The following is a 70,285-nucleotide window of genomic DNA, read 5'->3' as shown; positions in this document are numbered from 1 at the left end:
CAGAGTTGCAGAGAACAAGCATCCCCCCCGCTCTTTCTCTGCATCCTCCGGAGCACAAAGTGATCCTTCAACGTTTGAGCGATCATCTTGCGATGTAAATGACACAACGATTATCGCTCAAAAGACATTTTTTGAGCGATAATCGTTGTCTAAATGGGCCTTTACTTGATTTTATGCTGCACTCAGGGTCACAGGTCTAATATTCATACAGGGAAGTCCAATCATGGGATGGCCAGGGTCTCTGATAAAGAGGTGATTCAATGTAATTCTTGTATTATTTAACTAAACCAATATTATTATATGACTATATTGTACAACACAATCAAAGGGGTTTACCAGGGAAAATACTATTGATGATCTTTCCTCAGGATAGGCCATCAATAGTTGATCAGCTTGGGTCCACAACTTGGGACCCCAGCCAATCAGCTGACTGGGAACCCACGGGCTGCTCCACAAATATAGCGACAGATACCAGTTCTATACAGGTGCACTGCAGACTGTAGAAGTGATAACAGTACAGTTATATTTAGTGACTTACAGGTGACATTCTCTTTTAAGTTAATTTTCTACCATTTTTTTTCCATCTGGCCCGACCTGCATAGAGATTTCTTACCTCTACGACTTGTCTCTGCAAAGTTTTCAACACGAACATCTTTGGGTCTTTGCTTTTCCAGCACCCCACTAACCCTCTAATGACCAACACGAACTCTGCTGCTACCCCAATTATGTGCCCATTGCTGCCTTATCTTCACAATCATTGGACCTGCTGTGTGCCACAGTGCCTACAAATACTGTACTTCAGAAAAGTTACCATAACTATAATTAACCCCCCAAAATAGTGCCACACAGACGGCACCTCTAAAAACAATAGTAATAGATAGTGCCCCTAAAAACAGTGCCAAAATTTATAGTGCCCCACATCATCCTACAGATGGGAATAGTGCATCACACTGTAAAAGTGCCACCTCTTATATTCCACACATTAGCAGCGCTCCTCTTAGTGTCCCATACAGTAATACTTACCCTTTTGTGCCCCTACATAGTAATATTACCCCTTTTGTTCCCCCACATAGTAATAATGCCCACAGTTCTTACTGTGATCCTTACAAAGCAATGATAGTGCCCTCTTAATAATAATGCATCCAAGTGCCCCCTTAATAGCAATAGTGCTCTTTAAATAAACTCATTGCCAAAAAAAATCCCACACCTAGGAGGAGTTGTTGTAATCGAATGAAACTTTCTCTGTGATTGTAGCGTTGATGTAATTATAATATCAGAGCAAAAGAACAATTTATTGCAGAAAACTGAACTTGTGAAGGGAGCCTCTAGTGCCCTGTTGGGCCACCTCTAGCTTGAATGCAAGATGTGATACGGGGGGCATGGAGGCTCTAGTGTCAGGGAAATTTCTGCGTACAGCACCAATCAGGCCCACCCCAATGCCCCGCTGCCGGCGGTAAAGAAGAGACACCACACACGGAGGTCTGGTATAATTCCTCACACGGGGACATAACTGCGCCCTTTATTACAGATTACATGGGATCTTATACCCTTTGGTCTCATCACTAGGAATGGGTGATGGGCTCATTGGCTCAAATTCACCGCATAACCATATATGTAAAGTCCGGATTTCTGGCCTGAGACAGTGAAAGTTATATACGTAGTTGAACAGTCGTTATCTTGATACGGCGCCTCTGGGAAAACAGCCAAGCACGCGGCCTTCGTGTTCGGTTCTGTATTATCTCTGAATTTCTGGACACATCTCTCTCAGCCTTGCAAACTTTTGGAATATCTGATGTAAGGCGACATATAAGTTTTTCTCATTTTAACTTTGAATAGAACTTGCATACAGGTATAAAAGCATAAAAAACATATGGCAATATATACATATACCCTCACACTAGTACCCTGTTGTACCACCTCTAGCTTGGAGGCAAGATGTGATAGGGCGATGGGGGGGAGGGGGGGGCTCTAGAACCCTGTTGTACCATCTCTAGCTTGGACATAAGATGTGATATGGGTGGGCATGGAGGCTCTTGTACCCTATTGAGCCGCCTCTAGCTTCAATGTAAGATGTGCTACGGGTGGGCATGGAGGCTCTTGTACCCTATGGGGCCATCTCTCGCTTTGATGTAAGATGTGATAAGGATGGGCATGTAGGCTCTTGTACCCTATTGGGCCGCCTCTAGCTTGCATGTAAGATGTGATATGGGTGGGTAAGGAAGCATATAGGTTCCATATGGTATCCTACTGCATAACGGTCCACATTTGCTGTAACTGAGCTTCTAGATCATGCAAACAGGTAGTCTGTCAAAGTTGGTGTCACATATGGTCCCATACATGTTCTATTGGTGATTAATTGGGTGACTGGGCAGCCACGGAAGCCTGACATGAGAGGCAACACATGTGGCTGCATGATATCATGAAGATATTGTTGAGCTGTCATTGTCCCTCGTGCCAATACTAGGGGGGACCAAATATCATATATGATGGCCTCACAGACCATCACACCAGCAGGGGGCAGTGTGCTGTACAACAGTAAAGGCAGGATTGATGGGCTTACCCCTAGGTCTCCCGACATGAACACAGACATTGTCACTGCCCAAACTACACCTGGATTTGTTGCTGAAGACAATCCGGTTCCACACATTCACAACATCGCTGCAAACAGAGGCAACAGTGGGTGAGTGTCAAAGGCATTACATGTAATGTGCATCATGAGACTAAATATTGTTCAGTCAAGGCTGATAATGGTTTTGACAGACACAGGAGCCAGTAACAATGTGCTACCTGTCTCTGGATGCTGGACAACGAAACATTTAGAGCTGCTCAAGTTCGTCAGACAATCCTTTCGACTGGTGGTCTGTCAAGAGCATCCTGAGCCCGGTCGCCTTGTGTGCCCTTACCCATCCATTGGTCCCAGCACCTCCTAACAGTCTTGTCAGAACCGCCCAGTGGCGGGCAATTCAACAATACGACCATCCAGTTTCTTGCATTCTAATAATGCGCCCCTCCCAAATTGCATCCTAGAGGTATCTAGTGGTCAACAAGCTGTACACATGTGGAAAAAGAGGTCACTACACGCAAGGAGCTTCTAAGAGCCTTTTATAGGCCAAGGGTGGAACCACTTTAAGGGTCTCAGGTGGCAAGACTAATCTTGTTCATCTAATCACGCCACAACTCTAATCATTTACATATCCGCCAGAGATGTAATTGCATGCCAGGTTTTGCAGCAATATGATAACTCCTTCTAAAGGCTTAATTTTTTTTTTTACAACGTGAAGTAATTATGCCCCTTAATAATAATTGTACCCTCAAGTGCCTCTTTAATTTTAAAAATATACCCAAAATAGTAATTATGCTCCCCAACGTTCCGTTTAGTAGCTTTTGTGCCCCCAAATTCTCCCCAGTAATAACTGTGCCCATCAGGTGATCCTTCAATAGTAATTGTGTCCCCCCAAATGCCAAAAAATAAAACTACACTTAGCTAATCATGACGGTGCAGAGTCCTTTTCTGGCCCAGTATAGGAGGTGCAATGGAGTGATGTCATTTTCAGAATGCTGAAAATCGCCGCCTCGGGCTCAGCTCCTGTAGGTAGCAGGATGTAGGCAGAAGGACATGACCACAGCATGGACCAGGATGCCAAGTAGCTTCAAACACCTACAGGGGGCCCAACCCGGGGAGCATCTGCCTCCAATGGCCAGCCCACCCCTGGTTTCATTTACACAAGTTGTGTGGCCAAAAACTGGTGTAATTCTGGGTAAGACTGTGTGCGGATGCAGGGGATTCTCTGCAACTGGATCACCCAATGTCATGTTGTATTTCTCACTGCCAATTGCATATCTGAGCTAGAAATGGGGTTAGCGGCTCGTGTCTCTGTAATGACGCTCTTATGTTTTTCATAATATTTGTGTTACCTTGTACACAATAAGTATCTCCATTAACCATATCATCTTTTTCTTTAGGTTCTTAAAGGTCTGCCGGAGCTGGAAGCCCGAAGGGCGGTAGGAGGAAGGCAGCATGATAGGGTTAACGGGGAGGAGGGGGGTTAATTAGAGTAGAGGATGCCAGGAGGGGGCGGAGCTTAGGAAGAGGGGGTTAAATAGAGGGGTTAGAGCAGGAAAGGCCATTACAGCGTCCAGAAAAAGAGGAAGAAGGAAGCTGAAGTTAGAAGAGCCCAGCAGACCCAGACCCCAGCGGACCGAAGACCCCAGCGGACCGAAGACCCCAGCAGTCCCAAAGAGCCCAGCAGACCTGAGGTGCCCAGCGGAGCTGAAGAGCGCGGCAGACGGCAGCGAGGCAAGAAGACTGAAGACCGGAGACCCGAGGTGCCAGAAAAGAAGCAGCGGAGGCAGTCCAAAGAAAAGGAAAGAGAAAGAAGAGCCCGAAGACCAGCCACTTACCGTGAGAAGATGGAGGCGATCCTCGAGAAGATCCGGGCGGAGGCAGAAGAAAGGGGGCTGGACTGGCTTGTCCAGCTCTCCGGTGAAGCCCTGGGAGCAGCGGCGGTATCCACGGCAGCGGCGGCAGAAGCAGGAGCAGCGGGAGCTCGAGCGGAGGCGGCGGGAGGAGCAGAGGCGGCTGCAGAGGTCCGGACCGCGAACCGTAGTCGGAGGACAGGTGCGGGGCCGGCGGCGGCAGCACCAGCGGGGCTGGCAAAAGAGCGGCCGCGGAGGGCGCGTGCACCCGAGAGACTGAGCCCCGAGCACGCTCCCTCACGCAGGCAGAGGCTGCGGAGTGCCTCTCCGCCCCCCCCCCCCCCCCCCGTAGTAGGCTCCCCCCGGCAACACCAACAGGCAAGGGGAGCAGGGCGGGGAGGACTCCCGCCAAAAGACGAGGTGCGGCGGGCAGCGCGAGGTCCCGTGCTGAGAGGGGGGCGGGGCCAAGCGCTGCACAGAAAGCAAAGAGCCTGGAAGGGGTCGGGGGCTGCTCACCCGGAGGTGCATCGGAGGGGGAGCAGCCCTGCAACAGTTCCAGTGACGGGCGGCCCGCGGTTTCTCGGGGTCTGGCGGCGGAGTCATCTGGAAGGCGTGCGACGGCGACAGAGGTGGCCTATGTTTCTTTGGCACCAAGAAGATTAGCGGCGGTTGCGGTCACAGCGGAGCGGTCACAGCCCGGCGTTAGCGGAGTCCAGGAGGAACAGCGACAAGACTGGTCGGCGGCTGGTGGGTCCACAGCCCCTACGCAGCCCGGTGAGTCATGCTCTATGTCTGGTGTGTCCAGCAATGTTAGCCGCGTGGCGCATGCAGGGTCTAGTAGTGGGGTATTTGCGGGGGGTAGCGCTGCGTTAACTAGCGCGCTAGGGGTAGGCGGCGAAGCAGGCGCATTGCTGGGGGTTGTATTAGAATTGTTGAGGAGGCAGGGGGTAGGTTACGCTCCGTCGCCTGTCACAGCATGGAGCTCGCCGTGCAGTGCGTCGTCCAGCATGAGGGACGGACCGGGAGGACCGTTGGCTGGTGGGACTGGGGTAGGACAGGCGGTTGGGGTGATACAATCTGCCCCGCTGGTAGGACAGATGTCCACGGGCGGGTTACAGACGGGGGCACAATCCACTGGGGAAATCTCTCAAGTGGGGGGTGCAGCAGGTACATTGGAGTCAGGGGGGACGGTCGGGGTGGCAGTAGCGGTCCAGACAGAGAAGGACGGGGAGGGGGTGCTGCTAGACGATAAGGCAAAAGGCGAGGTCTACGTCTGCTTTGAGGGCCCGTTAGGGGCCCACCTAAAAAAAGAGGTGAGGGAAAAGATTTGGAGGGACAAATATGTCGAGATATTCTCCCTCCTACCCTTGGAAAAATTTAATTTAGACAAGGGAAAGCGGACTGAGTTTAAAAAAGAGGAGGAGGAGAAGCGTAGGTGGCGCCTTATACCCCAGACGTTCGCGAACTGGCTGCAGGCGTTTGCCATTCTAGCGAGCGTAATCGGAGAAAAAGCGCCAGACAATTGCTCCGGCCTTTTCTGTTACATGGACTCCATTGGTGAGGCCTATCGAGTGTATGGGGGACAGACCTGGCTGCGCTATGATGAGCAGTTCAGGCAGCGTAAGGCAGTGCGCCCATCTATCAGATGGGATCACAAAGATATAGGGTTGTGGTTGAGAGTAATGGCCCCCGCGCGGTTCGGTCAGCCCTTTCAGGGCAGTGCCGGGTCCTTCGGCTCAGCCTCTAGTTCAGCCGGGGGGCAGGGTGGTTCAGCAGGGGGGAGTAGGACCGGGTACTGTTGGCAGTACAACGAGGGTCAGTGCAAGTTCGGAGCAACATGCAAGTTCCGTCATGCCTGCTCTCACTGCGGCGCGGGGTCTCACGGGCGTGCCAGATGTTTCAAGAAGGGAAAGGGTAAAGGTCCAGGGGGTTTTACGAAAAGGGATGACCCCAGTGATTCTGGAAGAGATGGTACCGTACCTAAGTAGGTACCCGGATAGAGATAAGGGAGAGTTACTGTTTACGGGTTTTAGGGATGGTTTTCGCATCCCGCCTCCGGTTCATGGGGTCCCCTTTTCGTTAAAAAATTTACGTTCGGCGTTAGAATATCCGGAAGTGGTGACGGAGAAGCTAATGAAAGAGGTTAGCTTAGGGCGCATGGCGGGGCCGTTTGAAGAGCCACCCGTGCAAGAGTTTGTGGTGTCACCTTTGGGAGTGGTACCGAAGAAGGAGCCGAATAAATTTCGGCTTATTCACCACTTATCGTACCCAAAGGGGGCGTCTGTAAACGACGGAATAGACCCCGAGCTATGCTCGGTGGTGTATACATCGTTTGATGCGGCGCTTCATTGGGTTCGGAAATATGGAAGGGGGGCATTGATGGCAAAGGCTGACATAGAGTCAGCCTTTCGCTTGCTGCCCGTAACACAGGAAAGTGTGAGGTTGTTGGGGTGTTTTTGGGCAGGGAGTTATTTTGCGGATCGTTGTTTGCCCATGGGATGTTCAATCTCATGTGCATACTTCGAAGCGTTTATTTCGTTTTTAGAGTGGGTGGTGAAGGACACGGCGGCAGTGCAGTCGGTCATTCATTACCTGGATGATTTTCTGTGCGTAGGGCCCGGGGGTTCGCCAATTTGTGCGAACTTACTGGGAACCTTGCAATGGGTGGCCAAACGGTTTGGGGTGCCTCTGGCACCGGAAAAGACGGAGGGGCCCACAACTTGTTTAAGTTTTTTGGGCATCACCATTGACTCGGAGGCAATGGAGTGCCGATTACCAGAAGAAAAATTAAGAAACTTGCAGGAGGAATTAGGTGCGGCGCGGGTGGCGAAGAAAATCACGCTCAAAGGGCTGCAGTCACTGTTGGGCAAGCCGAATTTTGCCTGCAGGATCATGCCCATGGGCAGGGTTTTCAGTAGACGGTTGGCGGCGGCAACAGCAGGGATTCGGGCCCCCCATCACTTTATCCGTTTGGGAGTTAGTCACAAGGCGGACCTGGCAGTCTGGTCCGCCTTTTTGGAGAAGTACAATGGCAGGTTGGTAATTATGGGGGAGGTCAGTAGCAACGTGGACTGGGAGCTCTATACAGATGCAGCAGGGAGCGCAGGCTTTGGGGCCTATTTTCAAGGTAGATGGTGTGCGGGGGAATGGCCGGAGCAGTGGAAGCAAGAAGGCTTAGTTGGGAACTTAGTACTATTGGAATTATTTCCAATAGTAGTGGCTATCACGCTGTGGGGTAACCACTTCCAGGATAGAAAAGTGAGATTCCACTGTGACAATATGGGGGTGGTGCAGGTAATTAACAACCTCTCGGCGTCATCCCCCCCAGTGGTTAACCTGCTGCGTCAGTTGCTGCTAGAGGCCTTGTCATTAAACATGTGGGTAGTAGCGGTACACGTTCCAGGTGTCAAGAATTCAATTGCGGATGCTCTCTCTCGCTTTCAGTGGGAGCGGTTCCGGACACTGGCGCCGGGTGCGGAGAAGGAGGGGAGGAAGTGCCCGTCTCGAATCTGGAACGTGGTAAGCGAGCAGTGGGGGGCCTGATAGAACGGTCACTGGCTCGGTGGACTAGGGCGGCATATTGCGCAGCGTGGAGCGAGTGGGAAGAATGGTTGAGGCAGCATGGGGGGGAGCGTTCAGAGGAGGATAGAGTGGGCTTACTGTTGAGTTGGTTGGGAGAGAGTGCAGATTTGGGTCGGTCAGTGGCAAAAGTGAACCAGTTTATAGCAGGGGTGGCTTTTGGGTTTCAAATACGGGGGGTGGAGGACGCGACAAAAAATTTTTTGGTAAAACAGGCGCTGAAGGGTCTGAGGAGAGGGAAGGGGAGACAGGACACTAGGCGACCGGTATCGTTTGATGGTTTGGAGAAATTAGGGGAGGCGGTTGACGTTAGTTGCGGAAAAGAGTTCGAGCGGCGGCTGTTTAGGGCGGCTTTTTCATTTGCATTTTTCGGGGCCCTACGGGTAAGCGAATTGGTGTCACCTAGCAAGACCGTGGGGGGCGGCCTGCAGGCGGAGGATGTACGGTTGGTAGACGGGAGGTTGGACTTGCTTATCCGTCGGTCCAAGACGGATCAGCAAGGACGCGGGCAGGTGATTCGGTTGGGTGAGGTGCCGGGGGCCAGTATGTGCCCTCTGAGTGCCTGGGAGCAGTATAGCAAAGGGTTAAATTTTCGCACGGGCCCATTTTTGCGGCACGAGAACGGGCAGTTTCTATCGCGTTTTCAGTTTATAGCGGTGTTCAAGAAGGCCTTAGAGGTGGCGGGTTTTAATAATACACAGTTCGGGTCTCACTCATTTCGGGTGGGGGCGGCGACGGAAGCATCAGTAAGAGGTATGGGGGAGGAGGCAGTGAAGAGGATAGGTCGGTGGGAGTCAGGGCGTTTTAAATCATACGTGCGACCCCACCTGCTTTAAGTTCAAGGCGGGGTCGTCTGGAGGGTGGGGGGGGGGGGTCATAATGGCGGTTTGCTAATATAGTATTGTTGCTGTTTATTTTACAGATGGTCGTCCAGCATTAGTTTGGATCTTGGGAGACTCCTATGTTTTTTGGGGAGCAGAGAGAGCGGGGGTACGGCCGAATGGGAGGCAACTACGTTTTCAAAAGAGTGAGGCGGTAGTGAGATGGATGGGGATTAGAGGGATGACTTGGGGCAGCGTATTGGAGGAAGTTGAAAGGAGGGTTAGGTGGGATAGGGCGCCGGAGGTTTTGGTCATACATGCGGGAGGAAACGATTTGGGAAAAAGGAGGTTTAGGGACCTATCAAGGGACATAAGGTATGACTGTCTTAGACTGCAAGCGTCATACCCGGGAACGGTCGTGGTGTGGTCCGAAATCGTGCCTAGGAAAGTTTGGAGGGGGGCACAGTCGGAGAAGGGCCTGAACAGAGCAAGAGTGAAGCTCAACAGGGAAGTGTTGCGGTTCCTGGGCAGCAAAGGGGGGATAGCAGCGCGACATATAGACCTGGAGAAAGGGGTCGGCAATTACTGGAGGTCAGACGGCGTCCACTTAAATGACATCGGCATTGACCTATGGACGGAAGGATTACAGGAGGGCATTGAGCGGGCGCTATTGGTGTGGGGGGCGGCGCAGGCTCAAGGTGGTCGAGCCTCGCTTGCTGTGGCAGGGGAGGGGGAGGGGCCCTTGGAGCCCGTGTAGAAGGTTAGTGGGGGAAGGCAGGGGCTACATAGCCCCTTCCCCCCTTTTTTGTGTTTGGTCAATCGTGGCCTGTCGCCTCCTGGGTTACAGGGCGGAGCCCTGATAGTCGGTGGGAGAGGCTAGCCAGGGGTGGCTAGCCGGCCTCGGGGTCGGGAAGAAACGGCGGCCGGAGGTTAATGGGGAGTTTGCTTGGGCTCCCGAGTCTGCCACCGGCGGCGGGAGGAAGAAGGTTTTGGAAATAGCGTCGCCTGAGTCAGCCAAGTTGCGACGGGTGACCGGGACAGCTATTTCCTTTGTTGGTTTGAGGCGACAGGATATTTTTAGAAGTAGGAGGGGCTCCAAGGTCCTCTTCGCAGGTTTTCCATTAGGGAATGTTTATAATGGTTAGGAGGTTATAATGGTGTATGATATATATTTGAAAGGAAATGCGTTTAAAATTGTATGTTAATGTTGTTTGTTTTAATAAATTGGCTGCTGTGGCCAAATTTTATCCAACAGATGGTGTCGGTGGTCTGTACAGGTAATGGTAGGTGGGGAGGGGGATTTAAAGGGGTAGGTCATAGCAGCATACGACTCCGTTATACCCGGGTCAAGGTCTGCCGGAGCCGGAAGCCCGCAGGGTGGTAGGAGGAAGGCAGCATGATAGGGTTAACGGGGAGGAGGGGGGTTAATTAGAGTAGAGGATGCCGGGAGGGGGCGGAGCTTAGGAAGAGGGGGTTAAATAGAGGGGTTAGAGCAGGAAAGGCCATTACAGCGTCCAGAAGAAGAGGAAGAAGGAAGCTGAAGTTAGAAGAGTCCCCCCCGCCCGCCCTAGAAGAAACCCAGGGGGGGAGAGGGGTGGGATCACGGGAAAGGGCTTTCGTCATAGCAGCAGGGGAGGGGGAGGGGCCCTTGGAGCCCGTGTAGAAGGTTAGTGGGGGAAGGCAGGGGCTACATAGCCCCTTCCCCTTTTTTTTGTGTTTGGTCAATCGTGGCCTGTCGCCTCCTGGGTTACAGGGCGGAGCCCTGATAGTCGGTGGGAGAGGCTAGCCAGGGGTGGCTAGCCAGCCTCGGGGTCGGGAAGAAACGGCGGCCGGAGGTTAATGGGGAGTTTGCTTGGGCTCCCGAGTCTGCCACCGGCGGCGGGAGGAAGAAGGTTTTGGAAATAGCGTCGCCTGAGTCAGCCAAGTTGCGGCGGGTGACCGGGACAGCTATTTCCTTTGTTGGTTTGAGGTGACAGGATATTTTTAGAAGTAGGAGGGGCTCCAAGGTCCTCTTCGCAGGTTTTCCATTAGGGAATGTTTATAATGGTTAGGAGGTTATAATGGTGTATGATATATATTTGAAAGGAAATGCGTTTAAAATTGTATGTTAATGTTGTTTGTTTTAATAAATTGGCTGCTGTGGCCAAATTTTATCCAACAGATGGTGTCGGTGGTCTGTACAGGTAATGGTAGGTGGGGAGGGGGATTTAAAGGGGTAGGTCATAGCAGCATACGACTCCGTTATACCCGGGTCAAGGTCTGCCGGAGCCGGAAGCCCGCAGGGCGGTAGGAGGAAGGCAGCATGATAGGGTTAACGGGGAGGAGGGGGGTTAATTAGAGTAGAGGATGCCGGGAGGGGGCGGAGCTTAGGAAGAGGGGGTTAAATAGAGGGGTTAGAGCAGGAAAGGCCATTACAGCGTCCAGAAGAAGAGGAAGAAGGAAGCTGAAGTTAGAAGAGTCCCCCCCGCCCGCCCTAGAAGAAACCCAGGGGGGGAGAGGGGTGGGATCACGGGAAAGGGCTTTCGTCATAGCAGCAGGGGAGGGGGAGGGGCCCTTGGAGCCCGTGTAGAAGGTTAGTGGGGGAAGGCAGGGGCTACATAGCCCCTTCCCCTTTTTTTTGTGTTTGGTCAATCGTGGCCTGTCGCCTCCTGGGTTACAGGGCGGAGCCCTGATAGTCGGTGGGAGAGGCTAGCCAGGGGTGGCTAGCCAGCCTCGGGGTCGGGAAGAAACGGCGGCCGGAGGTTAATGGGGAGTTTGCTTGGGCTCCCGAGTCTGCCACCGGCGGCGGGAGGAAGAAGGTTTTGGAAATAGCGTCGCCTGAGTCAGCCAAGTTGCGGCGGGTGACCGGGACAGCTATTTCCTTTGTTGGTTTGAGGTGACAGGATATTTTTAGAAGTAGGAGGGGCTCCAAGGTCCTCTTCGCAGGTTTTCCATTAGGGAATGTTTATAATGGTTAGGAGGTTATAATGGTGTATGATATATATTTGAAAGGAAATGTGTTTAAAATTGTATGTTAATGTTGTTTGTTTTAATAAATTGGCTGCTGTGGCCAAATTTTATCCAACAGATGGTGTCGGTGGTCTGTACGGGTAATGGTAGGTGGGGAGGGGGATTTAAAGGGGTAGGTCATAGCAGCATACGACTCCGTTCTACCCGGGTCATGGCATTTACAAAGAGTGCCCATGTGAAAGCAGTCTTGTTTGTGAAGTAGACGGGGGCATCACAAACTCCAATTTCAGAATTTGCAAACACCCAAACAAAGCTAAATAAAATGAACCCTACAGCTAACAATGTATTGGGGTTTCCAGACTTCTGTTCTGTATATAAAGGTTTTCATCACATATGTGAGAAGTTATACTACTTCTAATACCAGTATGTTTTGTCTTTCAATTCTTCATGATCTTCAATTTTCAGAATCTCTGATTCCTTCAGTAAATCCAAAACACATGTAGAGGACGCATTTAGTGCAGATTTCCCTGTGGTGGATTATTTCGTCACATGTGAGAGCATCCTAAGTGCATGTTGCCCCCATATACATTTAGCACTTATCCAAGGGACCTCTGTGGGCCTCACAGTTCAGTAGAATGGGGGTCCTGACTACGAGTGCATTCACACACCTCTTCTCCCCTAAAAGTATGTCGGCTGGACTGCACTAAAGGACATTGCTTCACAGTAAGGGATGCTGTGCAGACAGCGCCCCTGCAAGTCTCCTACATAGCGGCATAGCAATAGTGGTTGCAGGGGCTGTAATTGCACCTGGGCACATAAGTTAGGGTAGCCCATGGGCCCCTCCAACCACTAACATTGCTGGGCTTCAGTCCAGACGTATTGCAGTTTTTTTTAAATTCTCTATTACATCTTAGGACTTGCAGTGAATGTAATAAACAGTGACATACAAGCTTCCATGGACTGCAGGTCCCTGTGTGAAAGACTCACATGAACTTAAAAATGCACACAACCTTTTTCCTGTCACTGCAGATCCCTAAGGTGTTGTCTGTCAGAAATCCCTCAGTGTGTAATGTGCCCCCCCCCCTCACAGCCCTTAGAATATCTACATTGAATAACCCATAAGGTGCTTCACACTTGCAATTGCTATATGGCTGCTGCCTTTTTTAATGGGACTGTCAATGGGACTTTCTAATGTTAAAAACGCATTGCACAAAAATCGCAAAGCACAAACTTACAATATTCGTGCGATGCGTTTTTAACATTAGAAAGTCCTATTGACATTAGTGGGTAAAAGCTCTTCAGTTGCCTTCAGACATTGTAGAAAATCACTAAATTTTTGAGCAATGTGAGAGTGAGTGAAAATGCAGAATTATGAAACCAGGGATTTTCAATGGTTTCATTCCCATTTGCGATGTTTTCACTCATGCAATGTGGAGTTTAAAAAAAAACCAAAAAAAAAAAACCACAGCATTTCTTATCTTTCTGCGTTTTACTATTTTTTATCTCCCATCTTTCCCTATGAAGCCTCCTACGAATAGCAAAGCACGAATTAGCGATTTTTGTGCAATACATTTTTACCGTTAGAAAATCTTATTGTTTATCGCAATAAAAACCCGTGACAAAATCGCAAGTGATAGCGATGCTTTTGCAAGAAAAAGCATAGCTGACGCTCAGACATCTCATGGGCAAAATTGTGTTTTCACTGTGATTTTCTCGGGACGATATCGCGATCTTCAGTGTGAAGGACCCCTTAGGCCGGCAGCGCACAAACGGGTTGGATTACGCATGCGAGAGCCAGAAGTGGAATCCATCTCCGACCGCAGCTGGCGACCCTGCGTACCCGTTAAATTCTGTATTGCGAATGACTGCGGACACTCACCGTCGGTCATGCACGCTATAGTTTTTTTTCTATTTTCCCCCATGCTGTCGCTAGTGATGACGCTGGTGTCCACAACCTATCCACAGTGTCAATTACAGATGGGCTGCGGATCGGACACCTTCCATTGACTTCAATGAAAGCTATCAATGCAGAGGCCGCATAAATAGAAAATATGCTGCGATTTTTCCTCCACTCGCGGAAATTGCTATTCATATCTGTGAGTGTGTAGGAGAATTCGATTTTGCATAGCATGTTCTAAACGGTATTTGCAGCGGACGCCAACTGCGGATTCTGCAATGCAAATCTGTTCGTGTCCCACCAGCCAAAGACTCCTAACCAAAGGTCACTTTACACTGTGCGACTGTCAGGCCTGTAAGCGCCCGGCAGCGGTCCCAGCGACTGTTGCTCTGCTTTTCCCAAGGAGTGATAGTGTGTCAGATAATGGAGGCGGCGGATTGGCTGGAGATCTCTTTTCTCCACTCACTGTCAGATATATTTCATATATGTGTATTTTTGGGGGCGGACCACGGCAGAGTAGCTGTGCAAGGGAGGGCTAGGCCAGGCCCATGAGCCTTTAGCTGCGCCCCTGCTCCTACATTACAAAGTGCCGTATGGATGAGTCCTATATAAAATTGTGCCATGTAGAGAGCGCCCCAATATATACGGGCCAGTTTACTATTTTTATCTATTCTTGTTCCTATTTGAAGTTCATTGCTGCTTCTAGACCCCCCCCCCCCCCCGCCCGATGTTCATCAGCCTCAGGGCGGTTTCACATGGGCAAGAAAATGGCGAGTCAGTAAAGAAGCTGAATATGAAACCAATGATGTACAAGGGTTTCCTTCCCATCTGCGATGTTTTCACTCATGCGATTTTGAGAGAACAAAAAATCGCGCCATGCTCCATCTTTCGGCGATGTGCGTTTTCTTTATCTCTCATGTTTCCCTATGAAGCCTGCGTTTTATCAGATTCGTTGCGTTGCAATTTTAACATTAGAAAGTCCTAATCGCACGTTTTTTTAACACGGGTGGCAGCAATGCGATGCAATCTTATTCTAATTAAAAAAAAAAAAAATTGCCCAAAAATTGGAGGAACAAAGACGTAATTTTGCCGCGATTTTCTCATGGCAAAAATCGCAATTGCCCGTGTGAAACTAGGCTCATACTAACTGGCACGATTACATCATTACATCTGCATTTTATGTTCCAATAAATAAAAATGCCCCTTTTTCTGCCGCATGAGTAATAATGTTCACTTTCTACCCTCAGAATTAATAATGCCATATTTGCTGCCCCTGTAATTACTGTAATACTGCCCCTCTTCTGCTCCTGTAATAAACAATGCCACTCTTTCTGTCCCAGTAATAGATAAAGCCATCTCTTCTACCCCCATAGGGAAGAATGCAAACTTTTCTGCTCCCTTTGTAATACATGCCCAGTGCTAATGCTAGCCATTCCCTGGCCAGTGCTAGTCATGTCTCACAGCATGCATCACATGGAAAAAAGGCAGAGGATGAAGAGCGGTATGGAGTGGCATGGGGGAGTGCTGTGCAAGGCAAGTTCATCACCGGGACTGCCCTGAGCACAGGGGAACGCGAAGCCTGAAGCCACTGCTCCATTAGCACTATTATTAATCCGACCATGAGTCCTGGAAGTGATGATATGGCCCTTCTGATCTCAACATCATAGAGAGTCTTTCTGGGATTAAATGAGAAGGCAGAAGGATTCGAGCAAGCCTACATTCACAGAAGATCTGTGTTTAGATTCCAAGGTTTTTTTCTAAAAAAAAAAAAAAAATCCTGCCGAGCTCCATCAAAAACTGTGTGCAAGTGTACCTAGAAGAATTGATGTTGTTTTGAAAGCAAATGGTAGTCACATCAAATATTTACAGGTTTAAATATTTCAATGAATTACAGAGCCGGCACCAAAATGCTCGGGTGCTCGTTGCTCGAGTCAAGCTTTCCGCGATGCTCGAGGGTTCGTTTCGAGTAACGAACCCCATTGAAGTCAATGGGTGACTCAAGCATTTTTGTATATTGTTGATGCTCTCTAAGGTTTTCATTTGTGCAAATCTTCAAAACCTACGAAAGTGATGGAAACGACACAGATATGGATAGGGCAGGCGAGGGGCAACATGCAGGGCTGCATCTCAGGTTCCCAGGTTCCACTATTAAGCCACAATAGTGGCAAGAGTGAGCCCCCCCCCTAACAATTTTTACTTCGGACAAACCCTCATTAGCAAGGCACACCTTAGCTAAGCACCACTTCAGCTGCCATCATGCCACACGCTGGCTGCATAGCCACATCACCGTCATGTCTATTTATAAGTGCGTCTGCCATGAGGAGGAACCAGAGGCACACACTGCTGAGGGTTGGCAGGGCCATGCAGCGACCCTCTTTAAAAGGGGCGGGGCAATAGCCCACAATGCTGTAGAGAATCGATGAGAAATTGACATTCAATCTTCATTCCAAACCTGTGCCACCTCCGTCAGGAGCTGCAAACGCGGGCATGAGTTACATAGCAATGGGGAATCCATGTGCCCACACAGTATTCATTTTGTCTAGGTGTCGCATAGTTCAATCGACACTGCAAGGGGAAAGCCATCTGCACTCTGCCCCCTACCCAAGTCAGTCAGTGTCTTTGTGCCAGACAGGTCAAACACCGCGATGGGAACTAAGTGTGCACCCACAGCATAGGTGGGTCCTAGGCAACTCAAGACATGAACAATAAATAAATCAGAGCGGCCAAACATGGCAGACTTACACCGTGCCGACGATAAAGGCCTTGGCACACAGCTTCAGCAATCGTAGGCAGGAAGCGGACTTTCACTGCACCCAGGACATAGCCCTCTGCACAAACCCTCAGCAATCGTGGGCCTAGAGCAGACTCCAATGCTAGCGTAGCTGTGAACGTCTCATTAGCGCTGTATTCCTCCTCTAGTTTGTCCCAATGCAGTGCCCCGGATAGCTTAGCTAGCGTGGGATAAAGTACAGGTTGGCCTCGGCCCACACTCCATGCCCTAGTCAGTCTGGCCATTTTTCATAGTCACAGGCAGGTACAACTCCACTCTGGGAAGTCTGTGTGGACCCACAGCATGGGTGGGTCCCAGGAAGCCACCAACGTTACATAAATAAATCCCATTGCAGTGCCCCGGAAAGCTAAGCTAACGTCAGATTAAATACAGGTGGGCTTTGGCCCACACTGCATGCCCCAGTCAGACTGGGTTTTTTAATTAATAGTCACAGGCAGGTACAACTCCCCTATGAGAAGTCTGTGTGGAGTGGACCCACAGCATGGGTGGGTCCCAGGAAGCCACCGACGGTACATAAATAAATCCCATTGCAGTGCCCTGGATATCAGAGATAAGATCAGATAAAATACAGGTGGGCTTCGGCCCACACTGCATGCCCCAGTCAGACTCGTTTTTTTTTCTAAATAGTCACAGGCAGGTACAACTCCCCTATGGGAAGTATGTGTGGAGTGGACCCACAGCATGGGTGGGTCCCAGGAAGCCACCAACGGTACATTAATAAATCCCATTGCAGTGCCCCGGACAGAAGAGCTAACATCAGATAAAATACAGGTGGGCTTCGGCCCACCCTGCATGCCCCAGTCAGACTGGGGTTTTTTAATTAATAGTCACAGGCAGGTACAACTCCGCAATGGGAAATCTGTGTGCACCCACAGCATGGGTGGCTCCCTGGAACCCACCAGCGGTACATAAATAAATCCCATTGCAGAGATATAAAATCATATCGTCTGCATATAGTCCAATTTTACTTTCTCTGCCCTCCCATTGCACTCCAGTCACATCAGAGGCATTACGTAGGCGGATGGCTAGTGCTGATTTTATATCTCTGCAACCCTGAACACTCATTCCCACAAGCCCTAGAAATAATAAACTGTTTCTCCAAATACTCCGGATTATATATAAACTGGACCAAGTCTGCAATAATGCATACAGCCAAAGACTCCGTCATGATCCCATGTGTACTCTCCAGTGGACTACTGGAAGTAACAAAATTCAAATACCTAGGAGTCAATATAGTACAGGATCATGAAAACACCCTAGGTGAAAATATAGATCCGCTATATGACTCAATAAGCACTAAAGTAAAGGTTTGGTCCAGACTTCCTCTCTCGGTAGCCGGGCGAGTAAATTTGATAAAAATGGTGATTCAGCCCAAGTGCCTGTATTCCCTACAACATATACCGGTTAAAGTACCAGAAAAATTCTTTCAAACATTAAACTCCCTGATTATTCGCTTTATCTGGGGCCAGTCCAGATCTAAACTGGGACTTGCTAAACTGCAAAGATCTAAGAAACAGGCGGGAATGGCACTACCTAATTTCAAATTATATTACCTATCGAGCCAACTACGAAACCTCCGTTCCTGGTTCACCAGGGGGGAATTACCACTGACGGACTATTATTTAGCTAGCGAGGTAGCGGGACAAAACTTGATTGGATTCCTGGAACATCCAGAATACACAAAACCATCTAAATTACTACCCATACACCGACTAGCCCAATCGGTGTGGTGTGTGGCCAAAGAGATCCAACAATTCACTGACATAATGACTGACACCCCTCTGTGGGAAAACCCCACTCTGCCATCACTAAAATCACTACAAGATATTAGATATTGGACTTCTTTGGGAATACAGGTGTTGGGAGACATATACGAGGACAATGTAATGCTAACTTACACACAATTACGGGAAAAACTACAAATGCCGAAATTACAACTATTTAGATACTTCCAATTGAGACACGCCCTAAATGTCCAATTTCCACCAGAAACGGTTAGAATCTCTAAGTATCCAATAGTGGGCGTCCTCAGGACACAGGGACCTAAAGGACTGATATCAATTCTTTACACGCACTTACTATCAGCCAAAATGGATCATGAGCCATTATTAGTCTATGACAAATGGAAAATTAATATCCCTACTCTGACAATAGAGGACTGGCAGGAAGCGATGGAGTCGCATCTATTAGTGTCACCGGCAGTTAATGATAAAATGATACAACTATACGTGATACACCAGGCATATCTTACACCAGTCCAATTGAATAAAATGGGCAGAACAGACACAGCGACATGCCACAGATGTCATCAACCGAATGCCGACTTTTGGCACCTACTATGGGAATGTTATCATGTAAAGAAATTCTGGGAAGAGATATTTAATTTCCTGTCTTCGCTCCTGCCGACCCCACTGGTCATGGACCCCAAAATAGCAATATTTGGACTGATAGACGAAGAGGAGTGGACACACTACAATAAAATATTCATCAGAGAAATGTTATTTATAGCCAGAAAAACCATAGCCATGAGATGGATGGCAACGAGACCGCCCTCCATCTCACAATGGAAAAAGTTAGCTGACACTATAATAACATATGAAAAGGTGATTTACCAACACAGAGGATGTCCAGACAAATTTGAAAAAGTGTGGGGTGAATGGCTAGACTCGCACAACACATTATAAGTCAAGCAGGTACAGGTTAGATATCTAGTTGAAAAAGAGGAAGAAATTCACACACAACAATGAACCAAATGCACTAACAGTTTTATTTTATTCTCTCAAATGTTAAAAGTTAATATGGAAAACGTTATGTAACCATAAAGTGATATAAGATGCAGAACAAATGAAAATTGTATACAGAACTGAATGTAATATTTGTTTTACAATCTGTCAATAAACGAAGTTAAAAAAAATAAATCCCATTGCAGTGCCCCGGATAGCAGAGCTAACGTCTGATAAAATACAGGTGGGCTTCGGCCCACACTGCATGCCCAAGTGAGACTCGTTTTTTTAAATTAATAGTCATAAGCAGGTACAACTCCCCTATGTGAAGTCTGTGTGGAGTGGACCCACAGCATGGGTGGGTCCCAGGAAGCCACCGACGGTACATTAATAAATCCCATTGCAGTGCCCCGGACAGAAGAGCTAACATCAGATAAAATACAGGTGGGCTTCGGCCCACACTGCATGCCCCAGTCAGACTGGGGTTTTTTAATTAATAGTCACAGGGAGGTACAACTCCGCAATGGGAAGTCTGTGTGCACCCACAGCATGGGTGGCTCCCTGGAACCCACAGACAGTACATAAATAAATCCCATTGCAGTGCCCTCGACAGCTGAGCTAACGTGAGATCAAATACAGGTTGGCTTCGGCCCACAATCCATGCCCTAGTCAGTCTGGAGTTTTTTTTTTAGGGCCAGATTCGTAGAACACCGCGATGGGAAAATTTATGCACCCATACTATGCACAGACCCCTGTAATATTCCTGTAGCAAAGGTATAAGCTGACCCCACTAACAGTTATGTTGCAGAAGTCTAGGGAGACACCAGTAACATTTCTGAAGTTACTGTATAGACAGACCCCAGTAACATTTCCGTAGCAGCAGTATAGGGAGAGCCCAGTATTAGTAACATTTCAGTAGTAACAGTATAGACAGACCCCTGTAACATTTCAGTTGCAGCAGTATAGGCAGAGCCCAGTAACATTTCAGTAGTAACAGTAAAGACAGACCCCAGCAACATTTCAGTAGCAGCAGTATAGGCATAGCCCAGTATTAGTAACATTTCAGTAGTAACAGTATAGACAGACCGCAGTAACATTTCTGTAGTAACAGTATAGGCAGACCCCAGTAACATTTGTGTAGCAGCAGTATAGGCAGACCCCTGTAACATTTGTGTAGCAGTAGTATAGACAGACCCCTGTAACATTTCTGCAGCTGAAGTATAGGCAGCCCCCGGTAACATTTCTGCAGCTGAAGTATAGGCAGACCCCTGTAACATTTCTGCAGCTGACATATAGGCAGACCCTTGTAACATTAATGTAGTTACTCTCCTCTCCTTTGGCCCAAACAAGTTTCTCAGATAACTGTGGTAACAGGAGAGAAAATGCATGATGCGCATTGCTGATCACCTGACCCCAAGCAGGAGGAGGAGGTGGCCTTACAAGGCCAAGAAACCATGACCAGGACCCGCTGTAGCCTGTGTTGAAAGGATGTAAGCGGGCCCATGGCCAGGCTCGGTCCCAGCAAATACCTTGTGAGACCCAAGGTGCTGCGACTGACATAGCAATGGGCAGTCCATGTGCCCACACAGTATTCATTCTGCCTAGGTGTCGGATAGCTCTAGCGACACTGCAAGGGGAAAGGCATCTGCACTATGCACCCTACCCAAGTCAGTCAGTTAGTCACTTTGTGCAGGACAGGGAAATCACCACTATGGGAAGTCTGTGTGTACCCACAGCATAGGCGAGTCGAAGGAACCCAAAGAAAGCATTAAATATGAAGGAATCAGACTGCCCAAACATGGCAGACTTAAAGTGCGCCGAGGCCATAGGCCTCTGCCCACACCCTTAGCAATCGTAGGCATAGAGCGAACTCCGATGCTAGTACAGCAGTGAACGTCTCATTAATGCAGTAACGCTCCTCTTCTTTGGCCCAAACGAGTTTCTCAGATAACTGTGGTAACACAAGAGAAAATTCATGATGCGCATTGCTGATCCCCTGACCCCAAGCAGGAGGAGGAGGTGGCCTTACAAGGCCAAGAAACTATGACCAGGGCCCGCTGTAGCCTGTGTGGGAAGGATGTGAGCGGGCTCTTGGCCAGGCTCGGTCCAAGCAAACACCTTGTGAGACCCAATGGGAAGTCCATGTGCCCACACAGTATTCATTCTGTCTAGGCGTCGCATAGCTCTATCCACACCGCAAGGGGAAAGCCATCTGCACTATGCACCCTACTCAAGTCAGTTAGTGACTTTGTGCCGGACAGGTAAATCACCGCTATGGAGAGTCTTTGTGCACCCACAGCGTAGGCGAGCCAAAGGAACCCAAAAACAGTAATAAACATGAAGAAATGATAGTGCCCAAACATGCCAGACTTTAACTGTGCCGAGTACATAGGCCTCTGCACACACCCTCAGCAATCGTGGGCATAGAGCAGACTCTGATGCTAGTACAGCTGTGAAGGTCTCATCAATGCAGTAACGCTCCTCTTCTTTGGGCCAAACCAGTGTCTCAGATAACAGTGGTAACACGGGAGAAAATATATGATGCCCAGTACTGATCCCCTGACCCCAAGCAGGAGGAGGATGTGGCATTACAAGCCCAAGACACCATGACCAGGACCCGCTATAGTCTGTGTGGGAAGCACATTAGCGGGCCCAGGGTCAGGCTCGGTTCCAAGCCTCCAACTTTGTGACCCAAGGTGCCCTGAGTTGCATAGCAAGGGGAAATCCATGTGTCTCAACATAGATAGCTCAACATTGGAAGGGGCAGTCTTTGAGTTCCTTGGCCTAGCCTATGCTGTAAGTGAACAAAGATGGTATTACACAGGAAGAAATCGGAGTGCCCAACCATGGGAGAGTTTCGCCCCGCCAAGAAACTTGGCCTCGGCCAGCAATTCTGGCCTAGTCAGTCACTGTATTATTTGTGCCACATAGGTAAAACACCGCGATGGGAAGACTTAGTGCACCCATAGTATAGACAGACCGCTGTAACATTCCTGTAGCAAAGATATAAACAGACCCCAGAAAAATTTCTGTAGCAGCAGTATTGGCAGACCCCAGTACCATTTCTGTAGTGGAAGTATAGGCAGACCCCAGGAACATTTCTCTAGCAGCAGTATACGCAGACCCCTGTAACACTTCTGTAGCAGCAGTATCAGCAGACCCCTGTAACATTAATGTAGCAGAAGCATAAGCAGACCCCAGTACCATTTTTGTAGCAGCAGTATAGGCAGTGAGGAAGGAGGAGCAGCAGCCAGAGGCTTCAGAGTTTCAGCAGTGGACTGCGTAGAAGACTGGATGCCCGATACATTGCTGGATGCATTTTCTGCCATCTACGACAGGACCTGCTCACACTGGTGAACAAGGCTCTTGATAGAGCTGAAACCGGTCCTTGTTTTTCTGTGAATATGCACATATTTTAAACAATAAAGCAGCAAGTTTGTCATACCAGTGCCTCCCCCTCTATGAAACTTACTTGTGAAAGAAAGCCAAAGTGACCGCAAGACTGTACAAGCACTTGGAGACGCACCTGCTGTATGGAGCCAGGAGCTAGAAGCTGTCTAAGGTGGGATAAAAATTCTTTTTTTCTAAACATTGCCTGCTCACATTGCTCATTTTGTAATAAAGGTCTACCACGTGGACCCATAAATTGTTATATGAAGCTGGGGACCCTAGTAACTTGCCTCTCTCCTAATCCCGCAGCAGCCGGCTGGGATACACCTGGACCAGGAACTCGGCCTGTGCCCACACCCTCACTTGGAACTCCGCATCCCCGCCCGCGTCCACATCCTTTAGGCCTACCCCTACCCCTCAGTATGGTGGATTACGAATAGAGCAGCCACAGACCGCTGTAAATAATTATGCAATTATATGCGTACACTTTCACGCAGAGAGCGGAATCGTAACGCTAACTCCTGGCAGAAAAAAAATGGAAGGAAGGTCGCAAACAGGCCTAGCAATGCAATAGTGATGCACTAAAACTCCCACCAGGCACCCAGTAAAATGCAAACGGTCAGAGGTAGCCCAACGAAGGATCTTTTTGGTTTTTTTTTTAAAAAGAAGACAGGCTATATACTGTGTATATCACTTTTCCTATATATGTACCTGTGTTGGCCGTATGCTGTTTGTCTCTAATTCACTGCAGACACAGCCCGGTGTAAATAATCTTGGAATTATGTGCGTAGTCTTTGTCGCTGAGAGACGTCTAGTAAGGCAAACTCCAGGCAGAAAAAAATAGTCAGGAAGGCCGCAAACAGGCCTAAGTGCAATAGTGATGGACTACAACTCCCACCAGACACCCAGTAAAATTTAAACGGTCAGCGGTAGCCCTAAGAAGGAGCTTTTTGTTTTTTTTGGTCAAAGAATACAGGCTATATACTGTGTATATCACTTTCTCTCTATCAGTCGCTGTGGCCGTATGCTGTGCGTCTCTAAGGTCTCCCTCACACAGGGCGTTTTTTACAGCGTTTAGCGCTGCCTTTTCAGCCCAGCGCTAAACGCTGTACAACACTCCCATTCATTTCAATGGGGCTGCTCACACAGGGCTGCGCTTTGACAGCGATGCAAGTACTATTTTTGGGCATTTTCAGCCCTGCGTCGCCCGTTGAAATGAATGGGCAGCGGTTTTAGCACTGCTGAAAACACGGCAACACTTGGTGCCGCGTTTTTGGCAGCGTTAACCGCTCGCCAATTTTCAGGGTGAGGGCTTGCAATAGAAGCCCTACCCCGAAAATCAGTCCCAGCTAGGTAGAGAAAAAAAAAAGCAATACTCACCTAGCCGCTGCAGTCAGGGTCGCGGCCGCTGGTCTCTGCCGGTGATTCGGGCTTCCTCTGCACTCGCATGTCTATTGCCGTAGGCCAGGTTTGAGAACCCCGCCTCCAACAATAGAGTGCTGTGATTGGTTATTGGCGCGCTTGATGTCCAATCACAGCTCTTCATTGACTGTCTCAGCCAATCAGCGCCGGCAAGCTCTGATTGGCTGAGACAGTCAATGAAGGGCTGTGATTGGGCATCGAGCAAGCTCCGACAACCAATCACAGCACTCTATTGCTGGAGGCGGGGTTCTCAAACCTGGCCTATGGCAATAGACTTGTTAGTGCAGAGGAAGCCCAGATCAGTGGCAGAGACCAGCGGCCGTGACCCAGACAGCAGTGGCTACGTGAGTATTACTTTTTTTTTTTCTTTTCAGCATCCTTGGCTGCATTTTCAGCCGAGCTGAAAACGCAGCCAAAACGCTGCCATAAAGTATGCCAGCGCTACTGAAACGGGGCGGAATCTGCAGTAAACGCAGCGTTGAAAAACGCTGCGTTTCTGCAAACGCCCTGTGTGAGGGAGGCCTAATTCACTGCAGACACAGCCCGGTGTAAATAATCTTGGAATTATGTGCGTAGACTTTGTCGCTGAGAGCAATCTAGTAAGGCAAACTCCAGGCAGAAATAAAAATAGTCAGGAAGGCTGCAAACAGGCCTAAGTGCAATAGTGATGGACTACAACTCCCATCAGACAATCTTAAAATGCACACGGTCACAGGTAGCCGTAAGAAGGAGTTTTTATTTAAAATTTTTTAGAAAAAAGAATACCGGCTATATAACGTGTATAGGACTTTCCCTCTATCAGGGGCTGTCGCCGTACGCTGTGCGTGTCGCCGTACGCAGAGCGGTGTAAAAAATGTGGGATTTATTGGCGTACAGTTGGAGGCTGACAGCGGTTATGTAACGCTAAATGCAGCCAGAAAAAAATTATACAGAAGGCTGCAAACCGGCCTAGTTGTGCAATAGTGATGGACTACAATTCCCATCAGACAACAGGATTCCACACTACCCACTGTCCCTGCCTGACCAATACTGCCCCTATACTGCCCCTATATATATGTAGTACAGAATGCAGCCTGAGAACACTAAAGCTGTAATGGGTCTGCACGCCCGATATACAAAAAAAATTTGCAAAACTGCTACCAGCAGCCACAACTATAATGCACATGGTCAGATGTGGCCCTAAGAAGGACCGTTGGGGTTCTTGTACACAGGATCCTACACTAACACTTTCCCTATAGCAGCACCAGCACTGTCCCTGATGTCTCCCAGTGTGTGACTGTGGCGAGCCGCGGGCAGCCCCACTTTAAATACTCGGGGGTCACTTAATCTCGCCAGCCACTCACTGCAGGGGGGTGGGATAGGGCTGGAACATCACAGGAGGAAGTTGTAATGCCTTCCCTGCGTTTCTATTGGCCAGAAAATGGCACAAAACTTTCAGGGAAGGAAATGAAATTGACTCAAACATCGCGTGGTGCTCACCTCCAGTAACGAGCATCTTGAGTACCCTAATACTCGAACGAACATCAAGCTCGGACGAGTACGCTCGCTCATCTCTAGTCATCAGTATTTGATCGACTGGGTTCCACTGCTCAGGATCGCAGCCCGAGGCATAACTTGAAGCTCCCGGGCTTTTCTATGGAGAAGAGAGGTCTTATGAACCCCCTAAGACTCCTGGGACCAGGTGCAACCACATCCCCTGTATCCTCTATAGTTACGCCCCTGATCCCGGCCAATCAACTGATCTTGCAGCCTGCTGTCAGTGCGGCGAGCTGGACATCATTATCAGCAGTCATAGCCAATAGTGTAATAGACGACTTTACTCCCATTGAAATCAAAGCGAGAGAAGCAGTCTACTACATTTCCTCCCTGACCACTGATGACAATGACATCCAGCCCCTTTGCACAAACAGTGGGCTGAAGGAGAAGCCAGCAGACCATCACATCAACTATTCATGACCTACTTTTAAGCTATGTAGCAATTCTATGTAATAATCAGTATGCTTGCTAAGACGAAACCACTGGAGCCTTGAACTATGCAAGGATGTTACATCACGTTAAGGCCCATTTACACGCAACATTTATCGCTCAAAATTAGTTCAAACGAACAAATTTGAGCAGTAATTGTTACGTGTAAATGCAAAGCCATCGTGTTTTTAGAGCACCAGAGGACATTTTTTGCCTTAATTTGCTGCTGTATATCTACTTTTCTACAGTGATATTTCACTGATAAAGGGAACTCAGTGAATCGGTTACGTTTCTGTGTTATAGATCATGTACCTCCTTCCATTAGAGGTGATGATCACATTAAGGCTCACAAGAGGAAGGAACTAAGATGGATCTTTCTTCTTGACAGCATGTCCCTGAAGGGATTAAATTTAGTATATAGTATCTATCCATATATTTGAGATCGAAGGTTCTTTGTTGCTATGCTTTGGTATATTGGTTTTTTACACAATTTTGCAGTGTACAGAAGTTTCTAGACGTTTCTCAATGATCTATGTATGTTTTGTGCCTATGTGTTGTCAGTGTTCCCTATGTCAGTGAATTTGATGGGTATTGCATAGCTGCAACACTGAATGGGTTACTGTCTGGGTTATAGCTGGAAAATGTATCTTGCTGTGTATCAGGTGACCTTGTTTTGTAAATGTGTTTACAAGGTGCATGAGAGAGGATTTTTTGCTTTTGCTGTCTGTCTGAGAGTCTTGTTCTTGGAGGGCAAGAGAAGAGCCTGCCTGCACTTAGATACCTTCAGTCTGGGTGCAGTGAAGATGGAAGAGGCAGAGTGAATGCCACATGTGTATCCTGGGCCCAAACTACCCAGGCCTCTATGCAAGTATGCAAGAGCCCCACCGTGCAGCACTGTGTGCTTATCCTTGAGCGTGAGTGTGTACCGGTATAGAGTTGGAGAGAGAGAAGAGTGGCCGGGAACAGAACCCCACAGATAACATGGACTGTGGATTCATCTGTCATCTAGTGATTCCTCTCTGTCACACCACTAATTCTCCTGCACTAGTGTCCTGACGGTGAATGTTAATTATTATGAACGGTTTTCAAGTTGTTCTTCAAGTAAACAGGCTTTATCTACTGTTACCGTTTCAGCCTTGAAACATTAACTCTGTGTGTGTGGACTTTATTGACATTTCGGGATTCACCGCAGAGGACAGAATGGTGATGTCACATGTGACAAAGACTGAAGGTAAACCCCAGCTGGGTTACCCCTTTTAATCACCTGTCCTCGGTTCCTTGGATGGGTCCCCATGCTACCCTCAGGGTGGGAGATGGAAGAGCCGTGTGACAGGGCCCAATCTCTATCCTGCTATCTCCAAGGCTGAGGACCCGCTCCTCAGATGCTGCAGGGTAGAGCTATCTTGCCGTCACGAACAGTATAATCACTTTGTGCCCGTTTCCCAAGACGGAGGGAAAAGTGCCTCTGCCGTCATTTCCCAGACCGAATAAGAAACATTTTGCACCCACGTCTGGAGTGTCTACAAAATCCCTAATTTGCCAGTCTGCTGAGACTTCTGAGAATCTACCGGAGAGACAAGACTGAGTTCCTGCAAAAAGTAATGCAGAGTAAGGAAAATCCCACACCTGAGTCTTTTTCCTATGTTGCCAAGATGTGCTATACCCTGAGATGGGGATGTATGGAGTTGTTGGACCCCGTTGTGTTACCTAGTTGGCATGTTCCAATTGTTGCGGAAGAGTTAGACTTGGACCCACAAGATGGCGTCCAGCCTTCTTCCTCAACTTGTGCTGTGAAGCCCATGAAAGATTCACACTACAAAGTTTCCGCCATGGCTAAGAAAAAAATAGGGGGATTTACCCCCACCATGGGACAGAAACCAGAGACAGAGGAGTGCCCAGAGGAGGAGACTTCGTCATTGGTGAGTGAGCCACTGAATCTTTCTTTTCAGATCAGCACAAGCACTTATCAGGAAGAGATGGCCACCAGAATTGTGCGTGGAGCTCCGGCTGGTTATCATCCCGCTCAACCACGCATCTATTGTGGCAACGAGCCAGAACTTCAGGAGTTGGTAATGCTGTTACCAACACCCGCCTCCCCACCAGCTACAACCGCTTCCCCATCACCGGAGAAGCATAAGAAAGAGCCTTCGAGATGGGACTCTATCCAGCCCAAAAACCTGGTGCCAGCAAGGAATAGATCTCCTCCAATATTTATTTCCTTGGGGGAGGAGCAGCTGCCAGAGCAACTCGTAGAGGTTCCACAGAGTGGGCGCAACTGACCTTACATGTCATTATCCACAAAGACAACAAGGAAGCAGAAGCAGTCATTCCTCCTGCATTGCGTCTCCTTGTTCAGGACTTTGAGGACCCTGGAGTGCAGTTCTGTTTTGGTGTGCAGTGCTATCCTTGAATTTTGAATAAAAAGGGGAGGAACACCTGAGAATACTTAAACCTCAAGGTTGGATTTCAGAAAGGCAGATTTCAATAAACTCAGAAAGAGGGTAGAAGGAATCCAATGGCTGGATGCACTTAAGGACAGAAATGTCCAAGAACGTTGGGAAATATTGCGAAATGAGATTCTCAAAGCACAATCAATAACAATCCCTAAAAGAAGGAAGATTGGGAAGCATTTAAAGAAACCAGGATGGATGAACACAGAACTTGCACACGTGCTAAAAAAGGGAAGAAAAATGTGTTTAGCAAATGGAAAGAGGGGGGAATATCTAAAGAAGAATATAATGCAGTCTGCAGAAACTGTAGGGCAAGTGTTAGAAAAGCTAAAGCTAATAATGAATTGAGGCCAAAAGCAATAAAATGGCATGTCAACAGCACAAGAAAAGTCAGATGGATGGAACATCAACTGATCTTCAGTGTGCTATTGGGGGAATAAAAGAATGCAGGCTATCTGTAAGCAGAGAGATGGTAAGGGAATACTTAGCTAACTTAAATGAATTCAAGTCTCAAGGCCCAAATGAATTACATCCTATGATACTAAAGGAAGCAGCAGGGGTAATTGCTGAACCACTCGCCAAAATCTTTGAAAATTCCTGTAGAATAGGAGAATTTCCAGAAGAGTGGAAAAGGACAATTGTTGTCCCTATCTTCAAAAAAAGGGAAGACGGTGGATCCAGAAAACTACAGGCCTGTGAGCCTGACTTCTTTACCGAGAAAGATCTTTGAACAAATTATTAAACAGCATGTATGCAATTACTTGGATGAAAATAGAGTAATTAACCAGAGCCAGCATAGGTTTGTAACAAACAAGTCATGCCAGACGAATCCAAGTTCCTTCTCTGACATTATCACCGACTGGGTTGATCAGGGAAATGCTATGGATATAGTTTATCTTGACCTTAGTAAAGCATTTGACAAAGTATCTCATACTATACTTGTTGAAAAAATGACCAAATATGGCCGCCTGCAGATGGGCGGGTAGGATCTGACTGCGAGGATTCTTGCCACGGGACCCGACCCGAGCGCCTGCAGAGAGCAGTGCGTACTCACCCGCGCCCGCGGCTCTGGCTGTTTGATGTGCCGGCTTGCCAACCCGAGCTCCGCAGAGAAATAGAACATGCTGCGGTTTGTTTGCCGCGCGAGATTTCGCGCGGACAAACCGCAGCCGTCTGCCTAGGATTGCGTTTGCTAACACAATCCTATGGCAGCTTCCAAGGGCGGAAATTCTGCATCTGCAGGCGGCCTATGAGATTGCCAAGGCAATCTTTAGGTGGATTCACACCTGGCTGAGTGATCGTACTCAGAAAGTGGTCATAAATGGCTGCACATCCAAGTGGAAGAATGTATCAAGTGGGGTACCACAAGGCTCTGTCCTACACCCAGTGTTGAACAACATTTTTATAAATGATCTGGAGGAGGGAATTGATGGGGAACTGATCAAATTTGCCGACGACATAAAGCTAGGAGGGATAGCTAACACTAGGGAAGAGCAAAAGAGTATTCAAAAAGATCTAGAAAAGCTTGCACAGTGGGCAGCGACTAACAGAATGGTAGATGGAGAAATGCAAAGTGCTACATCTGGGCAAGAAAAATAAAGAAAGCACATACAGAATGGGAAGAATTGGGCTAAGCAGCAGCACATGTAAAAAAGACTCGGGTATACTAATAGATCATAGACTGAATAAGAGTCAACAATGTGATGCAGCAGCCAAAAAGGCAAACACAATTCTGGGATGTATTAAGAGAAGCATAGAGTCTAGATCATGTGAGGTTATTATCCCCCTATACTCTTCTTTAAAAGTAAGGTTCTCACCCGCAGCACAGAGGTCGCCCCAGTTATGGGTCAGGCTAGAGAGATGCAGCGCAAAAATAGGAGACCAAACCAGAATCCAGTAATAAAGTAAATGGCAGCATATGCGGATGTAAATAGTGCAAAAAAGTCCTTTATTGCCACAACACATGTAAAGCGACGTTTTGGCCGTGATGGCCTTCCTCAAGCTTGTGGAAGGCCATCATGGCCGAAACGTCGCTTTACATGTGATGGGGCAATAAAGGACTTTTTTGCACTATTTACATCCGCATATGCTGCCCTATACTCTTCTTTAGTCAGACCTCATCTGGAATACTGCATTCAGTTTTGGGCACCCCACTTTAAAAAAACACATATACAAACTGGAGCAAGTTCAGAGAAGAGTTACCAAGGTGGTGAGCGGTCTAAAAACCATGTCCTATGAGGAACGGTTAAAGGATCTGGCAATGTTTACCTCCAAAAAAAGAAGGCTGAGAGGAGACTTAATAGGTGTCTACAAATATCTGAAGGGCCATCACAGTGCAGAGGGATCAGCCCTATTCGCATTTTCACAAGGAAAGACTAGAAGCAATAAGATGAAACTGAAAGGGAGGAGACACACATAAGATATTAGAAAAAACTATCTGACATTGAGGGTGATCAATAAGTGGAACAGGTTACCATGGGAGGTGGTGAGTTCTCCTTCAATGGAAGTGTTCAAACAAAGGCTAGACAAATATCTGTCCGGGATGATTTAGTGAATCCTGCATTGAGCAGGGGGTTGGACCCCATGACCCTGGAGGTCCCTTCCAACTGTACCATTCTATGATTCTATGAACCTTCTGTGCCTTTACTTTAGATACAAGTAACTCATTCCGTCCAACCAATCTAGCTCTTCTTGAAAATTCCTGGATCAATCCTTGTGGAAACCCTTTAGTCAGAAATTTGGAGCACATCTCTTCCAAGCGTTCGTCAATAACTTGATCATTCATGATACGTCTCACCCGAAGCATCTGACTCCAAGGAAACAAGTCCAAAATAGTCTGGGGGTGACAACTCTGATCTATCAACAGATCATTCCTCTCAGTAGATTTAACAAACAGATCTGTATTTAAGCCATCACCTTGTCTAGAGACCAAAACGTTCAAAATCGGATGCTTTCTGTCGAGAAGGATGATGTAAACTTTAACTCCGGGTAAATCTTACCAAGGTTCGCCTGGAATGCCAAAAGCTACGCCTGCGAGCCCTCCCATATAATAAAGATGTTATCTATATATCACCACCAGGTTCTGATCTCACGTCAGTAAGAAGAGGTATAAAGGCATCCTCAAATGCCCTTATAAATATGTTAACATAGGTGGGGGCAACATTGGACCCTAAGCATTCTAAGCTCTTTCCCCTCATTTGGCCTAAACCCCTCCTCAGTCTAGTTATTGACATCTCCATCTATGGGACACAGTGTTCTAAGCTCAAGAGAGCTAGAAATGTCAATCAGTAGGCAGGGGGCAGGTTTTAGGTGAGGGGGGGGGGGGGGGAGGGGAGCAAGAACCAGGTTGTTCACATCTCATTTGCATATTAAAATACCGTGATACAGGGTGTGAATTACAGAAATTGTCCACTATTAGAGTATTGATGACCTATTCTCAAGATAGGACATCAATAGTTGATTGGTGGAGGTCCATTACTCTGGGTCCTGCCAATCAGCTGTTTTCCGGGCCTCTAACGGCATGTATGGAACAAGCTAGCAGGTAGCAGGGCCCAGGTTGGTACTGCAGGTATTCAATTCAATGGGAGCTGTTCCTGCAGTACCAGCCAGGCTGCTGCAATGTGCATGGCGCTATCTGCTTCCTGCTCCGAGTACGCTGTCAATCACATGACTGAAAATGAGAATCCTGATTGTTTTCTATGGTTTGCTGCTGGTAAATCTAAAACAAGTTCTATAATATCCAGATTTTGTGCCACTAAACTGGAACCCAGCAAGTTGGTCGGTTATCTTCTAGCGGCAAACAACACTGCACATTTTCCACATTAATAAAAGCTTGTAGAACAGGTTGCAGACAGGTTTTACTGTGCTCACAAAACTGATAGGCATGCTGGGAATTTTATTGCTTTTCAGCAGGTCACATTATTGCGGGCTAAGTTATATTTAGGAGGATCGGCAGAGGACTGGGTCACCCTGGACTCAACTTTATAGAAATGGCACACAAGAGGATTAGGACCGCCTTGCTATTTGTGTGTCTGCTGTCCTCTTTCAAGGTGGTTCAGCCCGGACTCATCTCTTATCTGGTAAAGTGAATAATATTCAAGGTTTTGTACGTTTATGCATTCATTTGGCTATCTCAGACTCTCATATTTTGAATCTATCTCATATCCATCTATCTATCTATCTATCTATCTATCTATCTAGTAAACTTTTTGAAGCGGTAAAAAACAGTCCAAATTTCTATAGTTGTATGGAACTTTTCCATCGCTAGCAAATACGACGCTACTAGGATACATCAAGGGAGCAGAGGGCAAAAATGAAAGCTCCAGCTGGGGGGCTCAATTAATTAATTGCAAAAAGAAAAATGCTGTATTTAGATTATTCGTATAGCTGCTAGCACTCTAATGTCTAATAAGAATGGAGGTGGCGGAGGAAGCAGACTTATTGTACTCACAAAACATCTAAAATGGCATGAAATATAAAACCAGGTGGGCACCAATGATGGTATAGCTCATGGCCTGGCTTGACTTTTGCTTCTTCTGGCAAAACGCAAGGGGAAAATTTTATACACCCTGGAGTAGAGGGCACCAAATGTATGAAGAAGAGCTCGCCTCTTAATAAGATTTTGTGCATGTCTGTCTGTGCACCAGACTGTCAGATCTACACCAACTATGAGCTGGCATAAAAGGTATAGTCCAGAAAGCTGGCGTATGGGTGTTGTTAAATTTCCACCGTTGTGTCCTTAGGGCTCATGTCCACGGGCAAAATGAGATTTAAAATCCGCAGCGGATCTCCCGCGCGCGGATCCGCACCCCATAGGGATGCATTGACCACCCGCGGGTAGATAAATACCCGCGGATCGTCAATAAAAGCGATTTTAAAAAAAATGGAGCATGAAAAAATCTGGACCATGCTCCATTTTCATGCGGGTCTCCCGCGGGGACGGCTCCCGCGGGCTTCTATTGAAGCCTATGGAAGCCGTCCGGATCCGCGGGAGACCTAAAATAGGAATTTAAAGCATTTACTCACCCGCAGCGGGCCGCGAAGCTCTGCTCTTCCTCACGGCCGCATCTCCCTTGCTTCGGCTCGGCGGATGTGCCCGGCGCATGCGCGCGGCACGTCGACGACGTGCCGGCGACGTGCCGCCGGCGTCAGGAATTCATCCGCCGGCCGAAAATGAAGATCCGGCCGTGAGGAAGAGCAGAGCTTCGCCGGCCGCTACGGATAGGTAAATGCTTTTAAATTGCTATTTTCAGCGCTCATGTCCGCGGGGCAGGAGGGACCCGCTGCAGATTCTACATGTAGAATCTGCAGCGGATCTGATTTTCCCCGTGGACATGAGGCCTTAAGGTCTAAAAGGGGTTAATGCGATGAAAAGGAAACATAAACATAACTGTTTATAATAGAATTTGATATTTTTTATGTCATATTCACTATAAAGTACTAACAACAACATTATACATGTTACAAACAGCTCTTAGACTCTGTTTACATCTGTGCTCAGAGCCTCGCAGGCTCCACTGTAGATCCGGCATAAAATCCTGGAAGAACAAGCCCTGCATGAAAGACTTTTTCCTTTGGTAAACACTACCGGGCTGGACAGAGACCAAATACACCCTGTTATAGTCCATTTGCTTCCATCATATAATGGATCTGTTTGGCCAGGGGCCAGACCAGCTCAGCCCACATTAGGTCAAACCAAACTGGAACTTCACCAGTACCCCTAAAACTGCTTTTTAACATGGCCTAAGAGCCATAAAGTCCCTGTATAACACTATTATACCTAGGAGTATATCTAAAGGGTACTTTACAATATAGGGTGAATTTAGGCAATAATCATGATTAGAGATGAGCGAGTATACTCACTAAAGGCAATTGCTCGAGCGAGCATTGCCTTTAGCGAGTACCTGCCCGCTCGAGACGAAAGGTTCAGGTGCCGGAGGCGGGCAGGGAGCTGCGGGCACCCGAACCTTTCGTCTCGAGTGGGCAGGTACTCGATAAAGGCAATGCTCGCTCGAGCAATTGCCTTTACCGAGTATACTCGCTCATCTCTAATCGTGATGTATACAGCAAACCGCTGACACAGCACTGAGCGAGAAATTGTTCACTTTGCCATAGTAATAATATATGTATTCTATTGTATATATATTTTGTCATATGTTTCTCACATCAGCCTAGGCAAAAGTGTGTGTGTGTATAATATTTTTCTTCTTAGTAAATAGCTACCCTGCTTCCCAGATAAGAAGTCCCACCCTGATTTGCGGGGAGGAGGGTTGATATATAAGTTTTGCCCAAAAAATAAGCCTTAGCTACACTACATGTAAAAAAACATATCGGCCATCCGATATACGCTTCCATCTATGCAGTCTGCCCCTTCCCTCCCCCTGCTCTCTGCTTCTCTCCTCCCCTCCGAGCGGTTTGCAATGGCAGTGGGCGGGATGGGGACAGGGGCGGAGCTAAGCTCTGCCCCCCCCTCCCCGCCCCCTGTCAATAGCCAGCAATAGGAGTGGGCAGGATAGAGCATAGCTTAGCTCCGCCCACACGGCTCCCCATCCCATTGCAAATGCTGGAGTGGAGGAGAGAGCAAGTGAGGGGAGAGGAGGGAGACTGCTTAGATGGAAGCGTATATCGGCCGGCCGTGAAAACACCGGCTGATATACTCTTGTGTAAATAAGCCCCTAGCTTGCTGGAGGCGGTGTATTCAAGCCAGAAGGACGATGAAGAGATCAGAGCGAGGGACCTGAACGCCGGCTACTAGGTGAATATTTCAAGAGAACCCCCTTCCCCGAAAATAAAACAGTGTCTTTTTTGAGGCAAAAATGTATTAATTACAGTGATGTCCCTTTCCTCCTCAGAAGAAGATACAACATGGTGTGTGAACCCATCTTTAACCATGTGTTTTGTGGGTTTACTTCTGTGTTTTTTTTTCTGCATAGGCTTCTCTATAAAATTTTAAAACATCAGATAAACTACCGGCGAGTCCCAAAAAACTAAACTGTTTTATTTTCATTTTTTAAATTTAGGACATTGGAGAATTATGTATTGCTAGTATAGAATGTATAAGCAGATGTTGCCAGAAAAACAGCGGCCTGAGCTTCGCAAGGTGTGCACCAGAAGCAGCAAAATCCAATGAATGTTCTGTGGTGAGTATCGGCAAGCAGCACTTGTACTGTTTCCTCTCTTACTCATACTGGCAGCTTTCCTGACATGTCTGTCTTAGTAACTACTTATGTTGCCTATAAAATAAAAACTCTCCATTGGCCGTTCCTCTGTTAGAGATCCCCATCTAGTAACACATGGGACATCCTTTGGCCTTCAGAACTGCAGTAATTTATCATGGCATCCATCCACAGATATCAGAGACCCAGGGTGTGCCAAGAAAACCTTCCCCACATCAATACTCCACCTTCACCTGAAATACTGATACCCGATAGCAAGGGTTCATTGATTCATGCTGCTTGCGCCAAATTCTGATCCTCCTATCAGCACAGTGCAACAGAAATCTGGATTCATCTGACCAGATGATGTTTTCCACTACACATTGATACAATTTTTGAACTCTTTTGCCCACTGGAGTTTTGTGTTTCTATTTCTCTTAGAGACAGTGGTGGTCATCTGCTGTTATAACTTAGAGATGAGCGAGCACCAAAATGCTCGGGTGCTCGTTACTCGGGACGAAATTTTCGCGATGCTAGAGGGTTCGTTTCGAATAACGAACCCCATTGAAGTCAATGGGCGACCCGAGCATTTTTGTATATCGCCGATACTCGCTAAGGTTTTCATTTGTGAAAATCCGGGCAATTCAAGAAAGTGATGGGAACGACACAGCAACGGATAGGGCAGGCGAGGGGCTACATGTTGGGCTGCATCTCAAGTTCCCAGGTCCCACTATTAAGCCACAATAGCGGCAAGAGTGGGCCCACCCTGCCTCCAAACAACTTTTACTTCTGAAAAGCCCTCATTAGCAATGCATACCTTAGCTGAGCACCACACTACCTCCAGCAAAGCACAATCACTGCCTGCATGACACTCCGCTGCCACTTCTCCTGGGTTACATGCTGCCCAACCCCCCCCCCCTCCCGCACGACCCAGTGTCCACAGCGCACACCAAAGTGTCCCTGCGCAGCCTTCAGCTGCCCTCATGCCACACCAACCTCATGTCTATTTATAAGTGCGTCTGCCATGAGGAGGAACCGCAGGCACACACTGCAGAGGGTTGGCACGGCTAGGCAGCGACCCTCTTTAAAAGGGGCGGAGCGATAGCCCACAATGCTGTACAGAAGCAATGAGAAATATAATCCTGTGCCACCGCCATCAGGAGCTGCACACATGGGCATAGCAATGGGGAACCTATGTGCCACACACTATTCATTCTGTCAAGGTGTCTGCATGCCCCAGTCAGACCGCGGTTTTTTATAAATAGTCACAGGCAGGTACAACTGCGCAATGGGAATTCCGTGTGCACCCACAGCATGGCTCCCTGGAACCCACCGGCTGTACATAAATGTATCCCATTGCAGTGCCCTGGACAACAGAGCTAACGTCAGATTAAATACAGGTGGGCTTCGGCCCACACTGCATACCCCAACCTGACCGGGGTTTTTAATTCATAGACACAGGCAGGTACAACTCCCTATTGTGAAGTCCCTGTGGACCGACAGCATGGGTGGGTGCCAGGAAGCCACCGGCGGTACATAAATATATCCCATTGCATTGCCCATCACAGCTGAGGTAATGTCATGTATGTTTAATGCAGGTGGGCTTCGGCCCACACTGCATGCCCCAGTCAGACTGGGGTTCTTTAGAAGTGGACACATGCAGTTACAACTCCGTGTGAACCGACAGCATGGGTGGCTCCCTGGAGCCCACCGACGGTACATAAATATATCCCATTGCAGTGCCCAGCACAGCTGAGGTAATGTCATGTTTAATGCAGGTGGGCTTCGGCCCACACTGCATGCCCCAGTCAGACTGGGGTTCTTTAGAAGTGGACACATGCAGTTACAACTCCGTGTGGACCGACAGCATGGGTGGGTGCCAGGAAGCCACCGGCGGCACATAAATATATTCCATTGCAGTGCCCAGCACAGCTGATGTAACGTCAGCTTTAATGCAGGTGGGCAAAAAATTAATTGGATTACACTGTAGGCGAGGGCCCCAAAAAATTGGTGTACCAACAGTACTTATGTACGTCAGAAAAATTGCCCATGCCCAACCAAGAGGGCAGGTGAAACCCATTAATCGCTTTGGTTAATGTGGCTTAACTTGTAACTAGGCCTGGAGGCAGCCCAGTTAAAATAAAAATTGGTTCAGGTGCAAGTTTCAACGCTTTAATGAGCATTGAAACGTATAAAAATTGTTTACAAAAATTATATGACTGAGCCTTGTGGGCCTAAGAAAAATTGCCCGTTCGGCGTGATTACGTGAGGTTTCTGGAGGAGGAGCAGGAGGAGGAGGATGAATATTATACACAAATTGATGAAGCTAAAAGGTCCACGTTTTTGATGGTGATAGAGAACAATGCTTCCATCCGCGGGTGCAGCCTACGTATTGTTTAGGTATCGCTGCTGTCCGCTGGTGGAGAAGAGAAGTCTGGGGAAATCCAGGCTTTGTTCATCTTGATGAGTGTAAGCCTGTCGGCACTGTCGGTTGACAGGCGGGTACGCTTATCTGTGATGATTCCCCCAGCCGCACTAAACACCCTCTCTGACAAGACACTAGCCGCAGGACAAGCAAGCACCTCCAGGGCATACAGCGCGAGTTCAGGCCACGTGTCCAGCTTCGACACCCAGTAGTTGTAGGGGGCAGAGGCGTCACGGAGGACGGTCGTGCGATCGGCTACGTACTCCCTCACCATCCTTTTACAGTGCTCCCGCCGACTCAGCCTTGACTGGGGAGCAGTGACACAGTCTTGCTGGGGAGCCAGAAAGCTGTCAAAGGCCTTAGAGAGTGTTCCCCTGCCTGTGCTGTACATGCTGCCTGATCTCCGCACCTCCCCTGCTACCTGGCCCTCGGAACTGCGCCTTCTGCCACTAGCGCTGTCGGATGGGAATTTTACCATCAGCTTGTCCGCCAGGGTCCTGTGGTATAGCATCACTCTCGAACCCCTTTCCTCTTCGGGTATGAGAGTGGAAAGGTTCTCCTTATACCGTGGGTCGAGCAGTGCGTACACCCAGTAATCCGTAGTGGCCAGAATGCGTGTAACGCGAGGGTCACGAGAAAGGCATCCTAACATGAAGTCAGCCATGTGTGCCAGGGTACTTGTACGCAACACATGGCTGTCCTCACTAGGAAGATCACTTTCAGGATCCTCCTCCTCCTCCTCAGGCCATACACGCTGAAAGGATGACAGGCAAGCAGCATGGGTACCCTCAGCAGTGGGCCAAGCTGTCTCTTCCCCCTCCTCCTCATCCTCCTCATGCTCCTCCTCCTCCTCCTCAACACGCTGAGATATAGACAGGAGGGTGCTCTGACTATCCAGCGACATACTGTCTTCCCCCGCCTCTGTTTCCGCGCGCAAAGCATCTGCCTTTATGCTTTGCAGGGAACTTCTCAAGAGGCATAGCAGAGGAATGGTGACGCTAATGATTGCAGCATCGCCGCTCACCATCTGGCTGAAGGGACCCTGATTTCAACAGTGTAATTATCTCCGAATTCTTTCTCCTGCACTGAGCCAGCAAATAGTTTGTACTCTGCATTATAAGGTGGCAAACAACTCATGCAGGCCCTTTTATATGCAAATGAAGATGATAAAGTGTTAATGGTCATTAACACTTTATGCAAATTGCTAAATCTTTCAGTTGTTTGAAATATTATCTTTGCATGTAAAAGGACCCTGAGATGGAATTTTAAAGTCACTTTACAGAAATCAATAGGACGAATTTCAGACTTTGAAATATCTTATTAGAAAAAATGCCCATTTTATCCAATTATGAACCACTTCTTATCTTCCCTCCTGCACTCGCCCTTCACTCTGAATTGCAAATACTGTCGCACTTTTAAAGAGACAGCCACCCTCTTTTAGCCTTATAAGCTAAGCTTATGGAGTCTGGGGATGTGTTATACTTGCCTCTCTGGTGTCGGCGCTGAAAGCGGCCACTGAATGCATTGAGTGGTGGGCACTGCTAATTAGCCCGTTGTAAAATCAAAGTAGGCGGACTACCTAGCAGCACCACTCGCTGCACTGAGCAGCAGCTTCTAGTGCTGAAGGCAGAGAAAGTAAATATTAAACTTACATTCCCAAACTCCATAGGTTGCCTACTTTCAGCCCATAAGCTTAGCTTAACGGGCTAAAAGTAGATTACAGGTTCCCTTTAAAAAAAGTGTTTAACCCTCTCCAATCCACTGTCGGACGTCTGAAGACATTCTGATCGAAGGCTGTACAGCTTCGATGTCGGAAGACGTCCGGCAGGGTATTCTTTCTGTATATTACTGGCCGCTGTGTTGCCGGGGGCCTCTCCAGCATGTTACATACCGCAGTACTGGCTCTAGCCAGCAGATGGCTCCATTGTATAACGGCAGAAAGAGAAAGACCCCTAGTAAAACCCTGAATCCAAAATTGGATTGCAAAGGGTTAAATGCGTTTTTGAAAATCATAGATGGATGAATGTGTCTGGGAGTTAAGAGGCTAAAATCAATAAAAATGGAAAACTCTTTCTTTTCTCCCTGTCCAGCGCTGTGGCCTTGGTGCTTGCCATATGGAACTTGGGAAAAAGTGGCAGGTGGTCACGTGCGCAGTGTAAAGCACGAGACTGCCTGCTGCCTCTTCCAGGTTCCATGCAGTGGGCATCGGGGCTGCAGTGCTGAACAGGAAGTGGGCAGGATCGGTGAGTATTTCATTTTTTTTTAAGTGTTGGAAAACACCTTAACAGATTGTATTCATATTTTCAGGTGCAAATAGCAACTCTGTTGCAGTTGAAAGGATCCCAGACTGACCCCGAACAGCTGGAAAGGTTACAGTCAATGGTTGCACAGAAAAACAGTGAAGTTGAGAAACTGCTAACAAAAGTGGGCCATCTAGAAAAGTGTAAGGTATGGCAAAGCACATTACTGATAGCTTGATTTTGGCAATTCTATGCTTTCCTGTTACTTTGTCTGTACCTTCTCATTATGACACGTGGCCGGCTCCGCCATAATAATCCTTTAGTATCTGTACGGTCTGAAAGTAAGTAACGGAAATGTTTAAAATACCAGAGTACAGGTGCTTGGCCTCCGCAGATCAGAAGCTATTGGCCTAACCTGTGGATAAGTGATCGTTGTTTCCATGGGCTGACACCTTAAAGGAAATCTGAGTGCCTAAAGGCCCATTTACCACAGCCGATGATCGTTAAAGTGCTAATCGGCAGTTGTTTTTGCGATAATCGATGCGTGTAAAAGTGCGCCCATTGTGCACTTTTTCAAACCCTGTTAGCTGATTGTTAAATTCAGTCCAACCTAAAAATCGTTGTTCACTTTTATCAGTAGTTCTCCACAGGGAGTGCTGATAGCATTGTTTCCCCTTAAAGAACAAAGGATCTGAGCGCATGTAATAGCCCTCGGGCTATTAAAGGGGTTGTCCTGCGCCGAAACTGTTTTTTTTTTTTTTTCAATAGGCCCCCCGTTCGGCGCGAGACAAACCCAATGCATGTGTTAAAAAAAAAAACGTTTAGTACGTACCCGAATCCCAGCGCTTACCTTAGCAAGATGGCCGCCGGGATCTTCACCCACGATGCACCGTGGGTCTTCTCCCATGGTGCACCGTGGGCTCTGTGCGGTCCATTGCCGATTCCAGCCTCCTGATTGGCTGGAATCGGCACACGTGACGGGGCGGAGCTACGAGGACCAGCTCTCCGGCATGAGCGGCCCCATTCACCAGGGAGAAGACCGGACTGCGCAAGCGCGTCTAATCGGGCGATTAGACGCTGAAATTAGACGGCACCATGGAGACGAGGACGCTAGCAACGGAACAGGTAAGTGAATAACTTCTGTATGGCTCATAATTAATGCACGATGTACATTACAAAGTGCATTAATATGGCCATACAGAAGTGTATAACCCCACTTTCTTTCGCGGGACAACCCCTTTAACTGCTTTCAGTGACTGCTTCATTTGCACACCTAATTGCTATTAAGTAGTTGAGTAGCTACTTAATACTTTATGCAAAATGATCGCTGAAAGTTGTCATTCAAACTTTGAGAGCTTTCAGCGTTTGAGCAATCTTTCAGAAATCATCTGCTGGTGTAAATGGGCCTTAATTGTTCCTGGGCTGCGGAACTACAGTATAGTGACAGGTATGCGGATTTTAGTAGTCTTTGACTTATTGATTCAGCTATTTTGGAAAAGTTGCATCTAAGTGTGCAGCGCGAGCTGGGAGAAGGTTTTTGAAATTAGTCGCACAGGGGTTTTGTTTTTTTAAACAATTCAAAATCTAGTATATTTTACTTTGACCGCTTTTTGAGTTTTTTGACAATTCCTTTTTCTGCATATAGTAAACCTATACTTAATATTTATAGGCCTGAGTAAGTTTCTTCCATTTAATTGACATGGAAGCTGTAGTAAGTAGACAACAAGGTCCGAATGATATAGATTATTGAACAGGATATTCCTTCCTTGTAATAAAATGCAGAGAAGTATTCCTCTTTTAATATTGGGAGCAACTTTGTACATATGTGAATAATGGAAAAGATCAGACACTGCAGAACTTCTGCCGCAGGTCGGTGACTAAATCTTCATGCGTTACATGTGAATTTTAATGTAGTTTTTGCTGTGAATTTCACCCCATGTATTGTGAAGGGTGAAAATCCACATCATATCTGAGACGGAGCTGACCTTTTTTTATTTGCACCTCATCTACGTAAAAAAAAATTATAACCTATAGATCTATATCATTCCAAGTTCTTAAGCAGGGTACTAAAGAGCTACAGAATTTTTCATGAAATGCTGTAGACTGTTCAGCAGTGATAATAAGCATCATGATCACAATGTAGAATTTACATGCAGTGCACCAAAACGGTGTTAAAGGGGTGGTACCACAATTAAAAGTTTTCTCCTATCTTGTGGATAGGGGATAACTTGCTGGTCGGTGGGGGCCTCACTGCTAAGACCCCCGCTAATCGCAACCGGGACTCCTGTGTCCTGCTATGCCTGTTACTGTGGGGGTCTATTCAGCTGCAGTGACATTTCTATGAATGGAGCGCTGGCTGAGAATGTGCGGTTGGCACTACATTCATATCGATGGGCTGACAGAAATTCCTGAGCGGATGCGATTGAAAGTGAATGGAGCATTTCAGTGACCAGTGCTCCATTCACTCTCATCACTGTGGGGAGCTGCAGTAGTCCCAAAGTAAGGAAGATGGGGCCCAGGACCCCTCTTCTGATGATTGGTTGGGGTCTCGCTACTAAAACTCCACCAATCAGCAAGTTGTACCCTCTTCTGCGGCTAGGAGAAGACTTTTAATCTTGGTACTGCCCTCTTATTCATTAGTAACATAGTATGTTCGACTCAATGAAGACAATGTCTATCTAGTTCAGTCTCTTTCAACACCCCACCCCCTCACGTTGGTCCAGAGGAAGGCAAAAAAGAAACCCAACGAGCCAATTTGGCTCATTTGAAGGAAAGCAATTCCTTTCCGACTCCATGTAGCAGTCAGAATAATCCATGGATTAACGTTTGAGTTCCTACCTAACTCTAAGACCGGGATCAACAACCCGCTGGTCACCTAATATCTATATCCTGTAATATCATAGCGCTCTAGAAAGGCATCTAGTCCCCTCTGAAACTCCTCTATGGATTTTGCCATCACCACGTCCTCAGGCAGAGAGTTCCACAGTCTCACTGCTCTTACAGTAAAGAACCCTCTTCTGTGTTGGTGATGAAGCCTGCTTTCTTCTAGATGTAAAGGATGCCCTCTTGTTACTGTCGCAGTCCTGGGTATAAACAGATCATGGGAGAGATCCTTGTATTGTTCCCTAATGTATTCATACATAGTTATTTAGTCGCCCCTTAGTCTTTTTTCCAGGGTGAACAACCTCAGTTTTGATAGCCTCTCTGAGTATTCCAGTCCTCCCATTCCATTTATTAGTTTAGTTGCCCTTCTTCCTACACCTATATCTTCCAGTAGCCTCAGCATTAAGTAGGATTTAACATACAGACATACCCCTCCCTTTCCAGGCAATCTGAATAAACACTGGTGAAGTGCCAAGAGGATGTAATGACTTTTGGAGCTGCAGAACCAAAACCCAAAGCAGAAAGACAATACACTTTACTTACATTTAGTTAGCATTTGACAGCAACTTTGTGTAACCGGAATACCCCTTTTAGCGGAAGACTACAATGTTTGTTTTCATGTAGTGACGTCTAGCTTTATTTTCCTTTGTTCTGCAGCAGAGCTATGAAAATGGCCCATCAAAGATAACTACCGATGCCTTGGTACAAGGTGATGACGTCTATTATGTGGACTTACTTAAAATGAAACTGGAGAGCTTAAGGTGTGTAAGATCTGTGTTATAGATTTCATCCACGATGGGTTAATTTTACTAAATCAATGGCACAAACTTAGGCTTTAACCCCTTAACGCTGCAGGGCGTACATTTATGTCCTGCAGCATTTGGGTATGTATGAAGAGAGATGGCGGGGTGTGGCTTGATAGACTGCCTGCCCGATCGTAGTATGATGTAATTTCACAGCTGTAGGAGCGATCAAAGCATCGCCCATCGTGGTCCCTATGTCGATAGAAAAATAAAGTTATTGTACACAGAAGATGGCGGCAGAAAATAATTTTATATGTCTTTTGAAAAAAAATTAAATAAATTTTTGGTGCAGTTTGTGCGCCATAGAAATAAGTTGCACTGAAAGATTGCGGAATGTCATTCCCCCCTACCCCCCCCCCTGCTCCATTTTACTCCACTTAGAGTTTTTAACGTTTTTCAGGACATTATATGGTACAATAAATAGTACCATGGAAAAATGCAACTCGTCGCGCAAAAAACAAGCCTTCATACAGCGACGTGGATGGATAAATAAAGCAGTTATGATTTTGTAAAGGTGGGAGAAAAAAACGAAGATGGGGGAGGGAGGGAGGGGAAAGGCCCGCATCATTAAGGGGTTAAAGTGTACTGGATTTCTCACTGTGACTCATGGTGGATGATAAATCTGCCTGCATGAGGCTCCATTTATATACCTAAAAATATTTTTTATACAAAGCCATTGACTTTAATAAAGCAATTAACAATAATACCATTGCCCAAATACAGTTAAGGACCTTATGTTAAAACGTTATTTACACCCACCGTAGTCACCAGAGGAGTCATTAATTCTGTGGCTGCACAGGATTTTTGGGTATGCTATAAAAGCTTGAGATGGAAATATTCCGTCAAATCTAGTCAGCTGTCTAATAAAGACTCTAAATTTGATGATAATTTTTTTTTTTAAAGTAACCAAGATGGATGTATTATAGAAGTCTTTGCTTTTTAATACTTTCCAATCCGGTGTCCGACCTTGTTTGACATTGAGATTTCCCCGCATAGCTCCGCTATCGGAAGAGGTCTGGCACATGTTTCTAACACTATGCAGAAGAGAGCTGTAATGTCAGAGCTGTCTTCTGTATATGTATTTTACAGTATGCAGGAGAGAGGTTCGACATTGGAATTCTCTTCTGTACATTGCACTATGTAGGGGAGAGAGCTGCGATGTCGGAGCTCGCCCCTGCATAGTGTATTATACAGCAGAGACCTCCGACATCGCAGTTCTCTTCTGCATAGTGTAATATACAGATGGACCTCTTGAGAGAGAGAGTGTGTGTGTGTGTGTGTATAATTGCTAATAGAGATGAGCGAGCACCAAAATGTTCGGGTGCTCGTTACTCGGAACGAACTTTTCGCGATGCTCGAGGGTTCGTTTCGAATAACGAACCCCATTGAAGTCAATGGGCGACCCGAGCATTTTTGTATTTCGCCGATGCTCGCTAAGGTTTCCATGTGTGAAAATCTGGGCAATTCAAGAAAGTGATGGGAACGACACAGCAACGGATAGGGCAGGCGAGGGGCTACATGTTGGGCTGCATCTCAAGTTCACAGGTCCCACTATTAAGCCACAATACCGGCAAGAGTGGGCCCCCCCCCTCCCAACAATTTTTACTTCTGAAAAGCCCTCATTAGCATGGCATACCTTAGCTAAGCACCACACTACCTACAACAAAGCACAATCACTGCCTGCATGACACTCTGCTGCCACTTCTCCTGGGTTACATGCTGCCCAACCCCCCTCCCCCCTGCACGACGCAGTGTCCACAGCGCACACCAAACTGTCCCTGCGCAGCCTTCAGCTGCCCTCATGCCACACCACCCTCATGTCTATTTATAAGTGCGTCTGCCATGAGGAGGAACTGCAGGCACACACTGCAGAGGGTTGGCACGGCTAGGCAGCGACCCTCTTTAAAAGGGGTGGGGCGATAGCCCACAATGCTGTACAGAAGCAATGAGAAATATAATCCTGTGCCACCGCCATCAGGAGCTGCACACGTGGGCATAGCAATGGGGAACCTATGTGCCACACACTATTCATTCTGTCAAGGTGTCTGCATGCCCCAGTCAGACCGGGCTTTTTAATTCATAGACACAGGCAGGTACAACTCCCTATTGTGAAGTCCCTGTGGACCCACAGCATGGGTGGGTGCCAGGAAGCCACCGGCGGTACATAAAAATATCCCATTGCATTGCCCAACACAGCTGAGGTAGTAATGTCGTGCTTAATGCAGGTGGGCTTCGGCCCACACTGCATGCCCCAGTCAGACTGGTAATATGTACCTTAACAGTAACCGCGTTGGTGGTAATGTGGTGGTGACTGCGGACCTAGTAGCGCGGTTTTATTTTGTTGGTTTTCGGAATGTGGCCAGGATTAAGTGGGCCGTGGCGGGGGATTTTTTTGAGGCACTACGTGTCCTCTCCACGTGTCCGTGGTTATATGCACCTTAACAGTAACCGCGTTGGTGGTAATGTGGTGGTGACTGCGGACCTAGTAGCGCGGTTTTATTTTGTTGGTTTTCGAAATGTGGCCAGGATTAAGTGGGCCGTGGCGGGGGATTTTTTTGAGGCACTACGTGTCCTCTCCACGTGTCCGTGGTTATATGCACCTTAACAGTAACAGCGTTGGTGGGAAATGGCCTCGCCGCCATCATGTCTTTGGGAAGCCTCTGTTTCCACACGCCAGAGACATACCATTAGCAGCGGTATAGGCAGAGCCCATAATTAGTAACATTTCAGCCGTAGCATTAGGACAGGCCCCACTAACATATCACTAGCAGCATTATAGGGGGAGCACAGTATTAGTTCCATTTCAGTAATAGTAGCACTCAAGACAGGCCCCAGTAACAATTCCGAAGCAGCAGTATAGTGGGAGCGCAGTCTTCGTTCCATTTCAGTAATAGTAGCACTCAAGACAGGCCCCAGTAACAATTCCGAAGCAGCAGTATAGTGGGAGCGCAGTCTTCGTTCCATTTCAGTAACAGTAGCACAAAAGACAGGCCCCAGTAACAATTCCGAAGCAGCAGTATAGTGGGAGCGCAGTCTTCGTTCCATTTAAGTAATAGTAGCACTCAAGACAGGCCCCAGTAACAATTCCGAAGCAGCAGTATAGTGGGAGCGCAGTCTTCGTTCCATTTCAGTAATAGTAGCACTCAAGACAGGCCCCAGTAACAATTCCGAAGCAGCAGTATAGTGGGAGCGCAGTCTTCGTTCCATTTCAGTAGCTGCAGTATAGACAAGGCCCAAGTTACATTTATGTAGCTAAAGTGTAGGCCAACCCCACACACCTTTCTGTACCATGAGTGCAGGCGAAGAACATAGAAAATGCTATGATTACACTTTAGGTGAGTGCCCAAAAAAATTGGTATACCAACAGTACTAATGTACCTCAGTAAAAATTGGCCATGCCCAACCAAGATGGCAGGTGAAACCCATTAATCGCTTTGGTTAATGTGGCTTAAGTGGTAACTAGGCCTGGAGGCAGCCCAGTTTAACGAAAAATTGGTTCAAGTTAAAGTTCCAACGCTTTTAAGAGCATTGAAACGTATAAAAAATTTTTAGAAAAATTATATGAGTGAGCCTTGTGGCCCTAAGAAAAATTGCCCGTTCAGCGTGATTACGTGAGGTTTCAGGAGCAGGAGAAGGAGGAGGAATATTATACACAGATTGATGAAGCAGAAATGTCCCCGTTTTGGATGGTAAGAGAGAACGATGCTTCCATCCGCGGGTGCAGCCTACGTATTGCTTAGGTATCGCTGCTGTCCGCTGGTGGAGAAGAGAAGTCTGGGGAAATCCAGGCTTTGTTCATCTTGATGAGTGTTAGCCTGTCGGCACTGTTGGTTGACAGGCGGGTACGCTTATCTGTGATGATTCCCCCAGCCGCACTAAACACCCTCTCCGACAAGACACTAGCCGCAGGACAAGCAAGCACCTCCAGGGCATACAGCGCGAGTTCAGGCCACGTGTCCAGCTTCGACACCCAGTAGTTGTAGGTGGCAGAGGCGTCACGGAGGACGGTCGTGCGATCGGCTACGTACTCCCTCACCATCCTTTTACAGTGCTCCCGCCGACTCAGCCTTGACTGGGGAGCGGTGACACAGTCTTGCTGGGGAGCCATAAAGCTGTCCAGGCCCTTAAAGACTGTTGCACTGCCTGTGCTGTACATGCTGCTCGATCTCCGCACCTCCCCTGCTACCTGGCCCTCGGAACTGCGCCTTCTGCCACTAGCGCTGTCGGATGGGAATTTTACCATCAGCTTGTCCGCAAGGGTCCTGTGGTATAGCAACACTCTCGAACCCCTTTCCTCTTCGGGAATGAGAGTGGGAAGGTTCTCCTTATAGCGTGGGTTGAGCAGTGTGTACACCCAGTAATCCGTAGTGGCCAGAATGCGTGTAACGCGAGGGTCACGAGAAAGGGATCCTAACATGAAGTCAGCCATGTGTGCCAGGGTACCTGTACGCAACACATGGCTGTCTTCACTAGGAAGATCACTTTCAGGATCCTCCTCCTCCTCCTCCTCCTCCTCCTCCTCCTCCTCAGGCCATACACGCTGAAAGGATGACAGGCAAGCAGCATGGGTACCGTCAGCAGTGGGCCAAGCTTCCCCCTCCTCCTCATCCTCCTCATGCTCCTCCTCCTCCTCCTGAACGCGCTGAGATATAGACAGGAGGGTGCTCTGACTATCCAGCGACATACTGTCTTCCCCCGCCTCCGTTTCCGAGCGCAAAGCATCTGCCTTTATGCTTTGCAGGGAACTTCTCAAGATGCATAGCAGAGGAATGGTGACGCTAATGATTGCAGCATCGCCGCTCACCACCTGGGTAGACTGCTCAAAGTTTCCAAGGACCTGGCAGATGTCTGCCAACCAGGCCCACTCTTCTGAAAAGAATTGAGGAGGCTGACTCCCACTGCGCCGCCCATGTTGGAGTTGGTATTCCACTATAGCTCTACGCTGCTCATAGAGCCTGGCCAACATGTGGAGCGTAGAGTTCCACCGTGTGGGCACGTCGCACAGCAGTCGGTGCACTGGCAGATTAAAGCGATGTTGCAGGGTGCGCAGGGTGGCAGCGTCCGTGTGGGACTTGCGGAAATGTGCGCAGAGCCGGCGCACCTTTACGAGCAGGTCTGACAAGCGTGGGTAGCTTTTCAGAAAGCGCTGAACCACCAAATTAAAGACGTGGGCCAGGCATGGCACGTGCGTGAGGCTGCCGAGCTGCAGAGCCGCCACCAGGTTACGGCCGTTGTCACACACGACCATGCCCGGTTGGAGGCTCAGCGGCGCAAGCCAGCGGTCGGTCTGCTCTGTCAGACCCTGCAGCAGTTCGTGGGCCGTGTGCCTCTTATCTCCTAAGCTGAGTAGTTTCAGCACGGCCTGCTGACGCTTGCCCACCGCTGTGCTGCCACGCCGCGAGACACCGACTGCTGGCAACGTGCTGCTGCTGCTGACACATCTTGATTGCGAGACAGAGGTTGCGGAGGAGGAGGGTGCTTTAGTGGAGGAAGCATACACCGCCGCAGATACCAGCACCGAGCTGGGGCCCGCAATTCTGGGGGTGGGTAGGACGTGAGCGGTCCCAGGCTCTGACTCTGTCCCAGCCTCCACTAAATTCACCCAATGTGCCGTCAGGGAGATGTAGTGGCCCTGCCCGCCTGTGCTTGTCCACGTGTCCGTTGTTAAGTGGACCTTGGCAGTAACCGGGTTGGTGAGGGCACGTACAATGTTGCGGGAGACGTGGTCGTGCAGGGCTGGGACGGCACATCGGGAAAAGTAGTGGCGACTGGGAACTGAGTAGCGCGGGGCCGCCGCCTCCATCATACTTTTGAAGGACTCCGTTTCCACAACCCTATACGGCAGCATCTCAAGGCTGATAAATTTGGCTATGTGGATGGTTAACGCTTGAGCTAGCGGGTGCGTGGCGGCGTACTTGCGCTTGCGCTCGACCGGTTGCGCTAGCAACGGCTGGACGGTGCGCTGACAGACATTGGTGGATGGGGCCGAGGACAGCGGAGGTGAGGGTGTGGGTGCAGGCCAGGAGACGGTAGTGCCTGTGTCCTGAGAGGGGGGTTGTATCTCAGTGGCAGGTTGGGGCACAGGGGCAGAGGCAGCGGTGCAAACCGGAGGCGGTGAACGGCCTTCGTCCCACCTTGTGGGGTGCTTGGCCATCATATGTCTGCGCATGCTGGTGGTGGTGAGGCTGTTGGTGGTGGCTCCCCGGCTGATCTTGGCGCGACAAAGGTTGCACACCACTGTTCGTCGGTCGTCAGGCGTCTCTGTGAAAAACTGCCAGACCTTAGAGCACCTTGGCCTCTGCAGGGTGGCATGGCGCGAGGGTGCGCTTTGGGAAACAGTTGGTGGATTATTCGGTCTGGCCCTGCCTCTACCCCTGGACACCACACTGCCTCTTGCAACCTGCCCTGCTGCTGCCCTTGCCTCCCCCTCTGAAGACCTGTCCTGAGTAGGCGTTGCAAACCAGGTGGGGTCAGTCACCTCATCGTCCTGCTGCTCTTCCTCCGAATCCTCTGTGCGCTCCTCCCTCTGACTTACTGCCCTCACTACTACCTGACTGCAAGACAACTGTGTCTCATCGTCATCGTCCTCCTCACCCACTGAAAGGTCTTGAGACAGTTGCCGGAAGTCCCCAGCCTCATCCCCCGGACCCCGGGAACTTTGCAATGGTTGTGCATCAGTGACGATAAACTCCTCTGGTGGGAGAGGAACCACTGCTGCCCAATCTGAGCAGGGGCCCGAGAACAGTTCCTGGGAGTCTTCCCGCTGCTGAGCATGTGTCATTGTAGTGGAGTGAGGAGGCTGGGAGGAAGGAGGAACAGCAGACAGAGGATTCGGATTTGCAGCAGTGGACGGCGCAGAACTGTGGGTGGACGATAGGTTGCTCGAAGCACTTTCTGCCATCCACGACAGGACCTGCTCACACTGCTCATTTTCTAATAAAGGTCTCCCGCGTGGACCCATGAATTGTGCGATGAATGTCGGTACGCCAGAAACGTGCCTCTCTCCTAATCGCGCAGCAGTCGGCTGCGATACACCTGGATCAGGAGTTCGGCCTGTGCCCACACCCTCACTTGGCCCTCCGCGTCCTCGGCCGCGTCCACGTCCTCTAGGCCTACCCCCACCCCTCAGCATGCTGTATTACCAGTGATTTGATTTCCCAGGCAGGAAATAAATTGGCGCAAGCCTGCAGGCCAAATATCCTTTTTTCCCTTTTTTTTAAAAGGAAAGGCCCACTGCATCTATTCAATGAATAATAAGTTTAATAACTGTGTTGTGCCCCTGCAAATGTGTCACAGAACTTTAGTGTTGCAGAGTTATTAACTACAGCTGAGCAAGGAATTTCACAGGCAGGAAAGAAAGTGGCGCAAGCCTGCTGTAAAACGTAGCTGGTTGCGTCTGATTTTTTTACGTTCTCCACGCAGCACACACGTACCCAGAGCCCTGAGGACTGTCAGAGGCAGGCCAAATATACTTTTTTCCCTTTTTTTTAAAAGGAAAGGCCCACTGCGTCTATTCAATGAATAATATATGTCTTCTGGCCCTGCCTAATCAATTCTGTCCCTGTAGTATTAATGCAGGGTGCAATGCTCTGCACAGCCGATTTTGAGAAAAAAAAAAAATATGCAACACAGCTAACAGCAGGCTGCACAGTACTCCACACGGTTAAATGTGGCCCTAGAAAGGACCGTTGGGGTTCTTGAAGCCTACACTCACTCCTAACACTCTCCCTGCCTAACCACCACTTCTGTCCCTAATGCAGGGTGCAATGCTCTGCACAGCCGATTTTGAGAGAAAAAAAAAAATGCAACACAGCTAACAGCAGCCTGCACAGTACTGCACACGGTTAAATGTGGCCCTAGAAAGGACCGTTGGGGTTCTTGAAGCCTACACTCACTCCTAACACTCTCCCTGCCTAACCACCACTTCTGTCCCTAATACAGGGTGCAATGCTCTGCACAGCCGATTTAAAAAAAAAAAAAATATATATACACTGCTAACAGCAGCCTGCACACGGGTAGATGTGGCCCTAAGAAGGACCGTTGGGGTTCTTGAAGCCTACACTCACTACAAACACTCTCCCTACAGCAGCAGCACTTTCCCTCAGCTAACTCACAAGGCATCTGAGGCGAGCCGCGGGAGGGGCCGATTTTTATACTCGGGTGACATCTGATCTCCCCAGCCACTCACAGCAGGGGGGTGGTATAGGGCTGGAACAACACAGGAGGAAGTTGTAATGCCTTCCCTGTCTTTCAATTGGACAGAAAAGCGCGCTAACGTCTCAGAGATGAAAGTGAAAGTAACCCGAACATCGCGTGGTACTCGTTACGAGTAACGAGCATCCCGAACACGCTAATATTCGCCCGAGCATCAAGCTCGGACGAGTACGTTCGCTCATCTCTAATTGCTAATAAAATCCTCAAGACATTTTATTTTTTTGTGTTTCTGTTGAGGAATCTACAGCGCGCTTTTCCACTCAAAGTAAGAGCTATGGGTGGGAAGGAAATTGAGTTGGAAAGGGTTAATGGATACTAAAGGGTCTTATTGACGAGGTATATTTGTCAGGGTTCCATATTGCACTACTCTGGCCATCAGTCATCAAAAACCTGATGGAAAAGGGCTAAATGAAGTGTGAACAGAGCCTACACGGGGCTTCCTTTTCATCTGAGTGTCATGGCTGTGTATGTCCTACTCAAGTAGTAGTTTGATCCCCTTTTTCTGCCTCTTTACAGTAAGGAGATGGAGACGATAAAGGATGAATTATCTGTGCAAAGAATGAAGGCTTTAGCAGAGAGCCAGCGGGTCTTGGAGCTGGAGCGGAAGCTCTTCACTACCGATAGGCATCTTAAACTCTCTCAGGGCGAAAACATGAAGCTTCGTGTCAGCCTGGATGAACTGCGAATGAAATATGAACCTGATGGTACTAATGAAATGATATACAAGGGCGGGTTACAGTCGTAGAGGACGAAGAGTAGTCTTCAAAATATCCACCTTTTCTGGATACAGTCAAAATTATTTGCTAAAAATGTAATGGTTTAATCTTTAGTACTGCTATCTGAAGGTAGGGGGGCTGCATGCATTTTATTGAATCGAGATCCTGCAATTCGAAGAGCAATCCACTGCTTGGTTTTCTTGCAAAACCTAAAGGTGTTGTCCCACTATAAAAAAAAATATTAAACAGCTGGGCATGGCATAAAATAAGACAGTTCTTACCTCTCTTCAGCTGAGCGGTTCCAGCTCCTCTTATGGATATCTGACGGAAGTCAGGTGACCACTGCTGGCGATCGCATCCTGGGCGCCATGGTGCCAGGAATTCAGGCCTTTGGCTGCAGCGGTCACCTGACTTCCCCCAGATGTTTATACCGAGAGCTGTAACAGCTCAGATAGCTCTTGGGGGGCTGAAGAGAGGGCAGTATTGTCTTTTTCCCTTCGACATCATGACAGCATACAGGCTTTTTTCAGATGTATGCTGTCATGATGCCTTCAAGAAAGGGAATTATCGGTAAGAAAAATTCCCGTTTTCTACTTTATCCCATGCCCAGTTTTAGGCCAATGTCCACTTGCACGCACAGATTCCACTGCTGAATCCCGCATTGCCCTTATGGCTTATGCACATAATACCTAGGTGAAGCAGGAATTCCTTATTACATTTGTGTGGTGTGATAGAAAACAATGCAGTAACATTATTATTATTTTATTCAGTTTTTTTTCTTTTTCCTTTCTACTTTTAGAAATTGTTAAATTGCAAACTCAGAGACGCAGACGAGAACAGCTTCCACTTGACTGTCCTGCTGAGGCTGTAGCTAATGGTAAAGATGTGGCTGTCCGTGTCGGTGATCCTGATCCCAACAGTCAGCGCGAAGGAAAAGACAATGTAGCGTTTTTGTCAGAAGCCACTGCCTGCTCTCCTGAAGAGAAGCCTGCGCCTTCTGCGGAGCTAGATGTCCCCAATGCACCCATGAGTCAGGATGAACCCAGCAGTTCCCAACCTGTGAAGGAGCGGAAGAGAGTAAGAATAGCAGAAGATGTAACTGACCCCCAGACATTAAGTAAAAAAGACTGCGGCGTGACCTCTCCACCCCCCAGGTCAGTGCTTCCTCCGGTCCTTGAACATAACATTCAAGAAAGACCTAAGTCTTTTATCTGTCGCTTTGTGACCTACGCTATCCGTCTCTTCCTGTTTTTCGTAAGCTTTGCATGGTGTCTCTTTCCTATTTTTCGGCTTCCTCGGCTTAAATTTTTCAGTCCCTTTCGAAAATCTTAATGGATGAACTTTTTCTGGAATATTTGTATTTTATGATTTTAAATGCAATTGTAATTTAACGTGCGCAAACGTACGTATATTAATCCAGCACTCCAATCTTCAGTATTACGAATATCTACTGAGACTTTTAATTCTTGAAGTATGGAAAGTAGGGTGATGCAACCCAAAAAAATGTGACTTCGTTTGGTGTGGTTGTCAAACTAATTGTTAGTAGCTGTGTGATTGTATGAACGGCTCTTTACCTGCACGTTTTGTACAACTAAGTGAACGCACAGTTTTACACGTAAAACAGCAGGTTTACATGCAAAACTACGTGGCTGTTAACAATCAAGGTGAAAACTGTGGAGTGTCAAACCGTTTTCGGCTGCATCACTTCCTACTTGATTTTTTTCTACCCTTAGGTCCCCTGTCCACGGCAGTGATTTTGCCGTCGGAAAACTGCCGGCGAATCACGTCGTCTGAAGCCTTCCATAGCATTGTAATGGAAAGCGCTGGCCCCGTGTCCACGATCAGAGAATCATTGCGATTCTTCACTCGCGGCTGGCAATTCGCAGCATGCTGCGAATCACCCCAATTCTCCGCGGTCAGCCTATCTATCAGATTAGGATGACCACGGAGGTCCGTCTGCGGCTCCTGCAGCGGAGATCCGCCGCAGGGTACCGCAACGCCTTGGTAAGGCTTCCTGTCCACGGCTGTGAGGGAATATTGTGATATTCCGCCGCGGGTGAGGAGGGGGGAGCACTGACAGGTCTCCACGATGAGCCTATCTAATAGATAGGCTCACTGCGTAAAATCACAAGATGCCGCGATTTTAATCCCGCGAGTGGAGAGTCTCTATGATTCTCCGCTCGTGGACATCAGGCTGCGCTTTCAATAGTTAGCCTATGGAAAGCATTCACTGTGCTACCCGCGGCCGGATTATCGCCGTGACGTATCGCCCGTGGACAGCCAGCCTGAGACGTGTTAATTTAATAAGCTTATTTTATGTATGCACTTCTTTCATTCCAAGTAATAAACTGATGATTTTAACTGTTTGTTCTTTTAAACAGTGTGTTTTAAATGCTGATCTAACATCACAGAACTACTACAGTAGCTGTCAACACTTCTCAGAGAAACCATTCTGAGGCTTTTGGTGAATTGTCTTGGAGTCCTCCGTCCAACAGGGGATCCCACGCACACCTCCGTGTGATGCTTTCCTGGTCTTGTTAAAAGAAACTAATTAAATTTAAATTGATTAAAATACTACATTTCCTGCTAAAAGTGCACCTATGATGCTCTCATAAGAGTGGAGATTGGGGGCTGGAACTTATATTTGAAGATCTAACTAAGATATGGCTCATTACTAGTACGGGGACAGTGTGGGGCTGAACGGGCAGTTGCGTTTTGAGTCCTTTGAAAACTCCTGATGTTTTCAACCGAATTAGGACCGGTTGCAAACTGAAGTAGGACTGATGGATGTATTTCCTTTTAACTGCATCCATGTAGAAGAATCCTTTTTACACTGATGTATCTGTTTGACTTGAGTTTGCAATCCATTTTTTTTGGATCCGTTCTTATTGTCGATGGGCGGTGGCTGGGCTTCTCCCTCCCCATTTGGTCACCTGATGCGTATGTATGCTTAAGAATGGATCCATTCAAAGAGGAAGAGCGATGGAAGCAAACGGTCAGTGCAAAAAGATGGGAGCGTTCAGTTTTGCTTTTTGTTCTGGGCAAGATCAAGACAATGCAAGTTGCCTTTTTTTTTTTCTCCTAAGGCCTCATGTCCACGGGTGGGTCAGTTTTCCGCACGGACTCCAGTCCTGCCCACAGCCTGTGAGCCCTGCTTGCCTGTATTTCCCCAGCAACGGCATCCGCGCGGATCTGGACACTTCCAGGTTTGCTGTATTGCGCATGGTCTTCACGGCCATGCACAGTACAGGGTTTTTTGTGCTTTTTTTTTTTTTCTTTCTTTCTTTCTAAATCTCCTGCTTTCCCGCAGGATCCACAGCACGTCCTCAGTTGCAGGTAGGCCACGGATCAGATGGCTTCCATTTCCTTTAACCCCTTCACTGGCAGGTTTCTTACCACCCTTTCAGACCCACAAGTTTTTTAAATAGCCTAATCATTTAATTTCAACTAATTTTGCAGTCGCGTTCCAAGAGCCATAACCTTTTCATTTTGAGGGCTTGTTTTTTGCGGGACAAGTTGTATTTTTTAGTGCCATCATTTTTGGGTATATATAATATATTGCATAACTTTTATAAAAACAATTTGTAGGGAGATTGGGGGAAAAAAAGAAATTCTGCCATTTTGTTTTTTGGATTTCATTTTTACGGCATTCAGCGTGCAGAATAAATAGTGTGATAACATTATTCTCTTAGTCAGCACGATTCTGGTGATATCACGTTTATACAGTTTTTATGTTTTGCTATTTTTGTACATTTAAAACATTTTTTTTTCTTAAGGTTTGCTTTTGTGTCGCCACATTCCAAGAGCCGTATCATCTTATTTTTCCATTTCCAGAGCCCCAGAAGGCCTTGTTTTTTGCGGGATGAACTCTAGGCTTCATTTATCTAATTTTTTGGAACATGTAAAATTTTGATCGCTTTTTATTCCATTTTTTTCTAGTGGCAAGATTATCAAAATCTGTAATTCTGGCATGTTTTTTATTTTTATTTTTCACTGCATTCTCTGAGCAGTATAAATATATTAAAGTAATTCTACAGGCCGGTACGATTATGCCAATACCAAATTATAATAGTTTTTTTTCTTTTTCGCTACTTTTTCACAGTTTAAAAAAAAAAAAAAAAAAAAAAAAGTAATTTTAAATCGCCCTCCTTTTGCCATATCTATAATAAAAAAATCGAAATCATAAAAGAAAAATACATATTTGGTATCGCCACCTCCATAAAAGTCCAATCTATTAAAGTAGTGCATTATTTACCCTGCATGGTGAACGTAGTCTGAAAAAGTGCATTTCTGGCTTTCTCTTTTTTTTTTTTTTTCTTCTTTTTTTCGGTCACCCTGTTTCCCGGAAAAAATGCAATAAAAAGCGATCAAAAAGTCGTATGTATTCCGAATTAGCACTAACATAAACTACAGTACATCTCACAAAAAATGAGCCCTTGCTCAAGTACGTCGACGGAAAGATAGTTATTGCGCGCAGAAGATGCAGCAGAAAATAATTTTAAAAAATTAAATGTCTTAAAAAAAAAAATACAAGCGCTACAGCAAAAAGAAACCTATACAAGTTTGGTATTGTAATACTAATACTGACCCAGAGAATAAAGTTATCATGTCATTTTTATTGCAGTTTGTGTGCCTTAGAAACAAGACACGCCGAAAGATGTCGGAATGTGTCTTTTTTTTTTTCCATTTTACTCCACATAGAATTTTGTAATAGTTTTTTGGTACAATAAATAGCACCATTGCAAAATACAAGTCGTCCCGCAAAAAAAACAAGCCCTCATATAGCGATGTCGATGGATAAATAAAGGAGTTATGATTTTTTTCATTAAGGGGTTAAATAATGTACTAACTTCCTTCTCTGGGTTATTACGACGCAGAGATACCACATGTGTAATTTTGTTTTATATTTTTTTACGAAGTAAAGGGTGAAAGGTGTTTTTATTTTTTCCATGATTTTTTTAACTTTTTTATTTTTTTATTTTTGTCCCTTTAGGGAACTTCCACAGAGACCCATCAGGACCCCGTAATCACATTCCGGGTGTCTGATGGTGACAGCCCTTTACATGCTGCAGTCGCATAGACCGCAGCATGTAAAGGGTTAATACAGAGGAGATCGGAGGGTTTTCTCCATTCTCTGCTGTGTAAGAGCTGGTGCCCGGCTATCCTCTGGCAGCCAAGCACCAGTTCTCCCTGCCACAAAGACCATTGGCTGCCTTCTGACAAGCCCCATAGTCTCTGTGGCAACCTGTAAACAGAGCAGTGCAGGAGTTTGAAAATAGAAGCGGGAAGTTGCCGACAGATCGGTGATCTCTTCCTGCTTCTTTTTAAAGTCCTGCACTGTTCTGTGTGGGTCTGTGCAGGCAGAGCACACTGCCACAGCTTATGGCATTGTGCTCTGTAGGTCCCATAGTGAAACATAGCCCGGAAATCTTCCGGGCTATATCTCTATGGGCAGTGGAGCTCCTTCCGGAAAATTTCTGGGCATGCCACTCAAGGTGTTAATGGAAGCAATTAGTGCGGGATCCACACAAAAATAAAATATGCTGCGATTTGTTTTCCGGACCAAAAGATCTGCAAATCAGATTCGCATGCTTAAATTAATTTGCAGACGCCAATGTTTCCCTATGGGAACCTTGATTTGCAACTCTCCCGCGCAGGTTCCATAAATCAAACCCGTCCATGGACATGAGAACTGAAGCAAACGGACTCAAACAGAAACCTAGTTTAGAGGAAAAAACTATTGCTTTTAATGAGTTTTTTTTTTTTTTTTAACCAGTTTGCTACTATTTTTGATGCAAAAACTGCCTGATTCAGATGTGAAGTCACACTGCTTTCCTTCAGACAGTTGCCATCAGCTCTGCCAGTGACATTTACATTAATGTTTCAAGATGGTTTCTCTTTTAAGTGGTCAAATTTGATAAAACTTTGACAAATGTTATGGGATGCTCATGTATTTTAAAGGCATAACCAACATATTAACATGTACGCCCTCCGTGACAATTGGTCAAAAGTTTTAGAATACCTCAGTTTTCCAGTTCATTGACATTTACTGTTTAATGTCTTAAATCTACTTTAAAATGGGAGCATAGAGCAAACAAGCTGAGTGAAAATAATGAATTAGCTTTAGTTTCACCAAATTAAATCCAGATTTTTGAGTCTTCAAGGTGCCCCTCCAGCTGCTATAACAGCTTTACACCATAGAGGCACTCTTTCTACAACCTTTTGGACCTCCTTGTAGAATCGGAGGGTTCGAGGGTAATCTAGCTGTCCATGTGTTCCCTGAAAATGGTCCTTTGGTTCAAATCAGAAACTCAGACTATTGTTGTTTTTCAGGTTAAAATTTCATAATGTGTTTTTTTTTTTTTTTTTATATCCTAATTTTGAACCATTTCATAACTGGAAAATTGAGATGTTCTAAAACTTTTGACTGATGGTGTAGAACGGGCCCGCTCCGTACATGGCAGGTGCATGGTGGTCTTTGGCGATTTTTAATGAGCGCTGCGCCTGAAGTTAGAAATGCCAACCATTGCACAGGTTAGAGCCGCTGCTTCTGCTTTGTATCTCAGTGTGTAGCAGTAATGACAGTGGGTGCGCGATCATCTGATTGGCCGTGGACTCCAGCTGATCAACTACTGATAACCTTTTCTGAGAATAGGTAATCAGTCGTATTTGCCTGGAAAACCCCTTTAAATCGTTCCATTCAAAATACAACTTGTCCCTCAAAAAGCTAGCCTCCAGACAGCTACATTGGTAGAAAAATAAGAGGTGCGCTTTTAGGCGTTTTAAAGTAGTATTTCCCAGCTCCGGTCCTCATGGACCCCCAACAGGTCATGTTTGTAGGAGATCCTGTAGTAAGAACACCTGTGGCAATGTCTAAGGCACTGACAATAATTATATCACCTGCTGGGGGTCCCTGAGGCCTGGAGTTGGGGGAACACTGTTTCAAAGGGGTTTTCCAGTTTTAGCTTATTTAATTTATATACATTTGCAAGATTTTTTTTTTTTTTTTTTTTAAGATCAGTGAATGAGAACAGTCTTATCTTGCAAGCTTAGGATGCAAACCTGTGCAAGCTAGTCCTGCTGTTACCTAAGAAATGGATACAATTGTACTGAGTCTAGGCATTTCTCAGATTAGTGAAGCTAATGCTTTTTGTTCACAGAGCATTGCCTTGACTGTTTCCCAACCTTTTCAGCCTTGGGACACCCTTGTATCTTTTTGCAGAAATGCTGCTGAAATTTTGCAGCTGTTTCTCTACATGTATACATACCCTAAAGGCCCATTTACACGTAAAGATCTTTCAACCGATTGAAAGTTTTAGCAATCTTTTTGCATAAAGTATTAATGGCCAATAATGTGCATTAACACTTTATCAGCTTCATTTGCATGTAAAAGGGCTTCAAGGAGCTGTTTGCAGAGCCCAGCATATAATAATCTATATAATAATCTTTGTATAGTGCCAATTTATTCTGCAGCGCTTAACCCCAGTATGTGATTAGTCACACACCCAGCTGTGAGAACAGCTGCATTGTTCTCTATGGGGCTGCCAGCAGAATACAATGTAATCTCCCAACTCCCGTGGAGAACACAGTCTGAGAGATACTTTATCTCTTTGCTACTGGACAATGGATTTTAAGTTCACCTTAAAATCCTAATTCAGGCTAAAAATGCATGATGCCCACGTTTATGTGTAATGATGATCGCTCATTTGTGGTCGTTTTAACGAATTTTGAGTGATAATTGTTGCATGTAAATGGGCCTTTAGGCTGGGTCCACACGGGGCTGATTTGCTTTGCAATGTCCGCAGCCGAAAGTCTGCCTCAGAACTCGCACCATTTTGTACGGGTTTTATTGTTTATTTTTGTGCGGAATTCACCCTCTAATAGAGATGTGTATGTGAATTCTGCAGTGGAAATCTCGATAAAAATGGCATGCTGCAGGATTAAATTCCGCACCACTTGTCAATCTCCGCACGGGTCTTGTGTGGATTTTTTTTCTGCAGTTTGGATGAGATTTTGAAATTCTAGTTCACACTTTGCTACTACTGTAAATGCCGTGGAATTTCAATGCGCAGGGTCCTCACAGTAAATCCGCCCCATGTTGACCCAGCCGAAAGGGGGTCTCCAGGCAGTGCCCACCAGGGTTGGAGCGAATGCGCTGCTTCAACCTCTGTATAGTGGCCAACAGTTCGAAACTGCAGGTGCTGCCCTCATTGAAATCTCGCTGTTCTGACCCTGGTATATCCCAGCGGGCGCTGCCTGGGAAACCCACTTAATGTCAGCTGAGTTATTCTCAGCCTTGGGTGTACCGCGGCACTCAATGCCTTGACTGCATGCCGTTGTATCCACTTCTCATCTAAGAGCAGGATTGGCTATGTCCATGTAAACAGTGTTCCGGTATTACTACCGCATGCGTCCACGTAAGGTTTTTAATAAGCAGCGGTCAAGAGACCATGTCAAACAACAAGAAAACAAAATAAGTTTTGGTTGTTTCTTGACCGTTTTTCACTGACCTCAAACTAATCCTGGAACTGGTGAGATAATGAAACACCAAGTATATTAGGAAGTTGTAGAATTTTTCATTCCTGCAGTAATTAAGCCCTTTTTTTTTTTTTTTTTTTTTTAATAAAACCTCTCTATAGGAGCCCATTCACACTTGCATATTAGGGTCCTTTAGGGTTTTCCTTCTCTTTTTTTGGAGTAGAGAAACTGAATTAAAATGGAAATAGATCCCGTTTTTTCCTCATTGATTTAAATTGTTTTTCAAAAACCGGAAAGGAAGTTATAAGTCTTTCACTTAAAAAACGGAAATCTAAATGAATAACCTAGAACATAATGAGTCATTATTTCTAGTATTGTTCCTGTGTGTTCATACACGTGGGTGACTTTTGTCCCAGACTGAGAGTCAGAGATGGGAAAATTGCAGCATGTCGTATTTTTCGGGCGATATTGCTCATTTGTTCCTATGGCTGCATGAAGAATTGCATTGCACTCGAATGTGAATGTGACTGCGATGTGTTTGATTTTTCTACTATGAAACAAGATTTTTCATGCACATGACAATAGCATGTGCTGAGGCGCAATGTGCTTTTCTCCCAAAACGCATTGCACTCGCAGTAAGATGCAAGTTTAAGAGCGCAATATCCTCGGACCGATCGTGTAAATGCAACTTAATGGCGGCTGCAGATGAGCGTATGTGCAAATACGCTCGCCTCAGTGCAGTCCTGTTGTGCAGTAAATGAGGCTTGCTTGCACGCGCGCCTGCGAACCTTACTGTACGTATTTGCGTAGGAACGGTATGTCCACACGGGCGGGGGACATTCTATCCAACAAGCAAAATAGCCTCATGATAATGATACATGCAGCTATGGATCCATGTAGTGCCCTGTTTGGGACAATGATGATAGTTGGTTATCTTCTGTCTAGGAATGGTATTAACACGGCCAAATCTTAGATGTGATCAAAGTACAATAATCCCTTAATACTGAGTTTTCTCATAAGGGCAGGGGAAAGAAAGAACCCCTACGCCTGCCCCCACCTGGGGAGGAGGGAGTGAAGTATCCCGTGGACGTTCTTGGTCCAACCTCTCTTATGCTGGGGTTACTGAAGTGGCTTACAGGTAGTCGCTGTCACGCAGGACTTGGTTGTCTTAGTTTATATTTTGAGGAAACTATATAATTAAGACTGTACGATGTTGGGTAAAGGGATGTGTTTATGGCTGCTGGTATGTGGTGATGGTATAGTAAGTGCAGTGGAGCAGAGGTTGTATTGCGGAGTACTTCGCGGTAATGGGGTTATGTCGAGTTGCTCTGTCACGGAGACCTCAGTATGTTTTGTGCCGCCAATAAGTTGCACAGTGGTTGTCCTCCTGGGATAATCGCATGTCACCAAAAACTGGACCTGCTCCCGGCACCGAGGAACTGGTCCTGATTGGTCTTACGGGAGAATGTTTCCCAAATGCCAGTGTGATTGCAGGCTGTGCGGACTAGCGGACATCGGATAGCTGCCGGTCGTTTTGCTGCTCACATCAAGCTTCGTCGTTTGGTGATGGAGAATAGCAGAAATATCTGGAATATTAGCGGGTCTAAGAAGGACAAGGCAAGTGTTGCAGGAAAAAGCTGTTTGTATGGTGTTTGAGCCCTTCATTAGAACTACGTAGGTGTCATTTTATACTCTTTGTGTGTCATGTAATTAAACAAGTTGAGAACTATAGAAGTAAATGAATTTCTATGCATTTGTACATTGAGGAGTATACCAAGTTCTGCCTTGATTTATCTACATATACTATTTGTTCCCAGTTTTACTGTTCTTGAACCTTTTTAGACCGTTGTAAAGTTGTAGCTTCACACAGTTCATTGTCTGTTATTTGTGTGCTCATATCCGCGGGTCAGTGGCATGAAAGGATCGTTGGTGTAGATACAACATGGGCTTTCACGCAAGTGTTTTCCGCGGTCAGCATGCAATGAATTGCATACTGCTGCGTGCCGACAAATCCCCATGCACTATCTTGGCGGGTGTAATATGCCCCAAGATAGAGCTTGTCACGTTCTTCCTTTATTTTGTGCTCGCATTTTGCATGCTGTGTGAGGCACCATTGAAAGTATTGTGAAGTTAGTTACTATGAATTACGCACACAACCCTCGTGTGTAATATGCGGTAAAGGCTGGTGTGAAAGAGCCCGAAGGGGACCTTTTAGATGGTTCTGTCTTTTATTTTTCAAATCTAGCATAAGGCTGCCTGCACATGGCAGAGCCGGATCCCACATACAGGAGCCCGGAATCCGACCTTGGCATCCACGGATGCTTGTCTTTCACTTCATTTAGACTGCGGATGGTCCGCACGCCTTGCTGTCTGTGCAGCAAAGATTTTTTTTTTTAAACTCCTGCTTTTCCCGTGTCATTGACTACCGATGATGTGGAATCCACGACCTTTCTGCAATGTCAACTGCAGAAGGGCCGCATGTCAGACAGCTTCCATTGATTGACGCCACGCAAGCGTAATCCACTCAAAAAATAGAGCATGCTGCAGAACCCCTTTGAGGAACAGCTCTCTGCCCACACACTGGGGTCTGACCATCTGATGGGGACTCTTGTTCTGGGTCGTCATTTCGAAGTGGGGCAACAAGTAAACCTTGTATGGTGTCCTTTTATTAGGCATTACCCTGAAAAAACTTTGTATGTGGCTAGGAGGCTTTAGATTCTTCTATGGCGTCTGTCTGTGCTATACGCTACTTATGTCCCAATTCAGCAGTGCTAATATCTTGTTTCCAGCCCAGGCTATAACTCTACTGTCTGACCCGCTGCTCTGCCCCCACATCTCTTGCCATGCTTTCTTTTCATACAACAGTTTTGAAATGAGACTGACTGTTTGCCTGTAGGTCGTCTGCCGAGGATTCCAGCAATGAGCCGACAAAAGCTGAGGAGGAGAAAGACTTGCCAAAGTATGAGAGAAAATCAAGACACAGAGCTCAACCGGTTCTACATGTGTCTTCAAAACCCACCTCAGTAACACAATGTCCGCAGCAGTAATACAGATACACAAGGAGTTTATGTAAAGTCAATTTCTCTAGTTTTATAAAGTTGTCTATTTGCTGCTTTGGGATCTGATACAAATCTTCTTTGTCCTTTAAAGCAGATTATCTAGGTAAGAAAATGCTATTTCAATCCCGTCTGGGTCCAGAGGTGCAGCCATCGGGTCACATGGTATAGGGTGTGCCTCCCCGATCTCAGTGATGTCATTGCAGGGTGCTGGCTGTCAGGCTCATTTCAATAGCTAGTGTCACAGCCGATCCACAGACGGGCTGGCTTGACAACTAACCCCTTGCCATGAGATCACTGACAATGAGAGGGGGAGACAGAAACTATACCTTGTGACCCACTGTCTGAAACTTCAGGTTTTGGCTCAAAAGGTAGCCACAAAAACCTGTGTGTGAAATCGCCGTTAAGGCCAGCGTTACACATTTTACATTAGTTTTGTACTGTGCGACATTAAAATGTTTCATCTCTGTATGTTACAAGAACATTAGATTTGTGCTCTCAGAAGGATGTTCTCTTACAGCATACTTGTATAGAAATCATTTGCTCAGTATTCCAAAGACTAAGCAAAAAGGAGTTTACTTTTTCAAGTGATTTGTATTTCAAGGTCTTTCTGGGCAAAAAAAAACAACTTGCATTCATTTTAAAAGTAATGAATAACTTTTTCGACTGGTTCTGATATTTTATACAGACACTAATCGAGGGGTTTTGTTCTCTTTTATGTAACTTGACTGCAAGGAAGTATGGTGAGCATTTTAAACACAAAAATACCAGAACTCCTCACTTAGGGCTCTTCCCCACTGGCAATAAGATGTTCCAGTGATGTGCGAGGGAATGAAAACGCATGAGTTTGAAACTAATGATTTTCAGTGTTTTTACTCACTGCAAGTTGCTATAAGAAAATCTGTGATATCGGCCATTGTTTTCAATGGGGCTGTTAGCAGCAGGGCCGGCCCCATTGTAATCAATGGGAGAAGATCCTGAAAGAATTTTGGAATCCGCCATAGCAGGGTAAGAGGGGGCGGAGCTACAGAGGATCTCTTATATATCTCTCTATATTTGGAGAGATAGGGGGCTGGGCTAGAGGGGCTCTCATAGTGACTGAGAAGCCCTCTAGCCCCGCCCCCATCTATCCAAATATGGGGATCTATGTAAGAGCTCCCCTGTAGTTCCGCCCCCCTCTCTCTACTCACTATGCGGTGTTCCAAAGCTCTTTCAGGATCTTCTCCCATAGATTTCAATGGGGCTGGCCCTGCTGCTGCCAGCCCCATTGAAAACAATGGGCAATATTGCAGACTTTCTTATAGCAACTTGCAGTGAGTGAAAACATTGAAAATCATTGGCTTCAAACTCATGGGTTTTCACTCACTTTCGCATCACTGGAACATCTTATCGCCAGTGGGAAAGAGCCCTTATACGGGGATTAAACTTTATTTGGGAAATACCAAAAAATACCGTAACCGATCTCCGGTTTAATTTCAGATTGCCTTTTTTTTCTGCTGGCTTCACACATGGGAGTCATTGGAGTTTAATAAAGAATGATCCCTAAAATGTTCTCAGTGTGAAGAGTTTTCATTTTTAAAACAAGTTCTTCAAATCCGTTGAATGTGAAGTCTGTGCAAGAACGAAAACCTTCTTTTTCATTGTTGTGGGCTTTGTACTGCCTTGTGTACCCGGTGACAAGTGCACCGTGTGTGTGTGTGTGGGGGGGGGGGTCACTATGTATGGTTTTACAGAGGCCTGGCCTGTATTTCACTGCTGAACACGTCTGCACTTGTTTATTAACAAATCTAGAGACAAACTATTTCTCTCCCAATGTACCCCACTTGTGTCCCCCCTCTTATAAATGTATTCCTGTAGCCCCAAGGATTGTATGTCTATTGTGGGAGGTCTATGTCTGGACATTTCTGCATGGTTTATTTATTACCTCCCTGTTCATATAAGAGAAACTGTAACTGTTTACTACAAAGGATGAATTGTTCTGTATTTATAAATAAAACCTAGTTCAGTCAATCTTCATTGTTTGGAGTGTCTGGTGTCTGAAAAAATAAAGAATAAGATATAATATTTTTTTATATAATCTCCAGTGGTTCACAAGTAATATTACAGCTTTGCTCCCCATTGGTATATTGAAGGTTTATATTACAGAAACGCTACATAATGAAAACTAGACACAAGTCTCAGAACGTGTACCTAAAAATGCAGTTAAAGGGGTTATCTTGGACAGGGTTACATAAAAGCTTGCAGTAGTAAAACCACAAATACTGGCACTTCCACACTCCACCGGTCCCTGCTTGCCTTTACTACTGGGTACAGGGAGCTTGCGATGACATCCCTGACAAAAGCGCCATGTAACCGCTGTAGCCAATCACCAGCTGCCAAGCCAGTGAATAGCTGCCACGCTCATGTGACCCAGTACTGGGTCATCATGGCTACACTCCCGGCAGTGAAGTTCAGCGAGGACTGGTGAGGCGGCAGCAGCGGGGAAGGGAGGAGCTCTGACTGCTGCAGGCCTTTGTGGTAACACTGTCCCTGGATAACCCATTTAATTGCTTCAGGAAATGCTGCCTGATTACCAGTAAGGGTTAATTCATATACTGCTGATCTCTTGCTAAAAGTTTTGTGACTGTCCCATTCACCTGCATGAGGTCTTCAGAACCAGCAATTTTATTTTAAAAATTCATTCCATGTATCTAAATGAGGATCATTGTGAATTTCTGAACATGCCCAATTCTATGTAATAATGGGTATGCTTGCTAAGACAAAGCCACTGCAGCTTTAAACTATGCAAGGATGTTACGTCACGTGTTGAGGCCCATTTACACAACAATTATTGCTGAAAATGCATTCAGAATGAGTTTGAGTGACTATCCTGCACTATTTGTCCATTTATCACGGAGTTTCAGTTCGTTGTCATTTCACTGCGAAAAGCAATTTAAGTCATTTGAAAGACTACAAGGCTGTTGGGGAGGAGTGATTGTTTGCCAAGCTAAAGGCAATGACTACCTGTTTACTCGTGTTAGCGGAAGACAATGGCTTATATTCACACTAAGTAAAACCCTGCAGGCCAGAGCTTGCTCACAATCACCTGAGCAAACAATATATACAGTGTTTACTTTAAAATCCTCTCCGTTTTCCTCCATTAGCTAACGATTATCTGTAAGGCCCAATGTCTACGGGCGGGTTTGATTTGCGGAATCCGCATGGGCACACTTGGAAGATTCACAAATTAAGCCGCCCATAGAGGAACATGGGCGCGTCCACAAATGAAAAGGCATGTGGATTTGATTTGTGGACCTTTTTTAGTCCGGAAAATACATCGTAGCATGCTCCATTTCAGTGCAGACCCAGCATGGACAGCTTCCATTAACCCCTTAGTGACGAAGCCTGTTTGCGCCTTAGTGACGGAGCCAAATTTTGGAAATCTGACATGCGTCGTTCAACGTGGCATAACTCCGTAAAGGCTTTACATATCCCAGTGATTCTGACATTGTTTTTTCGCCACATGTTGTACTTCATTTAGATTGTAAAAAGAGACCGATATAATTTGTGTATATTTATTAAAAGTACCAATATTGGAAAAATTTTGAAAAAATTGTCATTTTTTCACATTTTCAACCGTAATATCTCAAATATGTCCAAACATACTGTACAAAATTTTGATAAGATATGTATTTCCATCTGTTTACTTTATTCTGAATGCACACTTGAAAAACTTTTGTGTTTTTTTTAACCATTTAGAGGACGTACAAATTTAACATTACTTTTCAGCATTTTGAGGAGCACTTTGTTTTCCTGCACCAAGCCAAGTTTGCAGAGGCTCATAAGTGTCAGAATAATAGATACCTCCCAAATTACCCCATTTTAAAAACGACACCCCTTAGTGTATTCACTGAGGGGTGTCATGAGTATTTTGACCCCACCAGTTCTTTTCAGGAATTAGTTCAATTTAGGGGACAAAAAATAAAATTTCATATTTTTGCAAATATGTCATTTTAAAGACATATTTTTTTCCTATAGAGCCCATGAAAATGAGGATTTACACACCAAAATGGATACCCCCGTTTCTCCCGTGTTCAGAAACATACCCATTGTGGCCCTAATCTTATGTCTGGATGCATAACGGGAGCCAAAATGAAAGGAGTAGTCGGTGTCTTTCAGAACATAAATTTTGCTTGAAGGCGTTTTAGGCCCCATAGCACTTTTGTAGAGCTCTTGAGTGGCCAAAACCAAAGAGAACCCCCACAAGTGACCCAATTTTGAAAACTAGACCCCTTAACGAATTTATATAGGGGTGTACTGACCATTTTGACCCCACAGTTTTTGAATGAATTCAAGCCAAGCAAAAGGAAAAAATTGTGATTTTCATTTTTTTGTCAATTCTGTCATTTTAAAAACAGCTTTTTTTGTACAGCACACACATGAATGAAGCCTTTCATCCCAAAATGGATACCCCTGTTTCTCCCGTGTTCAGAGACATACCCATTGTGGCCCTAATCTTATGTCTGGATGCACAATGGGGCCCAAAACGAAAGGAGTAGTCGGTGGCTTTAAGAACATAGATTTTCCTTGAAGGAGTTTTAGGCCCATAGCACTTTTGTAGAGCTCTTGAGCGGCCAAAATCAAAGAGAGCCCCCACAAATGACCCCATTTTGAAAACTAGACCCCTTAATGAATTTATCTAGGGGTGTACTGCCCATTTTGAGCCCACAGTTTTTGAATGAATTGAAGCAAAGCAAAAGGAAAAAATTGTGATTTTCGTTTTTTTTGGCAATTCTGTCGTTTTAAAAACTGCTTTTTTGGTACAGCACACACATGAATGAAGACTTGCACCCCAAAGTGGATACCCCTGTTTGTCCCGTGTTCAGAGACATACCCATTGTGGCCCTAATCTTTTGTCTGGATGCACAACGGGGCCCAAAATGAAAGGAGTAGTCGGTGGCTTTCAGAACAGAAATTTAGCATGAAGGTGATTTAGACCCCATTGCACACTTGTAGAGCCCTTGAGCGGCCAAAACGACAGAGAACCCCCACAAATGATCCCATTTTGAAAACTAGACCCCCTAACGAATTTATCTAGGGGTGTACTGTGTATTTTTACCCTACAATTTTTGAATAAATCTAAGCAAAGCAGTAGGAAAAAAATTACAATTTTCATTTTGTTGGCAGTTGTATCAATTTAAAAACTGTTTTTTTTGTACAGCACACATAGGGATGAAGACTTTCACCCCAAAATGGATACCCCTGTTTGTCCCGTGTTCAGAACCATACCCCTTGTGGCCCTAATCTACTTAAAGGACGCATGGCTAGGCCTATAATGGAAGGAGCACCCGTTGGATTTTAGGGTACAACGGAATAAATTCCAGGCCCCATTGCCCACTTATAGAGTCATTGAGCGTCCAAAACTATAAAGACCCCCACAAATATCCCCATTTTAAAAACTAGACCCCTTAATGAATTCATCTAGGGGTGTACTGCGTATTTTGATCACACAGTATTTGAATAAATTTCAGCAAAGCAGAAGAAAAAAATTACAATTTTCATTTTTTTGGCAATTTTGTCAATTTAAAAACTTTTTTTTTGTACAGTTTACATAGGAATGAAGACGTTCACCCCAAAATGGATACCCCCGTTTGTCCCGTGTTCAAAAACATACCAATTGTGGCCCTAATTCACTTACAGGAAACATGGCAAGGCCTGTAATGGAGGGAACACCAGTTGGATTGCAGGGCATAACTGAATACATTCCAGGCCCCATTGCTCATTTGTGCGGAATAAAAATTGACTCCCTAAAATCCCCCCCTCCCCCTCCATGCCCTTTTCGGCGTTCCCCAAATCTTAGATAAAAGTAATAATGTGAACTGTGTAGTATTTCCAAAGACGGGTAATTATGGAGGCTGGTTGGGATGGGCACAT

General features: G+C 46.6%; 1 protein-coding gene across 1 annotated transcript; it reads left to right on the top strand.

Annotated features, from left to right (window-relative positions):
* Positions 1-32,341: 32,341 nt before the first annotated feature.
* LOC136611465 (protein Spindly-like) lies at positions 32,342-65,639 on the top strand. Its single transcript, XM_066591104.1, has 7 exons — positions 32,342-32,482; positions 35,423-35,542; positions 40,290-40,430; positions 43,763-43,866; positions 52,639-52,826; positions 53,638-53,992; positions 64,213-65,639. Exons 1-7 carry the CDS (start codon positions 32,393-32,395, stop codon positions 64,361-64,363), a joined length of 1,149 nt encoding a protein of 382 aa, XP_066447201.1. The 5' UTR covers positions 32,342-32,392; the 3' UTR covers positions 64,364-65,639.
* Positions 65,640-70,285: the final 4,646 nt, after the last annotated feature.

The sequence above is a fragment of the Eleutherodactylus coqui genome, chromosome 2 (assembly GCF_035609145.1).
Source record: "Eleutherodactylus coqui strain aEleCoq1 chromosome 2, aEleCoq1.hap1, whole genome shotgun sequence".
NCBI lineage: Eukaryota > Metazoa > Chordata > Amphibia > Anura > Eleutherodactylidae > Eleutherodactylus > Eleutherodactylus coqui.
This window is presented reverse-complemented; position numbering and strand designations above follow the sequence as displayed.

Excerpts from the sequence above, each read along its gene's own strand:
- LOC136611465 (XM_066591104.1), top strand. The coding sequence starts at position 32,393 with ATGGCACACAAGAGGATTAGGACCGCCTTGCTATTTGTGTGTCTGCTG. Across the intron at positions 32,483-35,422 it reads CCGGACTCATCTCTTATCTG|GACATTGGAGAATTATGTAT; the intron begins GTAAAGTGAATA and ends TTTTAAATTTAG. Across the intron at positions 53,993-64,212 it reads GTGACCTCTCCACCCCCCAG|GTCGTCTGCCGAGGATTCCA; the intron begins GTCAGTGCTTCC and ends GTTTGCCTGTAG.